Here is a 72,089-nt window from a genome sequence, read left to right as displayed (position 1 = left end):
TCCACGCCCGGCACTCCGCCTGCCGTGCCTCTGTCGCTCCGACACATCACCTACCGGGAGCAAAGAAAACAGACTGCCCAGGGGACAGATCGGGACAGACCTGCTGGCCGCGTACCCCATTTTCTCTCCACTCTTTCTCCCCTCGTTCCACGACAGCGATGTCTCCCGGAGGCTGTCTCAGCGAGCGGGATTCCGCGCCAGACCTTCCGCGGGACCCCCGCGCATCACTCACCGCCGGGGCGCGGAGCCGTGGGGCAGCACCCGCCGTGCTGTGCCATGGGCGCCCGAGGGTACCGCAGCCGTGGGAAGCGCTCCCGGTGGTAGAAGCAGCGGCGGCGGACCGAGCGCCCGCTGCCGCCCGCCTCACCCGCCTGGAAGCGGCGCCCGGCGCCCGCCGCCAGCGCGTTTGTACGGCCCCCGCCCCGCCCCGCCGTCGCGTCATCGCTCCGCCGCCCGTTCCCGGCCCGCCCGGCCGCGCTCCCCCGCCCCGTCCCGAGGGCGGGCACACAGGGCCGTCCGGGCTGGGCGCCGCCGCTCCCCCTTGGGCCGGGCCGGCGCCGGGCGTCCTAAGGGCGGGGGCAGCGGGCGGCTGCGAGCGGAGTGCGCGGTGTGTGCTTGCGAGTCTGTGCGCGCCGCCGCGCGCCTATATGTAGATAAAAGACATTATATATATATATATATATATATATGTATATATATATAATGAATGCGACTAATAATGCAGGCCTGTAGGAATAATTTGCTAACTACAGAAAGCACACCCCCCCCTTATCCTTCTTTTCGCTCGTGATTGCTTCCTTCCTGTACCTATAAAAATAACACCGGTACGAGGTTTCCTGAGTGAGACCTGCCTCCTCCACTGATGGCACTTTTTGTGTTTTCTGGACTTTACAAAGTGGCTTTGATTTGTTCTTTCCCTGCGGAAGTGTTCTTTGTTCTGCTAGGAGAACTCAGAGTGGAATGGTTGTACAGAATGAAAGAAGTGGAAACCGCAGTGGGAAAAAGGCTTTCCAAGAATTTATTTAGAGCACAGGGTTAATCTATTAAAATGGATTATATTTGCCAAAATCTGATCTATATTATTTTTTTTCAAAAGACAATGCATTAGAAATATCAATAACGTACTGCATCTCTACATATTCAGCCTCCAGAGTCTCTTGAAAGAGAGACGTGAGCTCATTTCTAGGCTGACTTTGGTCAGTTCAGCCCCCCTCCCATCCAAAGGATGTCATGCAGCCCTTGGCACAGCAGTCCTTTGTGCAGTCCCATCTCCTGTGAACAGGTGTGGGCTGCTCCTAAGGAACGTGGACTAGCACCGCTTACGCACAGCTCCCAGCACAGTTTGCCCAGGGAGATAATTTGCATAATAGTAGATCAGCACTCTCCTAGATGTGGTTGTCTGGCAGCCCACAATCTCTCTGCAACTGAGGGTCAGTATAAAATTTTCTCATTTATAACTTTTTTTTTTTTTTTTCCTGCTACAAACTCTTCTGTTCTGTAGTTTTACTCCGTAGTTTTGCTTGTAAAGAACAGCTGCTTGTGCATCAGCATGGCTGGAAACCTCTCCAATGGCAGGCAGTGTTATTGATTTAGGGTTTGGTTAAAGTTCTGTCCATGCTGGCAGAGCTGTTTGCACAAGCACTGCAGGGCTGGGTTACCACTGTGTACCAGGCAGCGTTTTTTATCCTCCCACCAGAAGTGCTTCCCGTGGCGGCTGTGTGGGAACTGCAGGCTGAGAAAGCAGTATAGAGTGGTCTCTTTAAATATGGCATGAATGAGAGAGGCTTCCATCACCCTTGGTGCGGGATGCTGTCACACTGACTGGGACACACTCACTGTTTGCTCACTCCTCGAGTTCCAGCAGTGGGAAGGTCAGCTCACGCGTGCCTTCTGCACCAAAAACCAGCTCAGTGCACTGCTGCTATGTCAGACTTCTCATGCTGTGTGTTTTGTTAAATCCTTTTCCTTCAGTACTAGCGTGCAGTGGCATTGTAACAGAACCAATCAATTATGGAACTCTGCTCACTGACTTCTGTTGAGGGATGCAGAATGAGGATGCGATGTTTATTTAAGTGTCACCAGCAATTTCAAGTGGATTAAAAGATGTAGGTGTGGGGGAGTTATGTTGTTTACAACTGATTGTCTGCCTCAAGCCCTGAGAAGGCAAACTTTGGTGTGGCCAAATTAATTAGTAAAATAAATATGTAAGTGAAAATCTGAGGAATAAACATCACTCCATTTGGTTTAGCAAGTGGTATCTCTAAATAGAATTCTGTCAAAGGTTTTCAAGAGGCACGTTCAAGTTTTTTAAGAAAAGCAGGATAGTACAACTGAATTTCTTTAATTTGAAGTTTTTGCATATTTAGCCAATGCTTTCTGTATTTAAGCTTACTAAATCAATTCAGTGATTTTTTAAAGTAACAGACATCTGCAAATACCGTACTTTTAATCTGTAAAATGTTTTGTTATTAAAAAACAAACAAACAAACAAAACAGTAACACTGTCCTTTTACTTGTATTTAATAACTTTGACTGATGGGCTGTTTGCTGTATGAGGAACTGGTTGTGAGATCGTACCCAGAGAGTAGTGGCCAATGGCTCTGTGTCCATATGGAGATCAGCGACAACTGGTGTCCCGCAGGTGTCAGTATTGGGGCCAGTGCTCTTTACTGTTGCAATGGAGATTAGCCTTGCTGATTAACTGTACTACTTATGGCACAATAGTTCGTTCTGGCTTTCTTGCAGACAGGTAAAAATCCAAATGCTTAAATATTGATCAACTGCTAAAAGTTCAGTCATATGGGATCAATATTTCTTCCAGGTGATCTTTATATCAGATGCGATAATACCATTCCATGCTTATTTCAAATCTTGATGTAAAAGAATCAAAGGATGAACAAATCATCCAACAAATTTATTTAAATAGTTTGTTCCAATTGTGAACCATCAAAATAACAAGAGAAAGTATCTGCACCTCTTAATCTGAAGGTATCCACCTGTAGCTCCAAGCCATTGCTTTAATATCATCAATCACTTTTCCTGGTAGATTAAAGATACGTTACTCCAAAATATACTTTCTTATTCCAAAAAACTTTCAAAGTGAAACTCTCAATCTTTCACATTGGAAACATTTTCACAAGGCTTTTATAAGGAGCCCCAGTTGACAATGAGGTTTAAAGACCTATCAGTTTCTCCGTTCTTAAACTAATTCTGGTGCCATTGACATGTACTCCTTACTTTCTTAATTCTAATTTTCTGATTACTTATGAAAGTCTAGATCTGTTCTGCGTATTTCTCGTTATAAAGCAGATTTGTAATTTCCTCAAAGCAGATTTGATATGATGGTGGCAGCTTCCCTTCAACTGTGGGAAGACACGTAGAAGTCATACAGTAAGTACTCATGTTCTGTGTTTTTATTCAATTGATTGAGAACTGACTAATCTAGAAAAAAAGGAAATGAGAATTCCTAAAGTCAAAGGAATGAGAAAGGAAATTAAAAATAATCCGTGCAGTGTTGCCAATATTCATTAACACTTCCCTCGTTCCCTGAAAAGGAGGATGTGAAAATGGGATGTTGGATGCTATCAGAATTCCAGCATATCCTGGATGACTGACATGTCCCATGCATTCTAAAGAAAGAGATGTTCTACCCATACAATAGATGAAATGGGAGCTGCTTGGAGGAATCAATTCTGCGTGTGTTGATGACAAGTCATTAGGACCAGGGTCAGAAAACCTGGGGACAGAGCTGGAGACAAGGCCAGTGCTGGCGACAGGAAGGCACTGGGCTTCCCTTAGCAGATGTGGGTGGCTCTGCGGCAGCAAAGGAGGAGGCAGTGACTCACGGGAAGCAGTGCAGCTTCCAGTGGGGGCCTCAGCACGGAGGGGCTGAGGTGTGCTGTGTAGCTGGCTCTGCAGCTCTGGTACTGGCTGAGGCTGTTTCACACAAAGTCTGGAGAACCATGGATTCATGCATCAAGGGCTGAACTCCTTCTCAACCTCATTTGCAAATTTTCTTTCAAGCCCCGTGGCACCACTCCACTGTTACTCACCGTGTTTTGAAAATGCAGAGGTGGAAAAAGCTGAAAAATCAAAGACATGAAGATTACTTAATTGTGACAACACTTAAAGCTTTCTCTGTATGGTCTACATTAGCTGCCTGTTACATAACAAAGTGTACATTTGTCAGGTTGAAGGAATGCAGTTATGACTTAAGCAATTTAAGACAATTCCAGCTCACAGATTTCTAGATTTGTCACTGGGAAATGAGCAGAGGAAAGCAGGGAGGAAGTAGTGCTGTAATCCTGGCAGCTCAGGGAATTCAGAGGATGAGTTATAAAAGACATTTAAATAGACATATTCTAAAGCTATTTTAAACTTAGAAAAAAATAGGTATGTTAATTTAGGTCTGAAATGTGAAGAAGACAGGTTGAATTCAGGACAAGATATGAAATATGTGCTGATTAGGTGTGAAAAACGAAGGACATGAAAAGGAAAGTATGGAATTATGTGTATTGCAGTATCATCGAATCACAGATTCATTAAGGCTGGAAAAGACCTCTAAAATCATCCAGTCCAACCACCAGCTCATCCCCATCATACCCACCTCCCATGTCCCTCAGTGCCACATCTCTATGTTTCCTGAACACCTCCAGGGATAGTGACTCCATCATCTCTCTGGGCAGCCCATTCCAGTGCCTCACTCACCACTCTTTCTCAGAAGAAATTCTTTCTGATATCCAACCTGAACTTCCCCTAATGCAAGTTAAGGCCATTACCTCTCATCCTATCACCGTTACCTGGGAGAAGAAACCAGCTCCCACCTCACTTACAGCCTCTTTTCAGGTGGTTGGGCATGTGAGGTTGCTCAGCTGACATACATTGAGAATGTTCCTGCTTCCTACACATCTTGGATTTCTTTTCTCCCCAGAGGCAAGTACTAACGAGGTGCTGAGGTTGGGTGTGACAGCTTGACTTGCCACATGGGTGCGCTCACAAAAGCTGGGTGGAAGGTGAGGCATGCAAAAGGAACTCAAAATGGAAAGGGAAAGAGAATTGTAATTCAGTGATAACACTGAACCTTCCCAGTGAAATAAATAGAGGATTAGTATGAAGATTTCACGTAGCCCCACCTCATAGCACAGTTGAGAATTTGATTTAGAATGGTCTGTGTTAAACATGCAGCAGTACCATGGCCTGCTAATACATTTCCTCTAGACAAAACATTTCAAGTTTGTATTTTAAGCTCCAGGAGTTGAGTACTGAGGAGCACGGAGTTTTATACTGCTGCTAAGTAAGGGGATTGCCAAAATCCTGTCATTCAGTATGAACATTTAAAACCCACCTTTTCCTTTCCATATCTGAAATGCTGTTTGTAATAAGAAAATAGGGATTATTACTTAGTTATGCAAGACTGGGGATGATGGCTTTTGCCTGATCTGAAGAATGTTTGGTTTAACAAAGTAAAGGGAGAATAAAAGATTAGTAGTAAATTGACAATGGATGAGATCCAGGTTCTAGAAGATGTGTCAGACTTATTACAGTTTTGCAAGTAATTAAAGTTTTACCTCTGAGAATGAAGTATCCCTTTGAGGTACGGGTTTGCTATATAAAGGGGAGAGGAATAGTGATTCAGTGATAAATGGTGTGGTGTGTGCTGGCAGTGAGAGCTCTGAGCAAGAGAGGCAAAGGTAAGTGTGGAGTTGTTGCTGTGTTGCAGATTTTTTCCATCTTTCTGTTCAGTTTGACATCCTAAAGACAGCAGGACTTATAGTGGTGAAGAGGCCAATCTGTCCTTTTCCATCTCTGCCTCCATGCTGCCAGACCCCCTGGCTGGGCAGCATTTGCCAAAGGAGCAGAAAACCACCAGTATTACAAGCAGAATTGTTTCCTGCTGGTTTCATTCCTCACTGAGGTTTTGCCCCAGCTAGATCCTGCAAAGCCAGCATGTGGCCAAGAGCTGGTGCACAAAGGCCAGGAGCTCTGTTTCATTGGTTCTGAGCTGTCTGGGTATTTCACACTTGAAACTGGAGGAAGGAAAGTTAAATGCTACTCTGTCCCTTGGGAGTTACTTGCAGCACTGTGACCATTTTAGTGATGTGAGGTGACAGCAGTCCAAACACCTGAGCCCAGCTGTGTAGTTTTACATCCAAAAAAAAAAAAAAAGGAATATAGTGAGAGGAGGCAGGGTAAATGACTTACTGCAGTAGCCTTCCCATTCAAGCATCATTATCCTTCCAGACTTGTAATTTCAGAGCCTCGTGCATTATTACGTATTCAGCCAGAGAGAGAGAAGTTTTTCTAGTCACAGCCATGTAGAAATGTAAGGAAATAACCAGACAGACTCCATAAAGCAACTTAATTCTTTGCTCAGTCTTCTGGCTATTCTCAGTTAGGAATGCCTGGCTTCAAATTAACTTCTCTTCAGAATAGCAGCATTTCCCTGTTTTTCATCTCAGGTTTTAGAAGGTGTAACTGTGATTAAGGGTACTATTTTGCATTTGTCCTGTCTGCTTTTCTTTTCCTGTATCTGCCTCCTGTATGGAGGCCTATCTGTTACAGGATTTTCTTTTGTATCACTGTGTGCTACAGAAGCAAATCCCTGTCATACCAATATTGTATAATCAGTGAAAACTTGATATATAAATAATAGATACAAACTGATCCACATACTCTAATTAATACATACTCTTCTGGTTTTCTTGACTAGGTGAAGGGAAGACTTTCAGATGAATTTATTCTCTTTAACTCAAATACACACTTGCATGAGCTAGGAAATACCTTCCCATATCTTCTAGCTCTTCTGTAGGTTGTTAAGGGATTTACTTTACCTAAATTTCAGCATGTGACATGGGCAGGGCACAGGAAAATGGGGAATTGTGCCATGCACAGCTGTCTAGGAGCCTGAGAGCATCACAGTGATGAGGCACTTTACTCCCAGTTGAATTATCTGGGATGGCTGCCAGCTTTGAAGGGGTTGTGAGTGAGTAAGGCCATGGCCCACTTTCCTTTCACATAGTTGCCATGAAGTGAAGCGTACTGTGTGTTTTCATGAGCACTGGGAAGGCATGGGACACTTTCTAGCCATCCTTTCCCTATACAATATGTAACCCAAGACTGGCACCCAGTTATCTGTTTCCTAAAAGTTAACACTATGGGAAAACTTTTTTTTTTTATTGTGTGGTCTTTACTTGTTTCAAATAGAATACAACGTCACTAAATGGACTGGAAGCCTAAAACAAGCAGTGATTGCATTTAAGAAGAAAAAAGCATTTAAGGTTTTGCAATAGCTACAGTAGAGGTATGGTTATCTCAGATGAAAAGAACACGGCCAGGCGCCTGTATACTTTGTGGTCTTTGTTAGACACCATGTTCATAGTTGAATGCTTTAGCCTGACAGATTATATCAAGCGTAACTGTGCTCCTTTAATGACAATGTTGCTTGTAAAATACTTTTTTTCTTTTTTTTCTGCAATGGTCTCTAACCCTTAAGTCTCAGCTTAGCCACTCTGATTCAAAGCATTATCTAAGTTTGCAAGTGAGTCCATAGAAATCAACTGACCTTTCAGAAAAGGTATGTTCAATAGAGAAATAGGAAGCTTGACTCAGGCTCTTATTAAATACCAATTGTGTATAACATAGGCCAGACTATGTCTGTCTTTGTTACACTTAAGTAACTGCCACTGCAATCATTAGGATTTCCAGGCACAGACCAACTGGGTTATGAGTTCCAGATACAGAGTGAAGTCCAAGGAAATGAGATGACCCATGTTGCAGACATAAGTCAAGTTCAGTGTAAAATACATATTGCTCTAAATTATCGTTGTAAGAGTAATAAAATGAAGCCATATTTGTAAGTTTCACTGTGATATATTTTTATGAGCTTAGAGCCGCTGTTTGTATAAATTCAATAGAGAAGCTGTTTGGAGTTGTTTCAAATTTCTTTAGCTACGGGGGAAGAACATTTATTCCCTATTTCACTTGTTAAAAAGAATGAAAAGCAAATCTTTTATCTGTTTACTAGAAAATACAGCTTTAATGAAACTCATTACCTTTCTCAGTCTGGCTGTTTTGAGTTGTATAGAGATAGAATCAGGTTGCCTAGACATTGAAGGACAGGACTGACACCAGCTCTCTGTGGGCTTTTTTGGAAGGTACAAACTAAAATTGGTTAGACAGATTCAGCTGAAATATTTACCCAAATCATATTGTCAAGTCAGAATACTTCAGCTGAGAATAGCTTTTGTTGGAAACTGACGGAAACCAACTTCTTTAAGAAATTCTGCCTAAAGCTTTCGAAGTTTCTGGGCTTGATTTTTACCTTAGTTACTTAGCATCCTGGGAGCTGGCTTCATTTGGCAGGTCTGTAGGTCATCTTGACTCCCTGCTTGTAAGCATCTACTAGCAGTCCTCAGACTTGTTAAATGCTGGAGTGTAAGAAACTCTGTTTTTAAAAGTCATCAGGAAAATGGGGTGATTCTTATCTGCCTAACCATAGTGCAATGTGTCTCTTATAGGGCCATCCTGACTAAAAGGCAGGTGCACTGGAGTTGGCGAAATAAATTTTATTATACCATTAGGACCAGCATCACTGTAGAGTTCTTTAATGGAGAAGGGGAGGAAGCCCAAACCACTTCTCTTTCATACTCACTGTTAAGATCGTTTTGACCTCATTCAGGTCTTAATCTGATTCCCACTTGAATCTATTTCAATGCAGTTTGAGTTGGAACAGTGGCAGTGCCTTTGGGGTGTGCACTGGCTGTATAAGGAGGCAGTGTTCCAGGAGTTCCCACTGGAGATGTTCCGAAGTCCCTGGAAAAACCATATCTTGTGAGTTGGTAATTTTTTTTTTTTTTTCCCAGTAACAGGAAAGAAGGTGACTTATTGACTAAAAACAAAAAATGTGAAAAAATGTCTTTTACTATAACAATAGCTTTTCTTGAAGACTCACTTCCTCCCCTACAGTTTTTGTCCTTGCTTCAATGGTAGGTATATGTCTCATTGTGATGATCAGTACGGAAATGAGGGAAAGAAATGCATTTTCATCCAAGGATTTGAGTGTTTTTTGGCAAAAGTTTTTTTTTTTTTTTTTTTCCTTATTTTTTCCTCCAAAAGACAAATTGCTTTGTCTGTTCCCCTGTCTTTTTCTTTTTCCCACTTCTCTCTCTCAATTAGAGAGGGGTATGATACATTGAATTTACTATAGGGTAGACTATTGAAATAACTGTATATATATGAATACTACCTTGTTTACTCCAAGACAGTTTTTCATGAAAATGGACAGGTTTAAAATTCTGCCGCTTCTTAAATTTCAGCCCCTTTTAGGCCCATGTGTCTCTCTGTAATACCTTTTCTACCTCACCTTCCACCCTGTTTCTCCACAGCAGATAAAATACCAGCATCTCAGTTCATTTAGTTTAGTACAACAAGAAGTGAGCAGAATTACAAGCTGCAAGTGCTACACCAGGGAGGGAATAGCTAACTAACTTTAATTGTGGGCACTTCTACTATTTGGCATAGAGTCATCATAAGCCTGTCTTAGCAGCTACCAGCAATTAAATGTATCTGTGGCTAACTAATAAAAGCTTTTATCTCTCTCTTAACAGTTTCAGACTCACTGTTAGAAAAAAATGTGTTGGAATAATCATTTAATCTGCCTTTCTTCTATAGTTTTTGCAATCTAAATTAAGAAACATTTTGTCCTTACATTGCAACAAAGCCATAGTAAGGGTGAGGCAAAAAATGAGGGAAATGTATCTAAATGTGAATTGCTGCTTCTGCTACTACTAACTCTGAGGAAGAGGGATTGAATTTTTTGCTGTGCTACTTTCTGCTTATTCCACTGCTGAAAGGAGACAGAGCAAGGAGGGGGTAGGTGTCAGGGATGCTGAGTGACCAATTGTTTCGGCAGAGATCTCATCTGAGATATTCATATCTGACTACTACTGTATGAGCTTGAGCTTCTACCTCAATAATTAATATTGATAATTAATCTTCCTAATCACAGAATATTTATACAGAAACTGTAGAAGGTGGTTTGAGTCTCTGGGTGAAAGGGACTATAAGATGAGGAGAAGTATTTAATTTGTGAAGTTTTTTCTTTTTTTTTTTTCTCTACAATTACTTTGTTTTAGAGCATCACCATCAGTATTAATTACTACCTATATCACAGGAAAGATCAGGTTGGAAAGTCAGATGCATAGTCAGCTGTCATGTTCTTCCACTAATTCTTGTATGCTTACTTGTCTGCCTACAATGTCCAGCTATACATGTATCTTGGGAAGGCTGTGCTGTGTCTACCTTAACTTACTTGACATTCTATTACTTTTATTCTATCATGTTCCCCATTTATTTTATTTTTAGTTATAGTCTCTTCTGGGTCTAGCTTAATATATTTATATCCTTTAATATAGAATCTTCCTTTCCTATCCTCTCTTATTATAGGAAACATTTCTGTCACATTAGTCTGTCATGTTTCTCTTTTAAAATCTGCCTAGACATTTTTCAGCAGGGAGGTCATTTATGCCCAAAAAATTCATTATTAGAGCTGGTAAATCTTTACCCACAGAGATAAAACTTAACTTCCATTTCCCAACAAGAAAGTCTGAGATTTTTTAAAACATAGGTTTAATTACTTATTTCTTCTTCCTTGCAAAGAATACATTTTAGTATTTAAATTTGCTAGGCTAGTATTTCTGTCTGCATATACTTGTATGTACTGGAATATATTTCATAACTAAAATGTGTCTGGCTAATATATCTGTATATAAGTCTTTGTATGTAACATATACATTTTATGTAAATATCCACATAGTAGATAATACAGATAGAAAGGCTTTTTTTTTTTTTTTTTTGAGTTACACAGATTATATCTATTCTTTTTAATTTTATCGTAAAAGGATCCTTCCAGTTTGTGAACATCAGCTCACAGTCTTTTTTCTAAATCAAATGAAGGAAAATGTAAGCAAAAATGGAGTTAAAGTGTATTCTTAAACAGTCTCACTATAAAAAGTTATTAAAATTAGACTCCATTAATGAGCTGCAGCTAGATTAGAAAATCATTTTAAACCCCTGGTCTGTTCTTAGTTCTCTGGAAGAGCAACAATAAGTACTGTTCAGTTTCTTTGTGTAGAACTCAGTAGTAAAAGTGTGCTAATGTACACTGGCTACTGTGGTGAACGATCTTGTATAATCCTGATTCAACTAGACAAATGACCTGTTTTTTAAAAGAGATGGAAATGTTTGCAGTAAACCTCTGGGCAGACAGATGTGCAGAGGGTATACAGCTACTACAGAAAAGATGTTTATTCAAATTCTTCAGACACAGAAGGTCAAAAGCGCTTAGTTAAAAGTCAAGCAAAGAAAATCAACGTTTAGGACTAAATCCTTTTCTGAGTACATAGGCTAAATACCCCAGCCACCCACTTGGGATGTCAATGGACTCTGGAACGCATTGCTCAATCACTCCTGGAAAGGAGCAGAAGTAAGCTGTGCTGACTACTCCTGATGTTTTTCTTGCGCTTCATGTACCTGGAAATGATTTCCAGGATTAGCTCCATCACCTTCTCAGGGACTGAGGTAAGACTAGGCGGCCAGGTCCTTCTTCTTGCCTTCTTATTGCTTGAAAATAGGAATGACATTTGTTTTCCTTCCATTTTTGGGCACTTTTCTCAGTCACCACGGCCAACCAACAGTTATTAAGAGTAGCCTGGCAATGATATCTGCCAGATTTTTCATCACTTGTGAGTGTATTTCGTCAGGTCCCGTGAACTCATGCCTGTACAGTTTGCTTAAACATGCCCTTGATTTGCTTCCACTAAGTATATGTCCAATTTTTCCTCTTGGTCTCTAGGTCATGTTATTCCTTAAGGCTGGTCTCGCTAGTAAAAATGGAGGCAAAGAAGGCATTCAGTGCCTCAGCCTTTTCTCTGTAACTAGTTTCTCTGTCTCATTCAAAAACAGGTCCATGTTTTCTTTAGTCTTCCTTTCATCACCCTAGTACTGATAGAAGTACTTGCTGCCTTTGAAGTCCTGCACCATGTTCAATTTCAATTGGGTTTGGTTTTCCTAACTGCATCTCTTCTTGCTTGGACAGTGTAGTCCTGCCATGTTCTCTGCATCCACCTTCTATATACTTCATTTTAATATCCTTATCCCATGAGATTCTCCCAATAATAGTATGATGAGGCCAGTTTGCTCTCCTGAAGTCAGCACTGTGATTTTTGGGTAGTCCCATGTGGAGGCAGGTGTTAAACTCAATGATCCTTGTGGGTCCCTTGCATTGTGTGATATTCTGTGATTTGTGCTTTTAATCCTTCTCCCTTCTCTCAGGACCCTAAGCTCCACTGACTAGAGTCACTGTAGACAAGGCTGCCTTCGATTTTCACATTGCTTTTTTTATGAGTACAGCAGATTACCTCTCCTCAATGACTGCTGTATCATCTGGATCAGCAAGTTATTAACAGTGTTCTCAAGGAAATTGCTGTATTGCTTATGTCCTGCTGCATTGCTCTTCCAGCAGATGTTGGAATGGTTGAATTCCTCCATGAGGACCAGAGCCTATGAATAGGAGACTATGTGTGGTGCTGGACAACAAAATAGGATTTTCAAGTATGGTAACAGCAAGAGGAGGTCAAAGGAAAATGTTGGACTGATACTTGATACAAACAGTCACCTAACAAGTAAGGATGAGGGAAAAGCAGAAGCTTTTAGTGTCTTTTTGCCTCAGTTTACAATAGTAATGACATCTTGGACTGGTCCTTAAAGCTGGAGGACACTGACAGGGTAAGCAGTGATTTTCCATCCATGGTGACCAGAATTGTGAGGAATCAATTTTATCTGGTCAAAGTTCATAAGTTCATGAGGTATGATTGGATTTACTCCTGAGCACCAAAGGAGTTAGCAGACATTATTGCTGGACACCTCTCATCAATTTACCAAAGGTCTTGGGAGTCTGGGACAAGACATTTAGCAGAGGTATCTAGATAATTTGGAGCAGTCATCAGTGGCATGAAGTTTAAATAATATTAATACTAGGTTCCGCACCTGGGACAGAGTAATGCTGGATGTAGGTACAGAATAGGAGATGAGTAGCTCAGCAGAAAGGGACCTGCGGATGCTTGAGACAGCAGGCTTAGCATAAATCAGCAGCGTGATCTGGCAGCCAACACAGTAAGTTGCATTTTGGGCTGCATTAAAAACAGAATAGCCAGCTGGTCAAGAGATGATCCTCCCAGTATACTTAGTGTTGGTGTGGCCTTCTCTTGACTACTGTGTTTAGCAGGAAGGCATATGTTATGAGGAGAAGCTGAGGTCACTTTGCTTTTCTATTTGGGAGAAAAGTAGGGCCAGAGGCCTCATTGCTCTCTGCAGCTTTCTGAGGAGGGCAAGCAGAGAGGGAGGTGCCCATCTTTTCTCTTAGTAACCAATGATAGAACACAAGGGAATGGCATAAAGCTGGGCCAGGAGAGGTTCAGACTGGATATTACAAAAAATGCCTAATATTTGACATTTAGGTAGTTCTCCAGCGTTATACACACTCATACACTTTTGACAGTTTATGACTACGTGAACTCAGATAATTTTGTATCCCTCTTTGATAAGCTACTTGGGATGCAGGAGGACAGCAGTCCAGAGTGTCAGAAAATCTGTTGGTTAAGGTCAAGGGGATTACTGATACTGAGAAAGATAGAAGCCCCCTGCTTGCATTTTTCCACTCTCCAGAATCATTCTAGAGCATCTGGGAAAGAATGACTTTACAGCTTGCCCAAGAGAAGGCTTGCCAAAATCTAAATATTTAGAAGTCACAGAATCACAGAATGGTCAGGGTTGGAAGGGACCTCAAGGATCATGAATCTCCAACCCTCTGCCACATGCAGGGCCACCAACCGCCTCATTTAATGCTATACCAGGCTGCCCAGGGCCCCATCCAATCTGGCCTTGAACACTTCCAGGGACGGGGCATCCACAACCTCTCTGGGCAGCCTGTTCCAGTACTTCACCACTCTCTCTGTAAAGAATTTCCCCCTGACATCCAACCTAAATCTTCCCTCCCTCGACTTAAAACCATTTCCCCTCATCCTGCACTGATCAACCCTTTCAAAGAGTTGATTCCCCTCCTGTTTGTAGGCTCCCTTTAGGTATTGAAATGCTGCAATGAGGTCACCCTGCAGCCTTCTTTTCTCCAGGCTGAACAAGCCCAGCTCCCTCAGCCTATCCTCACAGGGAGGTGCTCCAGTCCCCTGATCATCTTTGTAAGTCAGGTAACTAGTATAAGCCAATGACAGTCAGTCACTTCATCAGTGAAAAAAAGTCTGTCTTTTTTGGCTGATTGTATTTGAATGTTTTAGTGCTTACCATTCCTATTTCCCCAGTTTCCAATTCCTGCAGATTACCTTGAATACCAGTGATAAAACTTGCTGAGATTTTTGATAGCAGCTGTGTGAATGTTTGCTTCCGTTGTGTGAATGTGAATTTAACCCTAAGGCATGTGCCATTCTTTGTAGCTTTTTAAACCACAGGATAAAAATGTGACTATGTGAAGAGTTGCAGTAGAAAGTGCTATTTTCTCTGCTGAAAGGAGATGCTATGAAATGTTACAAAATCTTCCTAGCCTAGTTTAATCTTTGTCCTGTGTTCTTCCACACAGTGTTCAAAATCAGGTAAGTGACATGAAGAATATTACACATTTTTTATAACAGATGAAGGATATTGCTTTTCTGGATTTGAACAATCCAATAAAAGTCAGGTTCTGCTAAGATTCATCATGCTGTGTGGTGGTTTTTTTTTTTTTTTTTTTTTTTTTTTTTTTTTTTTTTTTTTAAATCTTGTCTAATCTCCCTAGTCAAGGCTGATCCTATTCTAAGGAGGAAACCAAGATAATCAGCAAAAATCTGCACGGGAAGTGCATTTCCTATCTTTCCTCTTTACTTCAGTTGGGAACTAAGGAGATTCTAGAGAAGAACACAAATTTTGCTCTGTGTCCAGTGCTGCCAACTGTGTATGAAGGAGGAGGCAGGCCACATCCATGCAGGTGTTGCAAAAATATGTTTAAGACCAGATTGAGAGTGCAGTGACTAAACAGATTCGATGTCACAAAAACACTTTTGCCACAGATGTATGCAACTTCGCAAATTACACAACTTCTCTGCTGAAGAGAGAAGGTAATCTAGAAAAGAAGCTGAGGTATTACTGTAGCAGTTCCAGCTACATGGTACGTAGTCAGGAGGTAGGGCAGTGAGGTTACTGGGTCTCTCTGGTGTTTTCTTTCCATGCTTGAGTGATTTTGGCATCTTTATAGCATCAGGTAGAGAATACCTGATTCTTGGCTGGGTTGCAGGAATTTCCTTAGTGCCCACCAATCAACTGGCACCACCCGTCTCAGAGACTTTCAAGCAGCCACTCTCAACAGGCTTGACTGGTTGTTTATACACAAGGTATTCCTCTATTGTTAGAACTAAGCTATATTTCCTTATCCTAGAGGGTTGACTAAAGTTCATATGGTAACACTGTTGTCAGCAAAGTCTACCCTGTGTCAACTGCCACAAAGAGCAACCTTCTAGGCTGAAGTAGGTGAAAGCCATTCCATTGTTTTCAGGGAGCCCTGCATTTGAACCAAAGTAACAGTGTCAAAATTTAGTCCTCAAACCCCAGCAGGGTACCTCAAATCCAAATAATATGTCTGCAAGTACATTTTCCAGCTTATTAATTTACTAATATATGTGCATACATATGCATCGCACTTTTTTTTTTTATCCCTGTAGAGAAATATAGTTGGACAACTTGATTCAATCTGTTCACTGATTTTATTTTCTTTGAGTTTTAATGGCATTTAGTGGTGTCTCTGCTGATCAGTACAGTCTTCACCTCCACAAAGGATTATATTTTAACTTGGCTTCAAATCTGTTCTCAAATTAGCATGGTGATACAGATGGATTCTTGTCTCAGAGCCATGTGATTGATTTCATCTCTGATATTCTGCTCCATCAACATGCAAGGAGTTATTCCCGACATCAACGGGCAATCTGTTTACATTGGGAGTGCAGAACATCAGAACTAAGCAATACAAAACAGATTAAAAAAGAGAATGACATTTTTATTGCTTTTTGAAGCAAAACAAAGTACAAAACTTATTAGTTAAGCCATACACTTGCTTCCCTAAAACAATTATCTTCAAGCTTAGAACATAAGAGCATGTGTAATGAGTCAAACCAAAAGCCTATTCAGACTGCTGCACCATCTACTGTGGTCAATTTAGGATAGGTCAAGCAGATGATATACTTCCTCTCTTGCACTTTTTCCAAAGTTTAAGAGAATTTCTAGAATGTGGACCAGCAATAACTCTAGTAAATTTAGGTGAGGCTATGATTTCTTGGTCATGAAAATGTAAACCAGATTTTAAAAGATATAAACATGACCATGTAACACAAAATATTAGTGTGAAGATGGTTGGACTAGATGATCTTATAGGTCATTTCCAACCCTGTGATTCTATGATTCTATGATTATGAAAGAATTGCATCTAAGATTGTAAATTAACACATAATTATGAGATAGATAGATATATATATATTCCAAATAATTGAAATTCTGACACAAAGTTTTCTTCCACTTTGGTTTGGAGCATGGTGAAACTGGATATGGTGTAATACTTATTTTGATTCTGAAGAATGTAATTTGTTATAGTGAAAATAAAGGATGCAAATAGGTAATCCAGATTTAATTATGAGCTTGACATTTGTAGTTAAACTTTTCTCTTTTTTTTTTCACTTTTGAATCATTACAGATTATTTGATGTTTGTTTATTTACTGTTACACTGCCAATTTTTATATTCCTCATGTGCGATTATTTTGGTTGCTATGAAATAATAATAAAAGCATTCCTTGAAAAAAATAAAAAGACTAAAATGGTGAATGTGAGCTGGCCTGACAGTAGGAAAGCACTCTGCAATATGTTGGGCAATGCATAATTTCTCTGGGTAATATATAACCCTCTCTCCCACCTATCACTTTGCATTGAAGATCTTTCTTTTGTGTTTGCATACCATACAAATAATGAAGTATCTGGTTTACTCAGCCCTTGGTAGTGGATTTGTTAAAGAAAATCAGTTTCTGAAATATTAACCACTATAAAGGGCAATAATATTTAGTAGAAACAGTTGAAGTAGATTAAGAAAACATTTTTATTTGTATGTACTGGTTCCAACTTCCTATAAGGTCTAAGTCTGTCTTAGAGGCTTTTGGGAGAGAGATTTGGAAACTGGTACTTAGATTTAAAAATAAAAATACAAAAATAAAAGAATAATAATAAAAAAGAAATTTAAATAGATATGATTTATAACCCTGTTGGCCATGCTTTTTTTAATGCATCCTAAGATACCACTGGCCTTCTTGGCCACAAGGGCACACTGCTGGCTCACGGTCAACCAGGTGTCCACCAGGACACCTAGGTCCTTCTCTGCAGAGCTTGTCTCCAGCAGGTTCATCCCCTAAACTATACTGATGCATACAGTTACTTCTTCCCAGGTGAAGGACTCTACTCACCCTTGTTGAACCTCATAAGGTTCCTCTCTACCCAACTCTCTGGCATGTCCAGGTCTCGCTGAATGGCAGCACAGACTTCTGGTGTGTCAGCCACTCCTCCCAGCTTTGTTTCATCAGCAAATTTGCTGAGGGTGGACTCTATCCCTTCATCCAGGCCATTGATAAAGGTGTTGAACAAGACTGGAATCAGCACCGGCCCCTGCAGAACCCCACTGACTAAAGGCACTCAACTAGACTCTGCAATGCTGATCACAACTCTGAGCTCAACTGGTCAGCTGTGTGCTCATTTATCCCACATTTCCTAAGCTTGCTTATGAGGTTGTGATGGGAAACAGTGTCAGAAGCCTTGCTGAAGTCAAGGTACACATCTCCCCCGCTGGTGAAGGCTACCAGGTTGGTCAAGCATGATTTCCCCTTGGTGAATCCATGTTGACTGCTGCTGCTAACCTTCATCAAGGTTACCAGATCCCCTTCTCAATTGGGCCAAAAGAGAGAAGGAGCAGAGGAAATGTGCTTTGCCCTCACTGAGACACGTCCAACCACAAGATCCAAGGTAGCTTGTACCCCCTCCTTGCTCACTCCAGTCCCCCAGATGCCTCTGTAGAAGAGGTATGAGCTTCTGGATGTGAAATGCCTATCTGTGGGTCATGCCAGGCCATTAACACGTGTGGAACTAATAAAATCAAAACCAGAGAACCCTTCCCTATCTCCGAGGCACTCGGCTCTGGTGCGAAGCTGTCCTGCAATGAAACAGGGAACCACTTCAGCAGGTGAGGGGAATTCCGACAGCGAGGAGCAGGTGGTGAGGAGCTGCAGGTGCTGCGAGCCCTCAGGAGGGCAGCTCACCACTCCTTAACAGCCATTTTTTGGGGAAGGCTTCTTCCAAAACGAAGCAGGGAAGCCTGTTTGTCTGTTTGTTGTTCCTTGTTCTCTTGTTGCTTGCTGTGGAACTGCTGATTTTAGTACTGTCCTTTGAAGCCCATTTCCAAGTGCTGAGGAGTCACAGTGAACTGTCCAGAATGCCACAGGAAGATATATAAAATGATGCTAAAATTATGCATGAATCTCATAATGAGATTTTTTTTTTTTTTTTTTTTTTTTTTCTTAAATGCCCAAGAAAAATCTCACTCTCCTAACATGTCTTCCTGGCCAGTAGGAGTTCTCCTGGCTTACTGGTGCCTTCCCACAGCATGGTTTCTGGGAGGTTCAGATTTTCCTGGAGAACCTTCCATCTGCTTTATATATGTAGAATCATTAAGGTTGGAGAAGATTGCTAAGATCATTGAGTCCAACTGCCAGCCCATGCTTACTAAACCATGTCTCTCAGTGCCACGCCTCCATGTTTCTGGAACACCTCCAGAGATGGTCCTTCCTTCTGTATGTAAGTATATCTCGGCTGTACCTTTTAAGTCCTTGCATTAAAACAAGGTTTGCTACTCAGAGTAGCTAGCAATGCAAATCTTAACATGATCAGGCAAACAAATGGTTTTAAAAGGCTTTTCTGCATAACATAACCTAGGGAAATGTATTAGGTATGTAAATATATTGTTGATTTACTTTTTTTCCATTAACAGTGAGTGATTTCTCTGTAAGTGACCTGCAGTGTTGCTTTCTGGGAACAAAGCAGTATTGATGAAGACAAGGGAATCTAAAGGAAAGGGTTTTTATTTAAATATAAAAACATATTTTATAAGAAATATAAATAAAAATAAAAATTGTTTATAAGAAAACTTATAAACAAAGCCAGTGTACTGAAGTTTCTTTGGTTTTATACCATTTGGAGTGACATGCCTTTGTTGCTTTGTCTTCCTTTACCTCCAGGTCAAAGGAATAATGATGATCATTATATTTGCAGCACTGTTTTCATTTCTCTCAACATCTATACTCAGACTATGCCTTTAAAAAAGATGTATTTATTTTGTGACTGCCTGCTCTGTGGCGTGTTATATAATTTGATGTATATTTACTTATATCCCTCCATTGCTAAGAATGACAGTTTTCACCAAAAGAAATCAAGACATTCATTCTCATTTGTTTGGGGATCCAAGATGTATTGTAGCAAACAGTTTGCCTCCATCTTTTGCTAAAAGAATGAAACAGGAAATAAAGATCTGGGATGGAGAATATAACAAAACGTGGTGCTGGAGATAATCTTTTATAATGAAGGCTGGCCTGTGATAGAATGTGCCTGAAGTTTTCACGCATTTATGCTTTTCTGTTGTGCTAGGAGGTAAGTATCCAACCACTGTAAATTGATATTCAGCAGATTTGTTAGTGTGCAGACCTTTGCAAGATAATCAAGAGAGCACTTACAAAGTATTGCAATAATAAATTTCTTAGAACAGATGTTCCTTAGTCATTTCAGTGATAAATCCTTCTGACTTCTTAACCTTTAACTACAGTTACACATTTACCTTTGGTTGTGAGAATTAAAAGGAACTGGTAAGGATTTTCTAAAATTGTTTTGATTTATCTGGAGTTCACTGAGTCTGTGACAATGAGGAAAAAAATAAAAAAGCTTCTAAAATTTTACATGAGGAAGATTATAGGTTAGAAAATGTACAAAACAGTAAAATGATTGGATCTTATGGATATTCTTCAAGTTGTTCATGCAAAGTATTAAGCCAAGTGTCTAAATCTAAGCTTCCTAGGACATATTTCCCCTTGTTCATTCTTTAAGTCAGATGTGGTTTTAGTCCCACAGATGGTTTAAATGTGAGTTTTGTCTCATGTATTTTTAATCTTCTAGAATTTCTGTATATACATCAAAATGCTCATCAAGACTGTCTTTCTAAATAATAGGAAAAAAAAGTATTCTAAATGAAAACTTAGCTTGCATACTTTAGATAGCTGTTTTAATATGGAATTAGTAATACCTAAAGTTACTTAGCTCTTGTGTTTATTGTGGCTCAGTAGTGGCAAAACTACAGGATCAGTTTTAGCATTAATTGTAGCTGTAGGCTTTGTCCACAGAAAGCAAATTTGTTCCATTTCCTTGGATTCAAACCTCAGGTGGGTTCAAAGCCCTTTATGCCCAGGGATATCTTTGGAGAATAAACTTAGACCTACCTAAACCTTTGAAGATGTGAGAATTGCATATCTGAATGCTATCGAGAAAGTAAACATTGTTATACATTACTCTTTTAAAGATATTTTTTGCAATATTTATTCCCTTCTTCCCACCTAAAACCAAAACTAAATAGAGAGATACATAGAAACTTTTACTGCATCTTTACAGGAAAATGTCTGGGAATATTTTAGCCCTGATGTCAGTGACATTATCTAGTCAGAAGTTTAGGATTAAGCTCTCCCTTGCAAACACAGTGTCAAAGCGCCTGTTAGAAAATGCTGTTGGCATCTGTTAATATCCATCCTTGTCTGAGAATTAATCCAGACACTGCTGGTTGGCCCCATCCAAAACCATGCTAGCAATGATTCAAACAGCATGAAGAATCACATGTACACGTCGAGAACATTCTCTGGCATTTTTTGTTTTACTAATATAGCTGTCTGTGGAGACAGAGGACATATAAGCACTTTAGTAAGAGTAGCTAGATTGTACTTGCCTTGGCAAGTAGAGCTCTGTGAACCTCTTATCTGCAAAATAACACTCAACTAAATGATACAGATATTGATGAAACTCTTTCTTTAGTCTTTACTGTGGCTCCCGGAGAATAGTTTGAGTGCTCTGCAATCTGTGGGCTTTTCCACTGTACAATGTGAAGAGAATCTATAAAGGACAAAAAATATGCTGAAAGATGTCCAGTGTAACTGCTTCAATTTCTCTGGGATGGCAATGCACTAATGGTGGAGAAAAGAGAAGACAGTAGAGAAACAAGTGGGAAACTGTAGTATTTTCTAGACTTCTGCTTCTCTTTAACTTATAAGATCTTCAGAATGGATAAGAGCTGGACAACAGCTGTTATAGAGTGGTTGCAGTGATGATGTTGGAGTGATAAACAGGCTGCCAAGCCACTACTGCAGTGATCTGGAGTCTGCATACCCAACTGAGCTGAGCTAATGTGAAATGTATATTTTATTCTCTGCTCTTTCCAAGTAAATATCAGCAAACATAGGACTGGGAGACAGGTTAATGAAATGATTTCCTTGGGGAAAAAAGTCATTTGAATCCCTGATGGCTATTTGTTAGAGACGCTAAAAGGAAAGGATGTGTGTGAAGGGAAGGGCGATGGAGGCAAGTTCACGTTAAACTTCTTCCTCAGGATTTATTTAAGAAACCCAGGTCTGATAAGAATATATGCATGTCTGAAGTTATTTTCTGGTTCTTGCTGGATTTCTCAGGGTTTCACTCTAAATGAACCTGAAATGCAGTCAGAACTTGTTTGCAATCAAAACCAACAAGTCCTGCCAACAGGCTGAGCTGCTTAAAACAAACAGCACCAGTTATAGGTTCATAAATATCAGAAGCAGCGGTTTGAAAACTGTATTGAGAAGTCACAACAGCCATGATGGCAGCTGAGCAAAGATTAAAAAAGTAATGGAGAAAAAGTCCATCTGACTGAATTCGTGGGGAAGAATCAGGCAGCAAAACTGAAATACAGTAGAAGCATGATCTGTGTATACCATGTTAAAGAATATGTACAATTTAACTCACACCTGAATTTCTTCTGTTTTGAGAGAATGATGTGGCTCTAAATAATAAAGCTCCTTAGAGCTCACAGAACAGAGGATGCAGCCTACACATTAGGGTGTCAGTAAGAATTTATCTCCCAAACACTGTGTGTTTTTCACAGGCACAGTGCTTATTTTGTGTCTTGTTAATAACACAGGTAATATACCTTTCACTGGATGTGTAGCAGAGCTGAAAAAAAAAGCAGGTTGTGCATCCAGGCACAGTTCAAGGTAGGAGTGCAAAAGAATGGTTGGGTTGTGCCTGTTGTGGAATATTGCTTTAATAGACTGTATTTCTATGATTGCTGCTGCTGGCACTGTGTTGGGGCCTTTTTTTAAAAAAATATTTTTATTTTATATTTATTTTTAATTTTATTTTTATTGTGATTTATTTATTATTAATTTTATAAATTTATTTTATTTTATGGCTTGATACTGGAGAGAGAAGATTTGGATACCAGAAGAACAGGAGTAGCCTTCTTCCTCTGTCCTGGTCCTGCTGAATTACTATCTGGCTACTCTATACTTAACAGATTTCATATCACAATTTCTGTAGGTAGAAATTTTACAAACTCTGGAGAGATTTTGTTTTGATTGTTGAGAAGTAGCTGCAATTTCATGCAATAATTTTCACTTGTTTTATTTTCTGTGATTCACTGTAGCTTACATTCTCAGTATAAATGCATCTCTCTTCAATGAAACACTTTGCTGGTCCATTTAAAATGGAAGAAAGGAAGGCAAAGAGATTTGTCATAGACTGAGAATGCAAAGTCTTTGAGCTGTAGTTTTGCCTGGACTCAGGTTAATTTAAAAATAAAGTGTGTTTTGGCTTCTGATACAATGTTGAGCAAAGATCAGAGTGAAAGGGTCTTGTTGGATTCAGATGCACTTCTTTAAGTAGTTCTCAGTGCAGTTTGTATGTATACATATACTATTTGCACAGTATTAAGGCATGCCTGAACTTAATAGCCATTCTGGAACTAAGGAGTAGACTTTGGACCTTGACTTCAGTTGAATTCCTATTAATCCTCATTTCTGAATAACCTCAAATCTATGGTCTTTACTTGCAAACAGTTGCTTCTTTTATAGGTACATGTTTTCTTAAAGTTACATTTAGAAGGAAAAAAGTGTACAGTTGTTGATATCTATGGTACTCTTCTATTGGAGTCATTCATTTTATTTGAAATTAACACAGTATCTGGACACAATGAGAACTCTCATGAAGTGGGTTAACTTTAGAGACAGGGATTCTAAGGACAGTTGAGGAAGAAGATGTGTACTCTCTGAATTACTTCCTCTGTTAGTTCTCCAGTCTAGTGAAATTCGTGTCATAAAATGAAGTACACTACACTGAGTGCCTTCCCTGTAGTCTGTGGGGCTGTTCAGTATAAATAAAGGCAAGTGTGTAACTCATGAGCAATTACAGCAGTGAAGGTGAGAGTGGGACTGTAAATAATTGAAGTAAATGAGAAGGGAGAATGCTCTTGAGCTTTTCTCACCTAACAACACAAGTGAAGGGCAAGGGTAAAGCAGTTTACACTACTTGAGGAAACATTAACTTATTCATTGAGAAGCAAAAGCAAGTGAAAGGGCACCTTTCACATCAGTATTTGAAACAGTTTGTAATAGCATTTTTAATGAGGATGAGGCTTCAGCAGAAAGAAGGATTCATCTTGAGAAATCATCACACAGGATTGCCTGGCTTATCACACAGCACAATGACAGTCCGTCAGGCAGGAGGTACGCTTGCATGACTCCTTGCAGAAATGCAGGCACTGGAGCCAGGAACAGCTCTTTGTCACTGCACTGCATGTCACTTCCTCCCTTTAACAAGTTGATCTTAGCAGGAGATAGTGTTTGGCCATCTAAAATAGGACTGCTATTTTGGGCAACACTTAGATTCTCACCTGGGTCAGGTAGCTGTATTCTAACTCATCCTGCCACCTCTAATGGGATCCTGCCAATGTCTTTCAGTGAGATTCAGGAGAGCTTTGTCACTGTATCTGAGCTCTGAGCTGTCTATAAAATGTGGCCTATATAATTTACCCATTGTAGAGTCAATCATTCCTGGTATTTAAGTATTATCTAAATAGTGTTAATGGTTGAATATGAAAAATATATATATTTTAACATGAATGAAAATAATCTGATGAGTACCATTTCCTGTTCTGGTAGGGGCTTCAAATTTCACTATTGTGAATCTGTGTTTGAAAGTGATTGTTTGCATTCCTGTGAGTCAGATTTGAGCAAGGCTGAAGGCTTGGCTCAGGAGTTTATTGCCACATGCGTAAAAAAGAAAGGATGTTAGGAGAAAGGGATTTTGTGAGTGGGGAAGATGACTATCTATACATCACGTCAAACGATGTTTCAGAATTTCCTAAGCTGTAGCATCTTGGTCACTAGTGGACTTTGAGGCAGTTACAGATATCTCAGAAATGATAATTAAAAAGTAATAAAAATTAGAACCATCAAAAACCTATGCTATTGCTCTTAGAGTATTGTCAAGGAAAAATTGATCACAATGATCTGTGAGACATTTGCTGTGAACTGTGAAGAACTCTGAAATTTCCCATTTCAGAGCTGGCCCCTTATTTAAAATTTCTGGTCCTCCGTAGCCACTGCTTCAAATAGTAGACTGGAATGTAAAATAATTACTGGAATGAGCGTTATGGAAGTAAAGTGCTGAAGAAAATTCTTCTGAACAAGAAACAGTTAAAGTTTTCCCTGAAGTGCAGAGATTTTCATCTCTATGTCCCTTTTTTTGCATCTGATTTAATTGTGGATGATTTAGTTATGTATTCAAATGCCCAAATCTTAAATATTTTGTTAAGACAAGATAGCTGGCTTCAGTCATACTGTGTGAAGAAAAGCTCAGCTGTTTAATTAAATGCACTATTAAAAAGTGTCCAGGGAAATCTTTTAGATTGGCAAAATGTTTGTCCCAAAACAAACAAAGAATACGACAAAGTAATGAGCTTACGTGATATGATAATTTGGATTTTGTAGTTTAATTTGCTTGTAGACTGATAGAAAATATTTCCAATGAAAAGGCATACTGATATATAGGTGTATTTATTTTATATTTATGTTTTTTAAAACAGTGTGAGGATTGCATGCTCCAGTCCCTATCTCAACTTGGGAGATGTGTGGGATAATAATAATGCAATCCAGAGTTGGTACAGAGATGGCCTAGGATGATAATCTTATGAGAAAGAGCTGGCCTGCCTTGACAGAAAATTAAGAGTGAAAGAGGGTATGACCATACATATTTCAGGATTAGAGGAGGAGGTAAATGCAGAAAGGGAAAGGGAAATGAGTTACTTATGGGTAAATTTTGATATAAAAACAAATGGGTCTGAGTGGCTGAGAATGATTATTTAGCCCAGGGAGAAAAAAAAAAAAAAAAAAAAAGAGAAGAAAAAAATATTTGTAACTATCAGAAAATCTTTGAACTGGATCTTAGTAGAAATAAGGGACAAGAATATATAATTATTTTTGAAAATGGGAAGTTATGGGATGGATTACAAGATGTGGATACTTAGGAACTGAGGGAATGGACTTGAAATATGAGACCATGACTGGTCCTGTTGTGCTGCTTCAGCTTCATTAAATGGTTGATCTGGAAACTGAGAAATGGGAGGAACTTCTGTGGCTGCTCAACAGAGCATCTGTGTTTAAGGCATTTAAGCAGCCATTTAAAATAGTGTATCTTTGTGGTACTATCCTATTTCACAATGGATAAGAATCTGGCTATAGGTGTCACATTTGATTATTGAAAATAAATAAAATATTCAGTTGAGAAACTTCAACTTGCTAAGCCCTCGGTGCAAGTAGTTCCCTGGCAACGAAGGACATCCTTATGTAGTGCTGCTAACACTGAGTGAGGATGCTATAACTAAGCCAAAATCAATTACAATCAGAGAAACTAACACTTGATGCGTAGACTTTGTTATAAGAAAAATAACACTTCTTTCTTTCTGCTGCAGAAGAAAACTCTTAGGAAATCAGTAGATATTTACCAGCCTTCTGAATGACTTTTGTTGATATTCCTTCTTAAAGTTGAAGATTTTTCTTTCAGAAACTAGTTTTTGTACTTGCATTTACTGCAAAAAATGAGAGAAGTGGATTTTCAGCTCAGTGGCCTGATGAATAAATACATTGCACAGAAATTCTGTTTTTCCACTTCCTTTGAGTTCTCTCCTTTTCAACTGAAAAACAAGCAAACAAATTTGTTGGCTGTGATCATATGGATATGACTTTGTTAGTAGGTATTAGGAGTTTTTCATGAGTGCTGAAAACCATCATGCAGGCATGTGATTTCACAGAATACAGACTCATAAATGTGTTTGAATTGTAGTACAGAACTCATGTGAATCAAAAACTCGGTATATTCCTTGCCTAATTTTGAAGTTACTAGATCTTTTCTTTTAAAACTTTTGCACAGGACTTCTAACACAACTAAAAAAATAAAAGCATACGTATATTTAAAAAGTGTAACTTCTTGTCAGGTTCTCTGTGATTAAAAACCCGATCTTACTGAAATACTGTTGCACAGTTTATTCTGATTCAGTTTCTGTGTTCTTTTTATTTTATTTTCTTAGCTAAAGTTTTGAAACAACCAAGTACCAATAAGGTATTTGCTTTAGAGAACGTGAATTAAATTCTCTGTATCTTACATTCACATCTGTCACTACTTCAAGCTTTTCATTTATGGCTCACGTGACACAGGAAAAGGTTTGTTCAACTTGCATTTTGTGTGCTCTTAAAGTTTACAGATCCAGTGCAGGTCAGGAATCATAAGCATTTATCATTTCCTGCACAACTTCAGGAAAGAGTGCAGTATTGCTACGGAGTGTTGATCATGCAGTGAACTTTCCAGCTTGCATCAAATCAGATTAGTCCATAGTGTTTCATTAAATTTCAATTTTTTGCATAATGAAAAAGAAATAAAATTGCTCAATGAAATAATCTGGTAGTGTGTCTGAATAAAAAGGACCATGACCAAATTAATATCTAACTTAATTCCACTGACATCTTTAGACTCACACTTGGATGAATGAATTAATTCTACTTGTTCACTGTAGCTTGTCACTATTTTGCCTATTAATATTAATGGAATTGCCACAATATCTTGCTTTGTCTTCTTGCATTATAACTCTGCACTCAAAGAATAAAATACAGTATTAGTGGATAAACAACTGAGACAAGCACATGTATGTAGCCGGTGTACACAGAAAATGTTGTAATTTCACTATGATTGCTTTGGGAAAATTTTATAATATGTAAATGAAGTCAGGATTTCCTTATTTAATTGAGTTCCTGGCTTACTATGTGAAAACATTTTTTTTTAAAGTTGTAATGTTTACTACAGAATCAACTTAGATCTGCAGATTTGAGGCAATTTAGAATACAAAAAATGAATGTTGTTATAAGATTTATATTTTGACTTTTTTTTTTTGCTGAAATGAGTTCTAGTGACATTTTTTGTCTCTCATGAGTTTTTTTTTTTTTTTTTTTTTTTTCCCTTTTACTTTAAAATAGAGTCTTTTACTTTCTCAATGTTAAATGAAAAGTTTTGGTTAAAAAAAAAAAAAAGAAAATCTGTGCTGCTCACACTGTGAGCTCTGCCAAGTAATGTCATTCATAGTTCGATTGTGTGGAGGAGAGGAAAGAATAGCATCTTCTCATCGTGACTGTAGGGCTAGGGGTGAGCTTTATGCTCTGTCCTGTCTTTCTGGAATCATTACCCATGCTGATAGCATTTTATACTCTTTGCACAGGAGTAAATGGAAGGCAATGAATAATCTGGCCAGTTTCCTATAGGCTTAAATCAATACTGGAGTCAGATGGACTATGAAACCCTCCCTAATGGGTATTGTTCTTTCATGCTTGTAGGACAGCAGCAGCTAGCATGCTGTCGCCATTTCCATTCACAAGTTGGATAATGGCCTGTGCCATTAATCCTCTCTATCTCCTCCTAAACCATTTTTTGAACTTTCTTTCTTCAGGTTAATTCCAGGCCCATATGAAGCAATTTAGTTGCAGCAGCTTACCGGGTAGCTGACAGCCACCTGGTCCAAAGTCTCTGTAAATGCTGCCTTCTACCAATACAAATTACACTGTGTCAGTGAAATACACTTCTTAGTTTGAAAATTCCTTCTTAGTAGAAATTTTATCATTTTTTTCTTCTATCAAATTAATTAAAAGGCTGGCAAAAAACCAAGGTAATTTATGAGCATAAAGAAGAAATGCCATTTTTTTAATTGAGCAACAAAGATACTTTTATAAAGCCATATGCATTATGCCATCCTGCTTGTGAAAAGGGTGTGATAATATAGAATGATTTATCATGGAGAAACCAGTGTATTGTCATCCTTTTCCCAAGAGGATTCTTGTATGATTTGTGCAATACTGCATTCAGAACCAAACTACTAATATTTATTTCCCTGTATCTCATCTGATGATTGAATGAATAACCATCACATGAACAAAGGGCAATCTGTTTGCTTTATAGGCAACTCAGTTTCAGGCAGTTATGAAACAATGAAAAGTAACACCTAACAAGAATGCTAAACTAATACGTCAAGCTAAAGGTTTTGAGCAATGTGTGAGACAGAAAAAGTAAACTCTAGATTGCACATCATTTCCTATTGTGAAGTTGAGTATTATTTGCTTAGTAGTGATGAATCATGAGGCTCTGGAGTTGTATGCACCTGAGACATAATGCTTACAGAAACTTTCTGAACTCCAATTAAATGTGGCACAAGTATTTTCTCCTTCGCTCTTCTCTATGTGCCTGCTCTGGTCCCTGTTTGCTTGCAAACACAGCTCACACTTTGTCATCCTGTGGGCTCAAGTTTCATGAAATAATACAGAGTCCATTTCAAATTACTGTTTTTTCTCTCTCTTAGGAAAATAATACTTAATAGCTACCCATACTGTATATTTTTACTTCTTTTTTAAGGGGGTGAGTTTATTACTGACATCTTGTTGGTCTTGCAGTCTCCTTTTAGTGTTCTTCTATCCTCTATTCTTCATGCGAAGTATTACAGTGCTCTTTTCCATTCCTTCCACCATTTCAAATTCTAAAAATAATCAGCCATAAAAGTAGCTATTGAGCTTTATTGTTACCAGCACAGTGAGATTAATAGTGGTAAATATACTGTACCTCACTAAAAGGGTGCCTTAAATTGTTTGACACATCTCTCAGTGCAATCAGGGAGTTCTGAGAAACCCCAGTGTTTCCTGTTACTCCTTCCAGAGTAGTATGGGTCTGCATTGATTTTTCCAGTAGCCTCTGCCAGACAGGAACAATTTAGCTCATGAGGAGGTAATAAAATAATCTTTACAAGCAATGAATATACTGAAGTGGGACAGAAACTGGATTTGTTTTGGTAAGGAAGGGAAGATCTGCTAATTATTGTTTTCCAGGGAAGTTTTAAATTAAAAAAAAAAAAAAAGGAGCAAAAGAAAGAAAAAACAGTTTTATTTGGGACAACCGATGGATTTCATTTTCACATATCACCTGCTTTCCTTTCAAGAAGGTAAAACTTATCATTTTAATAGGATTAAAACATTTCAATTCAACATTTTTGTTTGCATAAGAATGATTTTTCTATGGAATACAATACAGTCTAGGTTAAATTAATAATGAAATCAGAATGAAATGTTTTTAACATTATCAGAATGAATTAATGTCCGAATTCTAGATTGGTTTGAGAAAGTTGATTTTTTTTTTTATTTTTATTTTTCAATTTCATCCTGCTAAACTTGCCCTTAAAACAAATTTTCAGAATACTAGCTTTTATAGTGTAATTAATTTTCCTTTAAATGGCTGTGATCAATGCTGGAGATTAGCCAAGAAATCTAGGTTTTGAGATAAAGCTTCTAGTTTCCAGGTCACTCCACTTTTTTCCCCTTTGGTACAATATTAGTCTTAAATTAGGTGCACATGCCATCATAATCTATTTTGCTCCCAACCTTTGCTTCTGGAAAAGTACATAGAAAAATAGCACGCGTGACCTAGGCTTATATCTTCAATGCTCCAGTGGTGCTGGGAGAATATCTGCTCTGTTTCATTTTATTGCCTTACTGTCAAGAGGGCAATGCATCAAAATTGCCACCAAGTGAAGAATCTGTGTTTTGTTTCAAAGATTCTTTTTCTTTTTCCTGTTTGTGAAGGGTCATTGTGTCTAAAAATAATTGCAGGGTGTTTTAAAATGGTGACTGATAAGTGAAAAACATTCAGGTGAACAATTAATTTCATATGAAAATATGAACACAGGAACATCTTTAGACATTAACAAAGAAGAGCAATAAATCCTTCTGTTTTCACAAGATATGGTTAAGGCTAGTTTTACTGACAGTGATAGCTTATTATTACAGTATACTTGTGACTTATCTCTTCACGTGCTTCCTGAACTGTATGCATTCCTCTGCATATTTAGATAACAAAAAATTGCACTGCTCGTGTAATTGTCGTGGCATTGAAAAGGAGCTAGTGAGTTGGTCAAAAACTTGAGAATTCTCACTGTGAAGCTGGGACAGATCCCTAATAAATTTTGAGATTTTTTTTTTTTTTTTTTTTTTTGCTAATAGAAAGTCTTGTCAATGCCATGCCTAGAAAATCATGTATCAAGTTCCCAGTAATGAAGAAAAGTGTGTGTAATATAAGTATCTTCTCCAGGTCTTATACTTCATTAAAGCTTGCAAGTGTCCAGTGCATGTGAGAGAATCAATGCAGCCTTCTTCTGAGATGCTTCAGAGGCTTGCAAGGGAGGGAGGGGGAATAGCATAGGTGAAAGTACGTACTTACTACAGATTCTTGATCTCTGGTCTTGGGTCCTTGGGTCATGCCTACTATATGTAGCTAATCCTGCTCCTTAGGAATCATTTTCATGGTTCCTTTAATGATCTCTAATATAGTGGTACTTTGATGCGGTTTCTTGTTGCTGTTGTTGTTTTGTTGGTGTGTTTTCCTTTGTTTGTAAAAGGAATGTGTTTTATGAGTCCTATATTAAAAGGATGAATGGGGTTTGTAATTTAGTTAAGTAGCTTGAGACCCAATTACAGTTACACTTTATTGTTCTTTCAGTCACATCTTTCTGTTATTGTGATTTATTATTAGTCACATGTTGTTAGAGTACACTAAGGAGCTCAATTTGTCAGTTAAATTGAAAAAAAGAAATGGTAATGCCTTTCAGGAATGGCGAATATTGTAAGACAAGGTATGTATGGAAGGTAGCTCTCCTACAAACACACGTCTGTTATTACTGGTAGTTTTTTTTTCCATTTCAACAGAAACTCCTTCCATACCACAAAGCCTTTACAATGAATTTAGATGTGAAGTGGCTAAGCAAAAACATGTTATCAGTGTTTAGTCTGTATTAATCAACTCATTCCTTAAAGTAGCTTACAGTTCATAGTTTAGATGCCAAATGTTCAGATAAAGATCCAAGCTTCAGCTGGTGTGTGTAGACATGACTGTACTTCATATACTGAATATGCATCATTTTACTTCAACAGGGGCCTGGTTCAAATACCTGCAAGCAGAATGGATCATGCAGAAGAGATGGAAGAAAAAGCAATGACAATTTTCTATGAGGCATTTTCCAGTAGTGTTGCAGTCTGAGACCTGTGAAGCCATCTACTGGTAAGATTTTTTCTGCAGTAACCTTGTCTGTGCTATTCTTGCTCTTTCATAGTCTTACCGAAATGCTAGGGAAAAAATAAAATAAAGTCTTTCACAGTAGTATTGTTGACTTAAACAACTTGCAAGGTCAAGAAGGACCTAGGCCATCAAGTATTCCTGTAGAACTGATGTCCCTTCCAAGCAAAAGGGTGAACTTCATCAGAATACTTCAGAGCAACAAGGAATTACTTAATCAATTACTATTAATCAAGTTAATTTTTTTTTCATGCTCATGCCCTGCTGAGTTAAGTGGAAGTGATTCATAGGTAGCTGGTGGTGCATGACAGTGAAGTCTATTACACTGCTCAGTGCAAATAATAGAAATGATAACGAAAGAATTGATGTCTCTTTTAATTATTGGAATACCTCTAAAACTTTGCAGATGTTTTGTCAAGACTTAGAATGAATTGAGCAAGTTGCAATAAAAGTTAGGGGATACTGGAGTTTAGAAACATGCCTCACGATAAACTTCAGGTTACTGTGAACTTCTGGGCATCTCTTTCAAAGTCCCCATACAGAGCTGTGGCTGCTTATGAGAACTTCCCTTATCTTCAGAACTGAAGTGTGAAAAGACTGATTGCCAAAAGGAGTCTTTCCTTAGCTTTATTTCTCAAATGTTGTATGTAATATCAGTCCTTTAGTGCTTTTTAAAGCTATTCGAACATCTTAATGCCTTTTTCATGTTTTTTAATGAATAAGCATTTATGTGTGCAAGTGTGCATGTGCACTGTGAGGTCATGCGTAGGCTTTTTGGTTTCGTTCTAAGGTAATTCATTAATCAACTGAAAATAAATTATTAGCCTGGAAAACAGGCATTTCTTGCAAGACTCCAAAGTGAATTTTTCTGATCAATGAAGAACTCACAGAAGCCTTTGAGAAATAATAATATAAATTTTAAAACAGTAACAGAAAAATGATAGAAAATATTTTTTAATCTTGCAAATAAAGAATGAAATCAGTACTTACTACCTTCATCAGGCGGCTACTTCTGAAAGTTCAGGTATTGTACTGTTTAAACGTAGACTTGAATGGCCATGTAAAGCAAATTTAACTGATAGAAAAGGAAGTAGTTTCACTGAAATGCAACCACTGATGTCGGGTGGCTATCTCATGGTTCAGAAGTTATACATTAGAAAGAATTCTCTTTTCCTGCCATAGAAGATGTTAAAGAATCTCTGGTCAAAAATCACTTTCAGCTGACCTTTTTTTAGCCCACTGTTTTGTCTTGTCTTCAGCCTGTGATTCTGGGAGTTAAAGGGATCATTACATGGTAACGTAAAGGAAAAAGTTATTTTTATTTATTTTAAATGTTATTACAAAATATTTCTTAGTTGCTGAGAAAATTTACTTCTGTAATCTGACTAGTTCCTGATGTGCTTGGGAAGTGCCTGTTGATGTTGAGCTGACGTTGCTGAAGCAAAGAGCCAAGGCGTGGTGGAAAGGCCCATGCTGGGCTGCTGCCAGAAACAATACAGCTGTATTACCATGGCATTCTGTACAGTTTAATTAGCTCTGTTGAGAAGAAGGTATCATACTGTGCTAGCACAGAACCTTTGTTCTACAATTCACTCATTTAGTCCTGGCTTAGGTACCTTTAGATAAGCATGGTATCTTAGAGTACATTGAGGCAAAATGACTCATTCGACAATGCTAATCATTTCTGGCAAGTTCTGGTCAATGTTAATCAGCAACATGTAGTAGATGCTCTGTGATGGTATCTTTGTGCTCTTACTTGTATCCACCTGCTCAGGGGAAAACAGCTGACCTGGAAAGTCTGCTCCCAGCTCTGTGAGTGCACATATGGAGCAATGCTCTGAGCTGCCTGTTTCTCAGCTGGAAGGTGTCCATAAGCAATGTAACTCTGTCTCATGAGATGTTAGAAAAGAACAGGCTAAGTGTAAAACCACTAATTCAAATGGCATCTCAGTGGGCTGAGATTGCTCTCTTGCTCTGGAAGACTGGCAGACTGCAGGTTTGGTTACATATATATATACTATATACACTATATGGGAAGTACAGACTCATTTGTGTCCTTTCTGGAATTTTTTTGTGTTGGTCTTTCTACTATCAGTAGGACCATTGCAGCCATTTAAATATTTGGCTTGATTTGGGCCACAAATACTATAGACACCAAGGGGAAAGATTGTACACTTGTCTCTAGTATTTGCCTGGTGAAGCTCGTTAAACATTTAACTGCAAGTCTGTACATATAATCTTGATCTGAGGACCAAATCTGCAATGTCAGAAGAGGTCAGTAATATTTATGTAGGGGAGAAAGCAACACTTGGCCAGGCACAATTAGGCAGTGAATTCTGATTATAAAATGTTAACTGCTAATTGGGTGTAATGAGACAAATGCCTAAGAGAAGATACCCTCACCAAACAAGTAAGTCAAGAGGCCAATCTTTCTTGGCAGGGAAGTTCTGAGTATGTTAATACTCATGTAAAACAGCCGTAGGGAAATGAATCATACACTGAAGGTTGTTTGAAAATGTCTGTCACTGGGTGTGCTACTCTGAGGCAGCTTTGTGTGCAGCACAGTGAGTTAAATTAATTTCAAGTTACTGAAATGAGAGGAAATTTTTGAATAATCATCACTATACACTGACCTAGATGACAATGGGAAGTTTAAATATAAGAAAGGCTTTTTTGCATTTGATGGAAAAAAGTGTATATTGCATATTGTTTTCCCAGACTAATGATATTGGGTAGACTTTCAGAGAAGGGAATGGGCAGGAAGAATATACGGACTTTTGAGGAGTCAGGATTTTTTCTCATAGTTTCACAATCTCTACAGTCAGGGGCAACAGAGATCAACGGTGGAAGAGGCTCAATGCACATTATAGTTGTTCAGATTGACCCGGCAGTGCAGACATACTCCTGAATCTGCAAGCTGAGGGGATGAGAATGAAAGGTGTGAATTTTCTGCTTTGCATTTATGATACTAGTAAAATCTAATTGCAGTATTTTTCATATAAAAATATTTGCATCTGGTATGGCTATCTGAAGGAGAAACTTGGATATGTCGCTTCTTGTCATTCTGTTCATGTGAACTGATATCTCACTGAGGCTGTGTCCTAAGTATGCAGATAAAAATTCTTTAAACACTGGAATAATGGAGAAGTGAGAGTGATTTCACAAGCTGAGACACAAGGGAACAGCTGCGACTCCATCTTTTGTGAACTCTCTATTTGAACTGATGTCACACAATTTGGTAAATTTAAGAAAACACTTATCTAAAACAGCAACTAGAAATACTGTTTTTGAAGATTTTGGTGCTTCTTAGTATCAGCATTGCTGTAGGGTTGGGAGGTAACCAGTATATTGAAAAAAGGCATCTGGTCAATTCAAATAACAGCAGAACTTGACAGTAATGAAAAGCAGAGAATCAAAATGCTCCAAAAGGATTTACATCACTGAATCTAAAGAATCTAACCAAAAGCTTTTAAAGTGCTTCCCTAATTAGTAAAAACATTGTTAGAAGTCTTTGAGCTGTCAATACATACCTGTCCTCCTGAGCCATGCCCTCAGCTTTCCCAGTGACATAAATAATTCCACTTGCTGGGTTTTTGCTGTGTTCCATTTTCTGCTTTCTCAGGAGTGGCTGCTCCTTCCCCTTCCAGCCTTTGTTATTTATGGAGATTGATCATGTTTATTCCTTACATTTAGCTTAATGACACTGGCACACTTAACCTGTGAACTGAGGCTATTTTGGCTGGGTGATAATTTTGTGGAAGCTGTCATTACAGAGTCACAGTAGATAGAACAGCTAATTGGTACTACACTGCCATAGCTGTTGAAGACTAACGGGGGTCCTTACTGTTCCCTTGGCCTCTCCGGGAGGAAAGATGCCACTTACATACTCATACAAAGTTTTTCCATGGTTTCTCGTTTTCTCATACTTTAATTTTATCTTGGGAAATGTTGATGTTACCCAGTTGCAATCCCTTAAATTTTAGTTTAAGTTGTTGAGTCATGCCTTTGTCCAAACATGTCTAAAGCTTTTGTCCAGATGCACACTGGGTAATTCCATCAAATCACTTATTTCCTACAAGCCCATCGAGTGCAGCTGCTCCTTAATCGTCCACATTTAATATGTCTGAAGTGTCACTCAGGGAAACTGTGTCCTTCAAGAGATGAATTTAAAATTTTCAGTTACCTCAGGAAAACTTCAAGCTCAGCAAGGTTCACATCTGACACCTTCAAGAGCCTGTCACATCCCTGCCTGACTGGGAGCCTGTGATGTAATTTATTTGACTAAAATAACTGAAGAAGCTATTGAGAGAGAAGATTTCTCTCAGTTGTGAACAGGCTAAATAGAACCTAAAAGATTTGACAGTCCAATAGCTGTGTGGATAATTATAACATTAGCCTTGCTAACATCTACACACTGCTAGTCACTGACTTTGAAGGGGTCAGCTTTCACCTAGTATCTGCAAAGACCTTTTAAACTAACGCTGTGTTTAGTCTGCTTATTCAATACAGATCCTGGGAGAAGCATACTGTAATAATGTGTCTGTAGTTGATTTCATCCAGAAAACAAACGGTTTTCCCTGAATCCACATGGTCGTTAGCAAAATGCTTTGTTGGCTGAATTACTGTATACAGTGACTGTGATAACACATGCTACAAGTTGTCATTTGTAATCATCACTGTTTCAACTGATTGTCTGCTCCTGGCTCATGTGTTGAAAGAGAGTGAGGAAAAAGAAATCGTGTGCTGTCTTGCTTTAACCTTAGGAGGACAGAATGCTGCCATCATGCAGTTACAAGGGCTTAACTTCTTTCCTACTGCAAGAAATTTTTGCAAGTTCAAAGCCTACTAATGTATGAGTAAAAAAAAATCCGTACAGAATTATAAAATAGCAAAATAATTAACCAATATCTCTTCAAGGAATATGAAGAATTTACATTTGTCTACAGATATGTACTTCTCAAAATCAGTACAACATATTTAATTCTTAATATATATTAAGAAAACTATCCTTAATGTGGATTAATGGAAGAAAAGTAATATATCAGGAAAAGAATGGTTATCCACTGCTAGCATCTGCTCTTTTTTTTTTTTTTTTAACATATCCCCTCCTTTTCTTTGAGCAGCTCTTCTCTTACACAGCTTCAGTGTAAATCATCAATAGACATTCTTTTTAAAAAGAGCTAGAAACTCTTAATATGTTTGAGGGGATGTAGCCAGCACTACTCACTACTCTGAGGAGAAATACTACAGTTATGTCTCTTTCCTTCTTTAGTCACAAATGTGTACAGGTGAGTGTTACCTGCAGGGCATGAGATGGGGACCCTTACATGCAGAAGATAGTCCCTAAATTATACAGGTGTATCTATTCAAGTAATAGATATAAATTTATTGAAGGAAAATACCATATTTTATAAGAAGTTTGATATTTTATAATAAATACAAAAAATAAAAATAAAAAATCAGTGCTGTTTACCAGTCTGTAGATAATCCCAAATTCAATTCATATCTTAGGTTGTTTATATCCTGCAGTGTAAACATATTAATCAAAATAAATGCATTTATGCTGCAAGGCTATGTTTTTAGCAGTGTATAACTCTGCTAAATTTAAAGTGTTTGGGCAAACATTTGTCATGCTGAATGTTTGACTCAGGAAATTAGTTTTTTTTAATGGTTTAGCCAATTCTAAGAATGAAGTTAAAGGAAAAACTGTTTCATCTCTACTTCAGACTCTAAAAATATTCAGAATTTGTTTGTTAAAAATTTGAGGGCTGTCAATCAATTTAATTATTCAGTTTATCTGTCATAGTAGTTGACAGATGTGTTTACAATTTGTGAAAATATATCTTGTTTTTGCCAACTTAGAAGAATCTAAAAATAATCTGGTTTCTTACACATTGAGTAGAGTCCAAAACAGTTACACTGTTGACTTGAAGACTTGCCTTGTTCTAAGCATACCTTAAGCTCATACAACTCCTGCATGGTGACTGGATAGGCTTTGTGACCTCCCTGGACCAGAAAATAATTTTCTGGAGGACTAAAACATTATTTCTCTTACAGTGATTTCTCTTTGTTCACCTGGATTACTGTACTGGTAGGCATAAGGTCTCTAAAATTTGATTTTTACCTCAAATTTTCCATCAATTATTACTCAGTAGACTGTAGACAACATTGCTGTTTCATCTTGTATTTATTATTGTTAGCATTCCTGGAAGGGTGGGCTTTCTGAAGACAGTCAATGCCCAATAATTTTGAGAGGGAATTACACCAGGACCTGTGAGCCCATCTGTTGCTTATGCACTCACTGCACTAACTTCAAAAACAGATCTGAAATGTTAGTGACCAGCACAAACAAGCTATGGAGGAAAACAAAAATACCACATTTGATCCAATTACTAGGGCAATGCTCACCTACCTAGTGAAGTAACAAGCAAAGAAGGTCAGTGTTTTCCCATTGCTGTGCAAACACCAGCATTCCTTGTGCTTCTTGTGTGAACCAGATCTTTTAGAAGTGATCGTATCATGAAATGCTGTATTGTAAAATATGTGAATAAGTTAGTGCAAAGCCCCCAGATTGCATTGTGTCGCAGTATTTGGCTGTATAAACTTTGCCTTTATTGCTTTATGTCAGTCATTTCTTGGGGCCTTTGTTTCTCTGTGAGTTTAATGCAAATAGTAAAATGCTCCATTTTTTTAGATGCATTGAAATATTACATGCCACAGTCTTTAATTTGCATTAGCCATCATTTCTTGGGAAAATCAAAGAATGTTTTTATGATAACACTTATTTGTGTATTTGCTTTATATTTAGGTCTTTATCAGTTTTCCAGAATTGAGTTTTCTCTGTTACTCTGAAAGCATTTACAGTACACAATAAATCCTTTTGTTGCATAAGAAGTAGAGAATTTTTCAGAGATAAAGATGAATGAGTCTTCAGGTTGTTCATGCTGATAATCACATTGTTGGCCCCAGTGTAAGTAGATGTACTCTTTGTAAGCCTTCTGATTTAACAGACACAGTTCAGCAATTTCTCTGAGGGTGCCTAAAGGTTCTTTGAAGAACTTTCTCTTAGACTTCTGTTTTGATCCCAAAGTGCCAAATAGTTTGTTTCCACAGGTGGTGCATTCTAAACTTTTCACTCTCTTTAATGGATTTGCTCTATGACCAAACCCATGTGCTTTGAGGTCTCATTCTCTGCCACTGAAGTCAATGAAAGATATTGACTGCAGGCTGGGTGGCATGCTTAAGGCAAGTTGGACCCTTGTCTTTGCATGGAACCGTGCAAAAAAATAAAAGCCCAGATCATTGAGGCTAAGCATGACTGTGGCAGAACTGAGTGAAAATCTTTGAAAGGCTTCTTTTGTGTTTTCTTTATTTATTTTTAGAGATGAGTAGAAAATGTAGTTCCTTCTCACCTCAGTGTTTAAAGCCTTAGGTTTTTCAGTCTCACTGTCTCATGATATAAATTTTAGGTATAGAAACACTATAGGTTTGCATACCTCACAATTTTAAAGCTTGTTTCCAGTAGCATGAGAAAGAAGAAAAGCTAAACCTGCCTCCAGTACGAGCCAAAATCTGGCACAAGATTTAACAAATGTAGTTTTTTTTGTTCTGTCTTGCTAGTTTATGTAATACAGATCTGTATGCAGATAAGTAATATACCATATGTCATAGAATTGATCTATGCTAACTGCTGTAGCAAAGTAGGCATATTTTAAGGTGTAGAATTAGTACGGCATGCAGGCTCAACCTTCATAAATATATAGTACAACTGCAATAATGCCACAGCAATGCCTTAGCAACTCATTGGCATGGATGGACAGAGATGTAAATTGCTAGTAGTTAATTTATAGAGCATGGCACATAGCAAGATTAAATACCAGCCATGCTTTTGAAATTAGTAGCTGATAAAATTAATGAAATGGTATATTTGAGAGCAGTTACAGATGCATTCTGGGGAGGGGAAAAAATCCCCACAGCCTATTCTTGCCAAGGATGGTGGTTGTTCAATTTCAGATTTTTGTTTTATCAATGAAAGATGAAAGTTTAGATGGTATGAACAGACAAACACAACTGGTCTGTATCTTTGTCTTCTCTCTGCTTCTGACTGTAGTGATCAGTGCAATAAATGAGTGTTGTTATCTCTTTAGGAAGGATTGTGGGGAGTCTGTGAGTCTCTGCATCAGTTATCTGAGTGACTAATTTGAGAGTTCAACTGTGCCATGTTGTAATTCACTGAAATCAGCCAGAATTAATGATCCACCAGCATTCTTTGACTATAGTCTGTTCCACCCAAGAATAAAAATGAAAGCAGGAAAGCTATAATTTAACAAGTACATTTTCAGCATTTTTAATAACATTGCAAAGAATGTGCTCTTTCATTGTTGTTGCTCTTATGATGCATTTTGCTGCTGGGTTCAGATTTGCACATCAGCAAAACTTTGGACAGAATAAATTAACTTTCTTATGTTGACTTCAGTGGATCCAGAGAGTTGCACACAGTTGAAATGTTTCCCTGATTCTGAGCAGGAAGTGGGTTTATACCAAAGCCATTGTTCTCTGTGAATAGAGCCAGGTAAATAAGTAATTTGAGTGGCTTTAATCATGCAGAAAGTATTCAGACTAACAGGGAAGTTATGCCTTAAGAAAAAGTAAAGAAATTTCCCAAGTACTCTACTAGCAAGAGATTTGAACAAACAGAGAAATAAATGCCGCTAACCAAGTTTGGAAAGTACTGAGAACTACTGCTTAGGGTCTATTTCTGCTGCTGCCTTTACAGCAGATTCCTGGATTTGTGGCAACAGGAAGTCACATAGCAATAAGATGTTGACACCTGACCTAGAATACAAGGCTTGCTGGGAAGGAATTTAAGGGAAGAAGGCAAATTCCCCTTTCTGCTATATGGAGGGTTGTGTATATGTGAATATAGCACAGTTTCTTTTAAAGTGATCCAATAAATCAAGAGCAAGAGAAAAATGCTTTTTCTGCATTGCATTCCACTAACTTCCTGCCATTCTTACTAAAAAAAGGGATCCAGTCTTCTAGGTGCTTTGCAAAGGCAGATCAGGGTAGACATCAGCTCTCAGTAAAACCAAACTTCACTGACTACACAGGTAAAGTGTCTAGAGCTGGTCACAGGATGAGAGTGCTCTCTTCTCTCTCCCAGATATTAAATACATAGTTTGTGGTAATTACGAAGAGAGTTGCTAGACAAAGGACAAATTCTGACTTAAGTTTCATTAGTACAAACTAGGGCAAATTTTGGCACTACCTGGAATTATAGTATCCCTAGAGTTGAAACGGGTCTTTAAAGGCCATCTAGTCCAACTCCCCTGCAATGAATAGAGACATCCATAAGTTGCCCAGAGCTATATCCAGCTTTGCCGTGAAAGTTCCCAGGGACAGGACATCAACCACATCTCTGGGTGACCTGTTCCACTGCCTAGCCACCCTCACTGTAAAGGACTTTTTCATTATATCCAACCTAAATCTACCCTCCTTAAGCTTGAAGCCATTTCTCCTTGATCAGTTACCACAGACCCCGCTAAAGACTCTGTCCCCTTCTTTTCTGTAGTTCACCCTTAGATATTGAAAGGATGCTATCAGGTCACCTTGCAGCCTTTTCTTCTCTAGACTGAAGAACCCCAGCACTGAGCCTGTCCTCCTAACAGAGATGTTCCATCCCTTGGTGCATGTTTGTGGCCCTTCTCTGGATGTGCTCTGACAGGTCTATTTCTATATTGTACTGAGGACTCCACATCTGGATGCAGTACTCCAGGTGAGCCCTCATCAGCACAGAGTAGAGGGGCAGGACCACTTCCCTTGCCATGCTGGCCATGCTTCTTTTAATCTGGCCTGGGATGTGGTTGGCTTTCTTGGCTGTGAGGGCTCATTGCTGGCTCATGTCCAGCTTCCCATTCACCAGTATCTCCAGGTCTTTTTCAGCAGGGCTGATCTCAGTCCTTTCATCCCTCAGCTTGATTTGATAGGAAGTGTTGCCTTGAGCTGCAGAATCTTGCATTTGGATTTGTTGAACCTCATGATATTCAGCCTGTCTAGATCCCTCTAGTTTGCATCTTGTCCCTCCGGTGTGTTGACTGCACCCCACATCTTGGTGTCATTAGCAAACTTGCTAAGGGTACGTTCAACCCCACTGTCAGTGTAATTGATGAAGATATTAAAGAGCATCAGTCACAGCACTGACCCCCTCTGGGACACCACTTGTCACCGATCTCCCTGCAGACACTGAGCCATTGATCACCATCCTCTGGATTTGGTCCTGCAGCCCATTCTTCATCTGTTTGACAGTCCACCCATCAAATCCATATCTTTCTAGTTTGAAGAGAAGGATGTTGTGGGGTACCATGTCAAAGGCGTTCCTGAAATATAGATAGTTGACATCAGTTGTTCTTCCCTTGCCCATTGATGCAGTGACACCATCACTGAAGGCCATTGAAGGCTTGTTGGTCAAGCAAGTTCACCCTTGCTAAAGATACGCTGAGTCTCCTGTATCACCTCCCTATCTTCCATGTACCTTAGTATAGCTTCCAGAAGGATCTGTTCTGTGGTCTTTCCATCAATTCCATGATCTTTCCCAGAACAGAGGTGAGACTGGGAGGACAGTAGTTCCTGGGGTCATCCATTTTATCCTTCTTAAAATTGGGTGTGATGTTGCCTTTTTGCAATTACCGGGTACTTCACCTAGTTGCCACTTTTCAAATGTCATTGAGAGTGGCTTGGTGACTATGTCAGTTAATTCCCCCAGGCCTCTGAGGTGTATCTTGCTGGGACCCAGTTCATTTGCATTGGTGGGTAATAGGTCCAGTATTGCATCCCCCCTGATGGGGCCTTCTGTTACCTGACTCAGGAGGTTATCCTCAATGCATTCCAGGAGCTGCTAAGATTGTCTAAAGCTTTCCACACTATATTTCCAGCAGATGTCTGGGTGGTTGAAGTCTCCCACTGATATGAGCATGTGATGTCTCCTGTAGCTGGAGGCAGAAGGCTCCATTAGTAGGCTCCACTTGATTGGGTGGCCTGTAGTAGACTCTGGTCACAAGGTTCCCTTTGCTGCCTTATTCCCTAACTTTCATCCCTAGGTTTTTGATTTCCTCATTATACCTAAAGTGTTTGGCCTGGATATGTGCCTGAAGGGCTGGTTAGGTCGCACATATGCATCCTCACTTTATTCCAGACACAAGCAGAGGTGCTGTATTGAATCTGTTAATAGAAAGGAAATATGTTTTGCATATGTCAGAAGGTGTGCTCTCAATTGGTCCCTAATGTGGCCAGCTGGGGATGTGGATCCCACAGGACTTTGCAACAGGTACCAATGCTCAGAAGCAACAAGGACATTTTTTTTGGGGGGGTCAGCTCTTCCTATCAGGATAATGTGAACTTCTCAGTTTGCTGAGATCCTCCCTATTATGAGAATGTTAATAGCAAGATTGATTTGATTGTAAAGAGTTTCCTGCTGTGAAATCTCCTCTAAGACCATCTTAATATTCTTTACTATAACCACTTTTTCATTTGATTCAGCCTGAACTTGCATTTCTTATTGCACATTTACTGACAGTGACATGCTGTGCTGCTGTACTTCCTGCACTGATAAATTAGATTGTGGATCACCTTATTCTTTTGCTTTTAAATGATATCTGCTAATCCTTTCTGGTCATTGTCACCTTTGAGACCCACTTTTGCTGTATCTTCTTGCTTTGGGCTTAGTTTGCAGCTCCTTCACTGCACACTCTTGCTTTTCAAGTAAGGCAAGCGTGACACCCACAACAGATTACAACATTGTCTTGATGTGGGTTTTCTGCCTAATTTGGTTATGAGTTGGCGTTGCACCAACATACATGGATCACATCACCCACTATCAGTGGGAGCTGTGCACTGCTGGATTCTTTAGCTCTGAGCTTGGCAATTGATCAAGGAGTGATAAATAAGGTTTTCTCAGTGGTTCTTAGTTTGTAATTGTTTATGTCTACAACCCTAATGTCTTAATTAAACTTTCAGCACATTATTCCATCTTTTGTGGGCTTGTTGTTTCATTAGCTCAGCTGCTAATTAGCCAGTATTTTACCCATCTTCTACTTAATGCTTTATTACATGTGCTTTTCTCAGGTTAATTTCCTTCTGGAAAACTACAGCATCACTAAGCCTTTGAATTTATTGTTTACCTGAACTTACTGGCTGGCTTTGAGGACTTTTTTCTTATTCTTTGCTGAATACAATGGTATTAAATCTCAGTGAATTCCTTGTGATGACCTCATCAGCTCATACTCATAACTATTACATTAAACATGCACACTTCTAGATTTTATAGTATTTCACAGTCTGTTGCACTATTTCTAAATATTTTTGCATATCTATGAAGCATAGTTTTATGATTTTAAGGACTCTTACTACTACTAAAGATATTTTTTTGTGTAATTACTACAGTAAAACTTTAAGCAATAAAGCAGGATTATTACTAGCTCACCTAATCTGGATGCAAAAAAAAAAAAAAAGTCTATAATAATGTCTCTCCTCTTATTTTATTTTTTCCCTCAATTTTCCAAAACAATTTCAGTCAAAACTTCAACAAACCTCAATAATTTTTTTTAGTGGGAATATTCAACTTCTGTCATTTGGATTTCTGCTGCATTCATAAAAAACTTTGTCTAACTGATTGACTTTTTTTCAGTTATCACCTTCCTAAAAATGTACATCTTGATACATGTAATCAATTAACAAGAATAGTGTTCCTATAATTCAACTGGATATTTCTAGGCTGCCTGTTGAACTCAATATTTGTAATACTTATATTTTACCTACAATACTTTCATTGTACATATAATTATCCTTAAATCAGATCTTTTTTCCCTTTCAAAAATGAACATAAAAATAATTCAGTGTGTTCAGGTGAAAGCCATGTATGCAGTCATTGAAACTTTTTGTAAAGTACATCCTAACTTACTATGATGAATAATTAAATAATAGTCTTAGATTTCTTTTTCCTGTTGTCATATTTTAACTGAAAAGAATGGTCTTGATGTTTTGTGCAATTTCCAAGGCAGAAAAATTTGGTGAGTTTAATCTTTTCAATCAGACAAATTAATTTACTTAGCTCAGATCTGAAATGGTCTTTTATATTCTAGCAAATAGCTCTACCTGTGTTTCTACTGTGGCAAAAGGGGATCTTGTTCATTACTTCGTTTTGAGATACTTTGGTGAACACAACCAGCTTTTTTTTTTCTTGAAAGAAAATATGTAGGTGCTCCACTCAAGTGGGGTGAAATGCTTCTGAATAAAAAGTCAAAGGACAGAGATGCTTAGATACTGATGCTTAGTCGGCTAGTTCTAGGTTTTAGCATTCTGCTTCTACTATTGTTAGCTAGCTCTAGGAGATAGAGACTCTTCTGGATCTCATTCTGAAAGGCCCAACTCATGCAATGGACTCTACTGATGGTTATGAATCTGCCACTTGTGGTTTGGATTTCAATGCTGGGAACAACTGTCTTTGTAATACAGAAATGTGTCTTTGGATCTGGCCTCTAATATTTCATTTGAAATGGAGATTGCTTAGATTGGTATCACGGTATCACTCATCATGAAGATCAGTGCCTTATTGGTTTATTATATTTCTGGAAAAATTGTAGGAGGCAGCAATTTTCAAGCATGCGCTGAAAAAGTCAGAAATAAGCAGAATTACTTAGGTACTAGAATTAATAAAAAAGAAGACAGGCAGTGTGGAACAGGAGAAGAGAGTTTGCATTCAAAAACTTTCAAACATTAAGGTTAAAGCCTGTCATTCACTGAAAGTGTTGTATAATATTAGATGCAGATTAAAAAAGAACTTTTTGTTTGCCTCAGGTCAAAACAAAAAAAGAACACCCTAGAATATAAAAAAAAATCTTCTTTACGTAACATGAAGTGGTCTAGAAGTATGAAATCCACTAATTCTTTGCTTTGATTTCTACCTTACACAGAATATCCAACACTATCAGTCACAGAAATGGAGAGGAAGATTAAGGTTTGCTGAGTTACTAAAGAAAGAATGATTACTTAACTCTATGCACAGATTTTATATAAGCTTTCAGAAGTTTCATGAATCTTCTTCCTGCAATTAAAACTCAGTAACATTTCTCTAAGAAGGTAACTTGGAGGACTGAGAGGACTGTAATTAAATGATCAGAATGGCTTTGTTTATCATTTTTGAGAAAACAGGAGTTGTTAGCTAATGCAAAGCAACAGAAAATTCTCAGGGTAAAATAAAATTTGAGGCATTTAGAAATAAATAAAAAACAACAACAAACACAGGTCATTTGATTAGAGAAATTATAGATTTAATGGGTGTCTAATGATTGTATCGTAATGTAATTAGAGTTCCTAGATAATAGTTGTGTTATTATGATTAGCCTGACTTCAAAAAATAGAACACTTATGCCATTGTATGGAAAATACTGTGATTGTTCAGGCTTCTTGCTATTTACAACTTTTGAAAGAGCAGATTTTCCCAGGGATTCTGTGTTTCAGATTTTAATAGACTTTTCCAACCATTAATAAACTTAGAAAATGGATACTTCTGAATCCCTGAGGTTCAGATGTATCTTCACTCCAAATCAAGACGAGACACAGATATACACAAATTCTGCCTTGAAAATTTTTGTTCGTGGCTTCTGTAAAATAAAAGCTGCGTCTGTGTCATGGTTTTATGATTTTTAATTATCAGTATTTCACATCATAACATCACGTAGTGCACTGAGAGTTAAAGAGTTAATGTTCCAGGTCTGGGTACCTGTCCTGGAAGAGGAGAACTGCTACATTCCCCAGAAGACTGTTCGCTGTTCTGTTATCATTTCTGCTCAGGGGGAACACATGTAAGGCCTTGGTAGATCACCTGATATGCTCTTTTCCTGTTTGTCGGCTCTCCTCCCTGCTGCTTGTCCCTGTCACACGCATTGCCTCAGCATCAGTGTAAGGCTTTTCGGGTTTTGGATGCTATTTCTCTCATTATATTTGATTTATTAGCTTCAATTCTAATTGTATTGTTTTATAGTGTGTTATCTTGCATGCCAATACTATATTTAGTAAATCAGTTTTTTTCTCTTCAGATCGTTGCTGCTGTTTTTAATTATCTGGGATACCTGTTTCCTCTTTCTGGAGGTGTGGATTTAGTGAAACCCTCAGCCCTGCTAGTTATGAAATTGGGCCAAACCAGCCCATAAACCGTTGACAGTCTGAGAGGTCATGTATGTGATCTGGTGTCTGACCGGAATAATTGGGTGAAAAAGATTTTGGGATACATCAGTCTCCATACGGACACTCTTTCTGTCCTATGCTTCAGCCCACTGAGCAATTCCACTCTGCACCTACTTCTCTGAGCTGCCAGCCAATGCACAGCTAAGAAAGTGTGTAAGACTTTACCTTGCATATGTTCTAGCTTGTAGGTTTAATATTTTCTTCTTTCTAATTTAGCCCTAGGTACCAATATGGATATATATTTTTAATATGTCTAGATGGAAAAATAAATATATAAGAAAACTCCAGCCAGTAAGCCTAAAGCAACAATTAGGTGTAAATCTGAAATCTCTGCAAGATAGTTTGATGTGTTAGCATGAAATATAGTTGCCTGGTTTATTTGGGTTGCACTTTGTCCCATTACTGACAGTTTTCTCAGCAATTATTTGTACTTCCTCTCCTAGAAAAGTATGCCTTAATAATTTGGAAAAGCTACATATAAATTTGTGTTTGCAGATAGCAATTACTTTTTTTTTTTTTTTTTTTTTGCCCATACACTATCTGCATTTTTATGATGAATTATTTTCTTAGCCAGAAATAATGATGTTAACATCCTGAAGATTAAATTGCTTTTCCCAGTAGCTCCGGAAATGAAGGGGAAAGAGAAGCTTTGTTGACTGCATGTTATCATAGGCTGGAAAGATCATATCATAATGTGCTAAGGCAAAAAATCTGGAATACATTTGGCATAATTTTAGAGAATTAGAATCGGGAAGCTCAATGTAGTTGAATAGAAGTGAAAGGAAGTGAAGAAAACTACCTGTATTTGAGAGAGAATGTGGGTTTTCTGCTTTTGCCAGATCAACCTGTAGATTGTAATGGGTTACCTGTTATACATAGTGCTTGATTCAGATGTAGAATGAGATGTGAATAAGATTCGATGGAACAATAAATTTGAATTTCACAACTGTGTCTACTTTCCAGGGTTGGACAAAATTTGACAAATGTGCATACATACACACACCTCCCTCCCCATGTGTGTAAAGCTTCTTTTTCCTCTTAGCGTCTTTCCCTATTTCCAAATGATATTTCTTTTCTTATTCTCCCAAATACCAAATGCCTCAGAAGGGAAATACCAAGGCTAGGAAATCCTGGAAATTTCATGTGAATCTATGATGCCTGAAATACATGTTGGAGAAGTGCATACTTCTTTTTCCTGTCATTTGGCATTCAAGATGTGCTATTTTCCAGTTTTAATTTAAATGAGCACATCAGTAATTTTATCACCGAAAGTGCAAGACTGTTTTGAGCTTTTTTACTTGAAACTGTTGACTATTGAGTGTTGCTGCTCGCTCAAAGGCAAACAATATGGCACTGTCTTGTTCACCTACCATCCTGCTGGATCTGAGAGCATTTTGACCTTCACTCAGAAGTTTGTAACCTTGTAGTGGAGATCAAATAGGTTTGGATTGCCTCTGTGCACAGAGTTTTGAATTTAGGATCTGAACTTCCTGTTGCTTTTCTAGCACTATAAAACTGTGCATAAAATGTGGCTTATTTCTGTCTGCTTCAGCCTTGTGCTGACTCTGTCTGGCAGTTAAGCTCTGTTGGGGCATATTAGCCATTCCAGAACTGGATGTCTGTAACAATCTAGGTGTGAAGAGACTGTGTGAGTTGCAAACAGCTTTACCCGCCTACATATTCATCTCTGTCTTGGTGGTGACAACTTCAGCTGGAATCAGTAGTAAAACTCTAGACCTGTAAAAAGATTTCAGCTCAGTTGAAAAATTGTTTTGTGAGACAACGTGTGTCTTCTGTATTCAAATCCTTAATTCTATCCAAGGTGAAAAGTAACAGAGGTTACTTTTGGGAGACCTTGCTTTCCACCTACTTCATGGCTGGTAACTCCACTGCTGTTACAGTCATGTTGTCAGGTGTGGGCTTTCAGTCAGTCATGTAGCAAGGTGAATGTAATAGCTATAGTCACTATTGGCTCTGAGATGCTCTGTGAAAACTGTATATATAGGGCACTCTTGCACCTAGGAAGGGAGGAAGACAATGAAGAGCTCATCTTCCATTTACCCAGCTCCAGAATCAGATTAGATAAAGGATAAAGCTATGCTTTAGCAGGATTTTGCCTTCAGTGATTAAGGTGTGCTCTCCACAGCCATTTTGCCATTTCAGCTTTTCTTTGTGCTTGACCTCATCCACCTGCCAGAGGGGCTGTAGGTAGTTCTTACACAACCTGCTGTGAACAGATTCAGAAGTCTGGTTGGCCAGCTGGTTCATAGTACAGCCACACAGTTTGGCAGATTTGAGGGGTCCCATGCTGCCATGAGAGGTGTGAGGAGGAGATCTCAGCAGCAAAGCAGCAGTGCCAGAATTCCTCAAGCAGATATTACTGTGAACACCACTACGTAGTGTCTGAGGGATACTTAAGAAAAACTTTTCAGAGCAATACTTTGTGGTGTTTGAAGCAGATCACCTCCCATAGAAACTGCATGGCACATCTCGACAACCCCTCTCCATCGGATGTTATCCACACCAGTGTTTCAGCATCTAGACTGAGCCACTGTGGTTCTTCTGAACTTGAATTGGAGACCGCAACTTGCTTTAAGCACAGGGTTCAATATGCAGTGAAAAGGTAGCATATGTAATAAGGCATAAAGTACTGTTGGACCAAGTTACTTTTATCATTCTGTATCACAACTGAAGTTTGAATTGAATCACGTAGGATATCAAGACTTCTCTCCTGAGGTATGCTGTGTTGATTGTCACATACTTGAAATGTTATGTGTCTTGCTCCAGAAATAAGTATTTCTGCAGGAAAAAGGACTTCTTTCAATTGAATAGCTGAACAGCATCTCACTGATTCTTTTAAATTTTTAAGATTTAATAGACTGAGGAGTATACTCTCTCATTCCCATGCTATGAAGGTGTAAGGAGGTTGTGGTTATGAATAAGCACCTGCTGTCATTTACAGCAGCATTAACATTATCATAAGAGAACAGCACTTGTTATCAGGCCTTCACTCTCCAAGTGTATCCCATTCTCTTCAGTTTATCAATTCCCCATTCCTCAGATACTGCCATAATACAAGTTCTCAGCTTCTGAGTGCCCCTAAGCAGGAGGGATACTGGTCTCCACTGTATTGAACAGAAAGGAATGATTTTTATTTGCTTGTTTTTTTCCTTTCCTTTCCTTCTCAAGTCTTGTCAAGCCATTGACTGTTAGCTTGCAATCCACCTCTGATGCTATTTTTTGTTTCTCACTTGTTATATTTTCAAGCACGAACCTACATGTGACCCTGCCCCCTCCTTCAGAACTGATGAGACTGCCTCCTTATCATCTCTCAAATCACTCCTTCAGCATTTTGTGTTCTTCAGCAAGGGAAACTGATGCTTAAAAGCTTGTTCACAATTGGCTATGAGTGGACCGCTTATCGTACTGACCATCATTATCTCACTGTTTCCCAGTACCTGGTCATCTGACCCTTTCTTATCTGCTGTATTTGTCTATGACTGTCATGCCCTATAGAAAGAACACAGTGTTCTGTTCTTGCATAGGGTGCATAGAGCTGGTATGAGGTGAAATGTTACAGAATTGGTACTATGCTAGTGTATGATAATTTAAGCAGTATGTACAGTAATGACCTTGCAATATCTGGTGCATCTTAATACCACTCTCATTGAATGCTAGGACAAGAAATTGAGTGGTATTTAGGAACAGAGAATATAATAATGTGCTGGTGAAGTTGATCAATTAATAGTTTCAGTACTTAGAGTGAATTTCCAACCTGCACTCATATGCAGGCTAAACCAGTGGCTCCGATATTTCAAAATAATTTACAGCTTTCTAGCAGATCCACCATTATACACTCATATGTATACACTAAACTAATGTCCTAAACAGTCCAAAGTCTGTCCTCCAAAAGTGCAAGGTAGTGGTTTTGCTGACCCCCCTCATGAATTCATCAAGAATCAAGAACTCTATCATTTTGTGATCTCTCTATCCAAAACGACCAGATCTCCCACCAGTCCTTCTCTGTTTGTAAGCAGCAGGTTTAGAGGGGCACCTCTCAAGGTATGCATTCTTGGCAGCTATGTCAGGAACTTATCTTCTGCGCCCTCCGGGGACCTCCTGGACTGTGTTGTATTTCAAGCAAATATTCGCTAAGTTGAAGATTACAAGGGATACTTCTGACATCAAATACAGGTGTAATTGTTTATTCTCTGAAGCTCCTGACAGAAAGTTTGAATCATGGATGAGGCTGTGGTCTCAGCTGTGCTGGTGTGTTTGGGATGAGAAGAGTCCTAGGCAGACCCAACTGCAGCTCTGCTCTTTTCGAGGAGTAAGCAACTCCCACAGCACATCTGCTGAGTGGGATGGAAAACAGCTTCTGAATGGCTACAGTCTGCACTCAGAAAGTAGTAAACTGAGACACTTCAGCTGTTCCTGCACACCCTGTTCAGCTGCCCTCCTGCAGCAGCTACTAGAAGAGAGAAGTAGAGAGCATAAGCTGTGCACTACCATGCATAGCTTTACAGCCTAAGCATTGATCCAGTTGGGCTTCTTTTTTCCACTTCAATCTCTCTGCAATGACAAATGCAATTCTCTGTTTCATTTCAAAGTTTGGATTCAAATTTAGACAGAATCTTGGAGTGACATAAATTCAAAACAGATCAGTGGAATAGTCCTTGGGTTTTGGTTGTGATTTTTTTTTCTCCCCCCCGAGAGAAAAGTAAATTAGAACATTATAGAGTTTTTCCAGATGATTAAATCTTAGTAGATCCAGCTTCTGTGAAGTTCTGGCATACCATCTGAAATCTCAAGATTAGCCCAAGTTCATAAGCAGCCTGGGCTGAAATTGCATTTTTTTTTACAAGTTCTTAGAATTTATGCAACAAAATTGTTGAAAATATCAGTTATAATCCACTGAACAAATAGATCCTTGTCTCTTTATAAACAAGAGTTGTCAATAAAAATAATTTACAAGTGTAATGAGATGTAACTTCTTAACTAAGTGTTCAGCTGGATGATGGAATGAGAAGGATATCTGCCAGCTAAAGCAGAGGGTCATATACTACCCATAATTTCTTAAAATAAATACCAATGTGATTTTAATAGAGCCATTTAAACTTGGAATGGAACTTTAACATGAGAAATGTTGACCTTTTATTTCTTAAATGGACAGAGTGTGATCTAGAAGAAATAAGCTTTACAACTGAAGTTTTCAGTAGAACCTAAGAATGTAGTTGCCTAAATTCTACTGGAATGTTTTGGGATACAAACCTTTTTGTCACTCTATCTTTGAAAATGATAGCCTATGACAGCTTATTGTGGATTATAACATCATGTCTGTGACTTTTTTGGTTATTCCCACAGAGCGGTGTGTAGATAACAAAGGTGACTCAGGTAGTCATTCGTATGAAACAAAATAAGCGCACAGCAGATTTATCATTCCCATGACGTTAATTAAGGCTTAAAGACTTTGGCCTGCCACTAAATTCCTCCCCCTCATGAATTTACAAGATACAGCAACCCAGAACTCTGACCTTATTTTCTGTGATTTTCCTTCTACCCACTGATTTATTTTGTATTGATGTTATTAGCAGAATATACAATCTATTTAAAATTACTTATCAACAACTATTTGTTTGTATTGTGGTCTAAATCTGTAAATGTGGCATCAACAACTCTTCTTAACTGTGTTCAGTTTGTGTACAAACAGATACAGAAATTGCATAAGTAAATACATTTGCAAATGAATAATTTGCACCAGATTTGATGCACTAATGAAGAAGACGACTGAGGACTGGGGCTCAGTGGCTATACTTAAATCCAGCCAAATCAATCTAATCCAGCATTATTCATTAGGATATGCAAAAGAAAAAATAACTCAGGAAGCAATGGGATCAGATAAAGAACTGGGTTTTTGCTGCCATAAATTTCATGTCTGAACACAGGGACAATACTTGTATGTCAAATGCTACACCAGATTTCTCATTTTCCTATATGTAGAGGATAAAGTTTGAGACCGTTTACCTTCAGAGAATATCTTTACATTCAGGAGCAGATCTACAGAACAGCCCTTCTGGGATCACACATATTGTGAAAGCTGAAGTCATATTAGCATCTCTACGCTCAGTTGTTAATGGTCTGAATATAGGAATAAAATGTTGGCAGCAGCAGTTGCAAAGTTCAGAATATCACAGGCAGGTGTGAAGTAATGAGTGAGGATATATTATGGATATGTTTATGTACACAGAGGTGGTTTTTGTTGTTTTTATCTTTGATTTTCTTGAAAATCTTTCAAAAGATTTGCAAATTAATTACCAGCATCTGCTTCCACATAGTAAATTTATGCTTTCCTTTATGTTTTGGCTTTTCAAAGGTATTGACTGGTTGTTAGAACTCCACGTAGTAAACTTTCTGGTTTTATGTACCAATGTTTGTTGTCATCTCTATAAATATGCTTTTGCATGCTTGCTAGTCCAATAGATTCAGTGGTAAGTGATATATTTTAACATCTAAGGAAGCTTTGTTAGTAGTTGGGACACCTGGAGGTGTCAGAAAAATGCAATTATTGTGCTTTGCACATAACTTTCTGTATATTTAGTTTAACACAACTAGTGAGGACCATGTCTCTAATGAAAGCAAACCTCTTGTTCTGGGCTCATTCTCAATTTACGTTAAGCAAGTGAGAGAATATAATTCAAAATATAAATCTTACCAAGAAGAATTACAGAAAAAAAGAAACCAACACTTAAGTGCAGACACTTTAAAGTAGCAAATTTCCAAGTAATTCTCCAATGAGAATGTAATGTGAATGACTACAACATTTTTCTCCATTCTAATGCAAACACAGAATCAATGATTTATTGCCAGGAAGAGAATGAAGATAATCTTAGTAAGCACCACAAGCCAGATCCATTTACATTTTTGGTGAAAAATAAGAGAGATGTGGATGGTTTGTTGTTGTTGTTATCCCACAGTGTATAAATCCAAATGACATTGCTCAGGAAAATTAGGCCCTAAGATTTCAGTAGAACTACTACTGAAGTGGAAATAAATATTGAAGATTTTTCTGTTTAAAAAAAAATCTATGACTAGAAAATTTTACAAAATTTAATGCAATTTAGTCTGATTGCAACTTTTGTTACATTATAATTCACTTCATTTAGCGATATAATTTAAACTCCTATTACTATGGTGTTTTATCTCTTTCCTGCAAAGCTCTTTTACTGCTTTTCGGATAAAATCTTACCCTTCTTTGAAGAAAAAGCAGATATCCCCTTATAACTTTATAAAGAGATTATCTCTTATTACTCTATTCATATTTTCCACCAGGTCAGCATTTGCTGGGTTTCAGTGTGTGCTTGTGATGAGTATATGTTTTGATTATTTCTAAGGCTGATATTTTTACTTATTTCCTTTTGTTCCTGTCTTTCAGTCTTCTGCTCAGATCATTATCTATTGAAAGGTATCAGTTCACTCTGTTTTGAATTAATGAGAATTTGCACAGAGAGCTTTTAGTTCTTCATTGGTCTTAGCATACAAGTGAATTTGATTCAGTTTTTGCTTTTAGTTTTAGCATTCATGCATCTTTATCGGTCTTTTTATATTACTAGAAATCCTTAAAAGAAAATTTGTCATTTTTATTACAAACTTTACGTTTCACTTTTTGTATTCTCAGCAGAAGTATATTCTATTAACAAAGAGAAGCAGCATCATTTTTGTTTTAAGGATAATAAATGAGCATTAGCTTATTATATATCCTTTTGCAGTCACAGTTCTTGTAATTTTCTTGTTGGAAATCACCAGGAAAAATTATCATCCAAAAATCTGCATGAAATTTGGAAGAAAACATGATCTAATTCAGTAAATTTTTGGCACAAAAACTTAAAGAAGGAAAAAAAGCCAACAACAACCAAACCATTAATTTTCTATTATAAGATTTAAGTTATGTAAGTGCTTACATAATATGTGAAGTTTTCTCAAAGGGAAAATATATTTCAAATATTGCTATTTAATGTGAAAAGATAATGCCATATCCATATCGTTCCCCCAAAGTGAGCACTTTTCTTAGGAACTAAGACTCTATTTCAGTAGTTGGAACCACCTCCTTTCGCTTTACATGGATTTACATGGGAAAGGAAAAGAAATGGTCTCTTTTCTACATGTTATTTCTTTCTGCCTTTTCCTCTCTTAAAAAGAAGATAAAACAGCAATGAAAGTAATTACAAGTACTTGGGATATAGCTTGAGCTGAACTTCAAATTGAGCAAAAGGGCTTTCTTTCTCTTAAAGCTCCTTGCTCTACCCTTTACAAACTTTGCCCAATGCTCTTGCCTCCCATGCCAGTCATGTGTGTCATGAAATCTTTTACACAAAAGAAAAACTAGGTGGCTGCAGTTTCTTATTCAATAGTAGGGACAACTTTCTTTCTTTCTTTCTTACTTTTTTTTTTTTTTTTAACCTTAAAAAAAAACAGCTCTTTGAAATGCAACATAACTATGTTCTTACTGTAGTGCTTTTCAGAAAGCAGATATGTGAATCCTCTCTTGGGAACACTCCTTTGAGGCAAATCTGTGACACTTTTCTCCTGTCCTCTGTAAAGGGCAGCTGTTGTGTTCAGGTCAGACTGACACTGCATTCTTCATCTTTCAGCTTTGCTTTAGAGCTACAGGGAAGGTTTTGTTTAGTTATGGTTTGTTTGTTTGTTTATTTTTGTGGTTTTTTTCTTTTCTGGGCATTGCTTATCTATATGATAGCTCTCACCTTGTCCTCCATATCTAGCATTAACAAGAAGAAAAGTGAGGTGGAGGGGCAAGATTTCTTCCCAGTTTTCTCTGTAAGTGCAAGAGGCATCAGTGGAAGTGTTATTTAGAACTGAGCAGGAGGGGTAATTCCCTGTTAATAGTGTATCAGTTCTTAATAGCATCTTCAACTTTGTGGAAGCTTGTTGTTTCCAATCTAAAAGACACAAAGGCTTTTTTATAAATCACAGAAATAAGAGTGGAAGAAATGCTTAAAATTTGCTTGCTTTACCTTTATGTGAAATGTTCAAATGCAAGTTTATTTTGATCCCCAATCATTTTTAGCCTGATTATACTAACAGAGTGCTACGCTTAGTTTATTAATCTCATGCCTCTGCAGAATTTTAAATGTAAACTAGAATGCCTTAAAATTATCTTAAGTGAAAAAGCATGTTGTTAAATTATGTATGTTAAATTGTATTATTGGGAAATCTGGTTGTCTTGACTGTATTTTGTACATTGGAAGTCCAATAGAAAATACTTGCTGCAGCTGAAATGAATGTGTCATTACCCTCTGTGCAATGACTGTATCAATGGGAACAAGAAATTCCACATCTACTGCACATGGAAAGTCCTAAAAGTGTCGGTTCTACGATGGCCAAGGGCTTTTCAGCCCTTTGTTGGGAGTAATTTTGATGTTTGGAGATACTCAGTCACTTTCTATTCCCTTTCTTGAATTTCAATTAGCTTCCCCATGTCTGATTTTTTTTTCCTGAATTTCTGTGCAGAGTTCCTGAAGTTATTAGTTGTTCTTCTACCCCAGAAGCTTTGTTAATCTGTAATGCACTGACATGGGAGAATGTGGAGTGAAGTTAGTGGCTATCTCCAGAGAGTTGGGCATCTACCAGCCTTGCAGTGAGCCTATCTTCATTCTAGTCTTTGATCCCCATGGAGTTAGTTTAAGTTATTAGAGGCTAATCATGATATCGTGCTGCCTTGTTCTCATGCTCACACCCCTGAAATTGCTTTTACTCAAAATCACACTGGGTTGAGTCTTGAAATATATTCCCAATTTGTCTTTGATTGTGTTGAGCTGTTCAGCCAGAGCAAATGTGAAGCTTCAGTGAAAGAATGCAGATACTCAAAAAGTGCATCAGCAACTGATTTGTAAACATCCTGAAGTGGCTTTTTCTTTTTTTCTGAAGAGCTTTTTATAAGAGAAATTACAAAGCTAAAATCACATTCTGCAGAAAAAAACAGATACTATTAATATTATTTTACTCAAGCTCTTGACTTGAAGTAGAGACTTGATAGAACAGGCCTCAGGATGCTCAGGATGTACTCATCCAGAATAGCCATCACCTAGGGGTTGGCACTTGAGTAAAAGATTGTGCCATACAATTAAAATGCTGTCATTTCTACCTTTCCTCTACTACCGCACCCTCCTCCCCCCCTTTTTTTTTTCCTTTTTTTTCTTTTTTTTTAAACTCTAATCACACGTGGTGTAGGCTGGCAAGAGAAAGAAAATGATTACAGCCCTGATCTGATCATCTGAAACTTATCTTTAATACTCCATCCATTCTTGCACTTTGTCATTGTCTGAAATCACCATAGCAATTCTCTCTATTTACAGATATCATCTCTAGCATGTTGCTGTTAGTTTTGTTCATTTCTCATGTTGCTCTAACAGGTCTGGAGACATCGCCAGTTTCCTTTTCCTTTTTTCCCTGAGATAAGTATCTAAGCCCAGCAACTCCAGAAGATAATTAATCCTGACAATTTGTCACCATTGCTATGAAGTGTGGTTAGATATCTGGTTTTGACTAGACACCTAACTTTTTGGTATCTATGCCATTGAATACAATGGAAGGTTAAGGCCTCAAGCTACTTTATTTTGGCTTGGGAAAACACTTCACAAGCAGCTGTTTTATCTATGTCCTAAAGCAGCTTATCTGCCTTCAGTGTAGACACCTTTCTTTAAAATGATAGAGCCAAATCCTCATTGAACAGCAATCATGTAACATCAAACATTAATTAAATGCAAAGAAAAATCAGATTCTTATGTTCCATATTCTTAATTTAAATTACAAATGTATATTAAATGATTATAAACAAATCAGAATTTTTCTGCATTGGATCAGTCCAAATAGAAAATAAATTCAGGCAGGAAATAAGATTAAAATAAAAATTAGAAAAAAAAATATTTTAGCACACTTTTAATTCAGTAATTCTTTAAGAGTTGAGTAATTGCACAGATTTGTGTGTAAAGGATAATGAAAAAAATTGTTTCACATCAGGATGTGGAAGCATTTTATATCAATTTCACATCTGTGAATGCTGGTGAAATGAAAAGAGCAATGACAGTCCTTTCAGAAGCTGACTGCACATCAGATTGGCTGCTGGAAGACAAGTAAATGGGATACGTGGCAGTCAGGCCAGATTTGACTTTTTTGCTAAATAGCTTAATAAGGGGATTTAGAGAAGAATATACTCTTAATTATCCAGTCAAAATAGAAGTTAAATTTGTATATAGATTCAGAGAACAGCCGTGTTAAAAGTTCAAGGTGCAGCAGAGGCTCAGCGCTAGGCTGGGGGCTCCCTCTTGCACAGAGTACAGGGAGCTGATGGTCGTCCTAGGGGACATATTTGTGTGTGAATGTGATGCACAGCTCCCCTGGCCCCAAGAGATCAGGGCTGTTCCTGAGCTGGGAGAGGCTGAGCAGGAACAACTAGGAGAATTAGAGAGGTTCACAAATGAGGTCTGTGGGGACATCACTGCTTCCACCCAGAGCTTCGTGTTACTGAGGAAAATGCTAGTTGCAGGGTGAAAGGGATCTCTGAGCACATCTAGTTGTATAAAAGAGGGGTTTGGTTGTGTTAGGAGCTGGTGAATATTTGGGGAATGATGTATACTAGAAAAATCGCTTTGCCTTAACCAAAATAGAGTTGGCACTAAAGATTTAAAGGATTGTAGAGGATTATCTAAACTAGAAGCAGAAAGATGACAGATATTGAGGAACATTTAGTTCAGTCTGATGCAATCCAAACAGAAGATGTGGCTAATGTACAATACAATTCCAAAAACACCAGAAGGGAAATAAGAATTGCAGTAAACAGAGAAGGCAAGTCAGATTGTTTACAGTACCAACTGAGTAGCATGTGCAATACTGAACAGCACCAGACATTATAAATGCTTCTCCAACAATAGGAGAAGCCTAAAAATAAGACAGGAAAATTGGAATAGTTAACATCAGTGGCAAATCTGATAGAAGACATCCCAGAGACTGACTGAAAAGAGGTGAATAGTCAGTTACTAAGACTTTGTACTAACGGACATGGTTTAGTGGAGAAATACTGGTGGTAGATGGATAATTGGGCTGGATGATCTTGGAGGTCTTTTCCAACCTTGGTGATTCTATGATTCTGCTGAGCTGCTTAGACATCAGTTTTGTAGAAAGTAGAGACAGATTGTTAGGAGTGTGGGAGGAGCATAGTACAGGAACAATAATGAAAATGTCAAAAACAGTACAATATTGTTGGGAAATAAGAGTACTGAGGAGTAGATGCAAGTGAAATCTATTTCTTTAGTTTATATTAAGTTTATATTGCCAAGCCTCCTTTCTTCCAGACAGGTAAAAATAAGTGAAACTAAAGACACTACAAAGGTAGATAAATGACAGATAGTAGATTCTATCTGATATTGTGCAGCTCTTCATCATTATGAGATGTGGAAGAAAAACTTAATGTAATTAACAGCTCATTCCTACATGAGCTGTTAATTACATTAAGAAGTTTTGTCTCAGAGCCCAAGTAACAAACAAAAAAATCTAGACATTATCCTAAACTCAGTCTATAGTGGTGTAGAAGATCTTGCTCAGTTTTGCTGGTGTGTGAATCAACATAATTGAAGTTAAATGTTTGCATCATTAGGGAAAAAGACAAAGAAATCCAAGAGACAGATATTCAGTTTCAAGAAAGAGCACTACATAAGAAAGAGACAAATAGTAAGAAAAAAGAAATAATCAACTGGACAAAAAAAAAAAAAAAATCTTGTGAGGTATATAGATATAGTTCAACAAACGACAGCCTGGAGTATGTATTACAAGCCCAGTTAAACTGCATGCTGCAATTCCAAGGGAAAATGAAGCCATCAAGTGAAATTTCCTCAAAGCACAAGGGAAAAGTTATCACTGAAAATGATAGGAAATGGAAAAGGATACTAAGCTTAGGGAAGGGCAGTTAAAAAAAGTAAGGCCTACACAAAGGAGGAGAAAGCAAGGCCTGTAATACATGGCTAGTAGAAAAATAAACAAACAACAACAACAACAAAATAGGAGGAATAAAGAGTATTTGAAGGGTAACTGATGAAGTTGTGCAGATGTGGTTGTTCAGCAATCTCACCCTCAAAGAGGGTCTGGATTGGCATAGCCTCAAAACTACTATGTGGTGAATCCTCTCTGCTACCTCAAGACTATTGAATATGTGATAAATAAAAGGTCACTGAATCCACAAATAAGGAGTCTTTGTTAGGAAGGCTGTTGTAAGGTAAGCTCTCTTACTGGCCTAGTGGGATTCTCATCATTCTGGTTTAGTAGGTGCATCAGTGAATATTATTTGATTCAATTTATCCAAATCCTTGTACATTTGGGTTTTATAAAAACATCTGATGGAGTTTTCAACCAAACACTCTCAGAACAAATAGTTTGTTTACTAGTAAATAAAAATTTATTTTGTAGATTGAGAAGTGGTTATGAAAACAACTGTTCGGGCTTAACGGTCACTTTCTAAGAAGTCAAAAAGTAGAGGAGTCACTAATAGTCTCTAATGAATCAGTACTGGGGCCAGTGGTTGTTTTTTTTTTTTTTTTTAAACATTCATCAGTAACTCAGAAAGGGAATGAACTATGAAATCTCCAACTTCACAGCTGATATTATTTTGGGTAGTCAAATGCCATGCCGGCATGGAAGATCATCAAAAGGACCCTAGTAAATGAGCAGGAAGATACAATTGTAGTTAAAATCAGAGTGGATGACAGTAAGGGAGAAAAAAATAAACTAAGTCATGTTTACATAATGCTGAGCTGAGCTGAGAAATGGAAGGTAAAACTCACAAGAAAAAATTCAGCACTGACAGCTGCCTGTGATTATCTGTTCAGCAAGGAATGACATCATCAGGAGAAGGAATAAGAACAAAATAAAACTTCATTTTGCCGCTGTAAAAACATTGATGTGTTCACAGCCTAAGCACTGTGTGCAGTTTCTACATCTCCAAAAAGTCAGTGGAATTAAGGAAAAATAGAGAAGGGCAGCTAAAACAGAAAGAAGACAAAGCAGATGCCTTAGGGAGAGAAATGAAGGATTCTGGGACTATTCAGTTTAAGGGGAAGAAATGAGAGTAGGAGCAATATTTGCCAAATCTACAAGGTGATGAATGATGTATATGTGAAACTGTTATTCACCAAACCCCATGGTACTAAAATAAGTGAGCAGTCACTGAAACCAGCAGAAGGGAAGCTTAAACAATAGGAAGAACCTTTTTACACAGTAAGTAGAGCAGTTTTGGTATTTCTTGCAATAGAAGGCTATGGAAACAATTATCAGCAGGATCATAAATAAACTAAGGAAAATCATGGAAATCAAGTCTAGAGTAAGACTCTAAAAGCAATAGGCAGGGTCACTTTCTAACATCACCACAACAGGTTTTGGAAGCTGGAGGTCTCTAAAGGGGGGGGAGTGCAGCTAATCATCACTATAATAGCACCTATTTTTGCCTCTGTTAGAGATGGAGTACAGGTGCATGTAAGTTAATAGTCTGAGACTGTATTGCTTTTCTTCGGTTCTTACGTTTTGTAAATTTCCACCACTTTGAACTGAATATATTCTTTCAAAAAATATTCATCGTCTTTTAAGATTTCCTCCCCTTCTTTCTAATAACCACTTCAAATGTTCACTGACAGAACCTGAGCCAAGAACAGAGATTATTTCCCCATAATAAAATCAAAGAGTACTGGAATTTATCTGAAAAGCAGTAGAATGGAATGAGAGGGAAGGAAGAAACCTCCCTTCTTACCTATTTTGGATGCAGTAGTCATGCTTAACTGTTATTAGATCATCCTGCAAACATATGTGCTATTTAACACAATGTGCTCAATAAGCTTAGTAAAATGGACTACGTGGCAAGAGTACCTTTACTCATTAACTGTCCTCACCTCCTGCCAGCATGTCTCCTTCTAGTCTCTGTATGTAATGATGAGAGCCACTCCTTCCTGGTTTATCAGTGTAGATAGGTTTTATTAGTATTATCAGTTGCATCCACAGTAGGATTAATAACAATACAGTGATCTAGAAATGCAAGAGGGCCCATCACTAGGAGGCTCAAGTATATTTTGTGCAAAGTTAAAAAATATTTAAAAGCTAACAAGTCATTTTTAAGAAATCAGGAGATTTTATTGAAAGCAAATATGCTGGTTCTTAAGATGTACCACTGGGATTTTTTAATCCAGCCAGGTTAGGTCTTTATATTGCTTTTCTACAGTATTGTAGCATTAGACGCTTCATTTTTAAGGTAAATTAGGATTCTCATTGTTCTAGGAAGGAGGGCTATAAAGAGTATGAGAAATATTTTAGGACAAGGCAGAAAAGGGAGCTGTTATGTGACACCTTAAAAGAGCAAGAGATTTACCATGAGTACCTGCTCTCAGCCAGCCAGTGAGAAACTTTGTGTTTTTGAATATGATTAGCTCTGCTAATAACACATCTATAGATCTGTAGGACCGCAGGAGGAGCTGAGGATGCATAGCCCATATTTTTAGTTAGCCAATCTGAAAGGATAAATGTGCTAATGCTTTTTTCCTTGCTCTAATGCAAACCTGCACAGACTCACTCACAGCCTTTTGCCTTATGGAGAAAATTTGCATATTCAAACCTTTAAGATCCAGGCTGTATTTTTGGTTTCTTTACATGCACACATATGCACACCTATGTTTTATAGTGCCTCTATGAAGAGTTTTCCTGAAACTCTTGACTCATCTGGATTCGCGCTGGAAGAAAAAATAGCAGGAAATAAGTTTTGAAGTAGGCTGGATGGTATGACCTTCAGCTGCACAGGTATAAGTGCCACCTTTCACAAATGTATAAGCAAATGAAATATCACAATTTCCCTTTCATTTCACTGTTTTCATAGGGATGGCAATGAAATAACTCATGATTTACAGCCAAGGGAGACAATTGTGACTTTAACGTTTTCCTCTATTCACAGCAAAACACAGAATAAGATTTAAACACTGCCTTATTTCTTAAACCAACTTCCTCCTCCAGGCATGTTTATACTTGCATGAAATCTCCTACATGGTATGGCCCTGAGCAATTATTTACTAACTTCTCAGCCTTTAATTACGCACAGTGTACAGATAAAAGAGAAGAATGTTTTCCAGAAGGGTACTTTGTTATTCCATGGTGATAAAGTATCATTTGTGTGAAACCTGAAGTTCTTAGGACAAATAAAAACCTAACCCCAAAATAAGAAGTGCTTGTTCTTAACAATGGCTTCAGGAAAATAAAACAAAAATAGTTTGTGAAAATTGCTTTTGGTAGCAACTGGAAGATTTTAAGCAGCATAATTTCTAATTCAAATGATAAAAAGACATAAGATGTGATATACCTTTGTCTTCTGCTGCTTGGACATTAATGGGTTGTACCAATGTTGAGCAGCTAAAAGTGGGAGAAGAATTACTTTTTTTTTTTGTCTTCACATCTGCAAGACAGAAGTTGCAGTAACAAATGACTTCAATGTAAAAATGCTCTTTGGATGTTGATTACAAACATTGGTACTTATAAGGCACTTGTATAAACTGGACTAACAGATGTGCAACCTCAAAAGTTCTGTTGAAGGCAACAGCGCTTAGATTTGTTTAAAACTGTCCCCCATGCTTTGAATATTCTTTCAGTTCTGATAAGTACAAATAGTGCATCAATTCTTTTGTCTTTTATGACGTTACCTCGCTGTTACACTTTTCTCACTCACTTTTTCAAAATGAATTTCATTTGTCAGAAATGTTCTATTGTTTTGAGAGCAGAGATGCACAAAGGAGTGAAATAAGTATATTTAAATATATCAGTTATCTTGCAATTGGAATTAGAATAACGTACAGAAAATATAATACTTCTTAATACTTTTCAATTAGTATCACAAAAGATGGCTTTCAGTCTAGGCTGCCTTCCTGGAAATCTCCCAGCAGAAATGCTTGAACGGCAAATGCAAAAGAAATTGTGTTTAAAGAAATGCATGCCTTTATTAGGTCATAAACCTTGTGTATGCAAGCTGGTTATTGTTAACTAACAGTAGTATTTGTCAAGGGAGGAAACAAAAGAGACGTACTATCAGCACATGTGGCTTAACCCAGCAGGCACCATGCAGTAACTCCCCATCCTCAGTGGGACTGGGGAGAAAATTGAAAAATATGAAAGTACATGAACTTGCGGGCTGAGAAAAGGGCAGTCATTTCAGTACAAACTCTTCTGCAGATGCCAGTAATATATCATGTTATAGGGGCACAAGCTGTACTATGACCAAATTTAGTGGGTAGTGTAACAATTTACCAATAATGTGAGAAGAGAGGACAGACGGATTGGAAAAATATTGATATATTCTGAAATTATAGCCAAAGACCAGAAGTTTACCATAAATATTACTCTACCTGTACTGGCCACCTTCCTTATAATATAGGGAAGAATAAGTGTGCACACATTTGCAAGTAAAATCAGAAATTCCAAAGCATGAGCTAGAAAAGTATCTTATTTCGTGTGTATCCTTTATCTCATGTTTATCTATAATCATGTGTGGTAGTCACATATATAAACAAACAGAATACTGTTTTTAATATCGTGTGTCTGAGGAACGAGTTCTCAACTAAATGAAGTAGTAACCTGAACTAGGATCAGGCATTTGTAATTCAGTTCACTCTAGGACCATACTGGTCTTTGTGCTCCCTCAGGAGACTTTCTGAATATGAAATCGTCTTCATAGATTGGTGTATTCAGGAGAAACATCAGAAAGCCCACAAAGTTGTGTATATGAACATGAAGAAAGGAAGTGTAAGCCCATCAAACTCTTACAGATTGATAGATTCATGTGAAATAAAAATTCCCCATCCATGGGGATACAGTAGCATCTCAACACTTGTTTTTATAACAGATTAACATAATCATAGTTCTTTTTGACTGAAAACTTCTGAAAAATGTAACAATTAGAGTCCCGATATAAGCAGCTATATGTTGAAAGCTTGAGAATCTGTCCCTTGTTTAGATAAACTAGTGAAAACTAAGAAGTTGAAGAAATCTGGCCTACGTTGTCATTCTGAATACTAAAAATATGGTTTTATATGGTGCAATCCATGTCACTTCTGTATTTAACAGTACTCAGTGCAGCAATGCCACCATATGGTGTAGTCCTCTTAGATATATCAGTATTTAAATGACAACACCAGCAGGAGCTCAGGGAAATGCAGCAATCATGATTCAGTATGTGGGCAACAGTGCCAGCTACAGACATCCTCAGAGGGAGTGTGGGAAATGCCTGTGGGAATTCATTAGTTTCTAAATCCTTCCACATTGCTTTCAAGCCTTTACCTAATTCCTGTCTGTAGGATTCACCAATAAATTCACTTCTATCTTTTGAACATTTAATGATGAAATTTATTTTCCACTGTGTTCTAGTAAAACGGGCCAGTGGTAAGGAAAGAACCTTGTAATACTGACTCTAGTTTGCACTGAGGTTTTGATGTCAATCATTCTACCTGCAAGGGGAAAGTAATCCCAAGGAATTCTGTTTTGCTGTGATCTTTATCAGACCACATTTAAATTTTCTCCCAAATTCCAGTCTATACTGGAGATACATGAAGTACATGGCAAGTTTTCATCAAACTAAAAAGATAAACTGTATGTTCAAACTTCACACAGAATATTTTCCTTTTTTATTTATGCATCTTGTCATTTCTAGAGAGGTTTAAGACCTGGAGTTAAACTTTTTCCATTCTCTTCCTTTAAAACCTGCTCTGGTGCTATTTACACAAGTTCACAAAAGATGAAATACAAAGATTCCTTGAAGTTTTGGCATTAGAAGAGCAGATCAAAACTGCATTAACTCCACTGTCCTGGGTAGCTCCATTTTCACATTTTTCACTCTGCACTTTCAAGTAGGTGGTCCATTTTCTATGGTTTCTGTAAAGTGTCATTCACTTTTAGAACATCTCTGAAGGGTACCTACTCTTACAGTTTGTTTGCAATATGCTTGGAGATCCCTTGCACTGAAAGCTGATCTCTTAATGTACTATAACTGTTATGGACTTTTGCCAAAATACATTAATGTCAATGGAAGACTCACTATAACCTCAGTTATCCATATCAAACTCTGTTTCCTAATTACTTTATTTGTGGACACATATAAATACCCTTTTCATACAAGTATTTCCTGAACTCTGTGTTCTCATGGTTGCCATAGCACGTGTTTGTGCTGAAAGATAAGCAACAAATAGAATGTTAATAACATTTGTGAAATGAAACTGTACAACTTCTCACAGAGGAAAAAGGAAACTGCTTAAGTCATGAAATGTTACTGGGACACCAAAGATTCTGAAAGATGAGTAGTAGATGAGTAAAAGATCTAAACAAACAAATAAAAACACAAGAAAAAATCCTTTGGTTTCGTATTTACTTGATTTATGCGTTTGCTTTACTTTAAAGAGACAGATCCACTCTAACCATGTAATATTACATCTCTGAGATTCCAGTCTCACAATGCAGAAAATACAGAAATCTTTAAAAATAGGGAAACATCTATTTTTTGCTACTTTTTTTATAATTCTGCTCTCTCAGAAAGGTTTTTTTTTTTCCTGCCTGGGCAGAGATGGTCATGTTATGTTTCTCTTGAAAGCTATTTGAAATTCTCTGATAATGGCCAAATCTGTGAAACACTGGAACATCTGCCATTCCAGCTTCATCATATCATTTTTCTGTGGTCAAAATCACAGTACAGGACCAGAAGCTTCTGAGGAAGAAGAAATGATTTCTATTCAAGGTGATCTAGAAAGCTTAGTCATCCAGATCTCATTAATTTGTTACTACCACTTTCAAGAATTTGAAGACTTGAATTTTTATTTTTTTTCTTTGTCGTCCCAGCCCCATGTTACCAGCTGGAACCTTGAGAACTTGCATGTCCTTGATGTGATGGCTGCATGCAGGGTTAATTCTCTTTAGTTCTTGCTACACAGAGAGCCCTTTACTGAATGTAGGTAATCTTGAGCTGAAAACATATGCTTAAAATTGCCCAATAATTTTTTAAAAATCCAGATATTTTAGTATTGAATCAAAATATCTACTGCCAGTCAACATGTCAGTGATAAATGTAGCCTGTATGCTCAAATATTTTTAAAAGGCTGTGGAGTTAACGTCATGGAAGCTTGATCTATCAAAAACATGTCAAAGGAGTCAAGCTGATAAAAAGCCTGAATTACGTTCTATGAATAAGGCATGTAATTTTATGCCCAAATTTGTACCTCTGGGTAACAAAGTTGTGCACAGTTGTGGTGCTAATTATAATGGAATAATTTTCTAAGGTTTGAACAAACTTTATATATCCCTAGATTGATGGTGCTAAAATCTGGGTGAGGACTAGTTTTAAGCTGAATTCCAACTTGCTCAAAATTGAAGATAAACACAAGAATGCTTGATGTGTCCAAGCACAGAGAGATGCAAGGAGACCGATTACTTTGGGAAGGTGATTGTATGCCAATATATTGGCCATATCTCACTAAGAAAAACAATAGAAGTCTCTCACTAGTAATAGAAACACAAGAGGCATAGTAGAAAGATTTTTTCTAGGCTTCTGAAATTATGGAAAACTGATTATTTCTGTTCGCTTATCAATAATTTGATTAAGGTACATGTATGATGCTCTGAGACTATCCATTTTTGCAATAAGTAGTGATTGCAAGGAAGGTCTGATACAGACCAGAGAACTGTGAAATAAAACTAGGTGGATCTAGACAGTCTGTGAATGAGAGCATTAAAATTCAATACCCATTTTACAGGGAGCAACAGAAGGTTCAGATAAAGTTTATTTTCTGAATGTCTTACATTCTTCAAGATGGCTTAACTGCTAATGTTAAATGTGGCAACTAAAGACAGTTAGGCTCAGCTGGTGTCACACAGTTATGTAGAAAATGATTACTTAAAGCTGTGCTTTATTTCGCCTGATTGAACCCAATAATTTGTACAGCAGTGCCCTAGATGCTCCATGATCATCATGGATAAGCAGTTTTCAGAGAAGTCTGAATGTTCAAATCTTGCAGTGATACACCATTACCTCAAAGCACAATCACATCTTGGGATAATCACTGCCTCTTGAACTTCGTAATTATTGACTGTCCAAGAGAGAGCTACTTATTTGTGTCATTTCTGTATTTTCTATATTTAAGGACTTAATAACTTAAGTCAGAAGTCTAATTTGATTTTGAAGGATTTTTAAAAGTGTTTGCTTAATTTTATTGCATATTAATATCTTATTAGCTTTTGTAAAATTTCATCCCCAATTTTTTATTGTCTGAGAGTTTACCAACATCATAAACCCAATGTTTATTCAACTTCAGTCAGCATTGCCTTAGAGGATTTTAGAGCTGAATAAACCCAGCTATTTTGCCTTTCATAATTACCTCTTTGAACTCAATGAGCTCATTTCTGTCCTGAAAAAAAGGCAGACTCTCCTTAGAAAGATTAAACAGGATTTGGATAAGACATCTAGTTTGTCCATAGTCCTTAATTATTGATTTAAAATATTAAATTCAACCTCACAACCAATGAAACCCCAAACCATAAAAACTGTGGTTTCATGTCTTGAAAGTGTTCAGCAATCTTCAGTTATTTGAGAATAGCCTTTAGACCCTTCTGAGACAAATAAGCTTGATTAGCAAAACAAACAGGATAGAAAGATGTGACTGTAAGCATCAGAAACTATTATAAGGGAAACAACTCTTTTTGCAAGGCTCACTCTGATGGCAGGGAGGAGTGATAGGCCTGCAGCAAGTGCTTTCAAAGTGCACCATGGTTCTTGGTATTTCATGATAAGCTGTCCAAGTATTTGGCCATTGACCAAACAAAGCTCTTGGCAGTCTGATGGTCCTTTAACTCAAACACAGTTATGGCGTTTTCAGTGAATTGAGAGGCAAGTATGAAGGTTCAGAACAGAGAGCCTAAAATTTTTATGTAACCATCAGGAGGTCAGGTACTGACCATTTCTCCAGCTAGATTAACAATAAATTTTTGAAGTGATGAAACCAGTTTTGTTTTGCTAGACTTCTTTTATCAGAACTAGCTATTCCTTACAAATTTAAACAGATAGATTATGTTACTATTACATACATATCCATATATAAAAATAAAATGTGAATGATGTTACGATAGCATTGAAGCTGAATGTAAGTTTCATGCTTGTTAGTGAAAATCCTCTACTCCTAGGACAAAAGGCTTGCTTTCCACTGGCACGCTCATAACAGAGTCATCAAAATCTGAATATAATCTCCCTATCATTTTAGAAGAATAATGTATGATGTGAAGTGGTTAATACTTATTCTTCCTTCCAAGAATAAAATTCAAAGCCATGAATATACATCCTGTCACTTGGAAAAATATTTGAAAAATATTTGGACCAGATCACAAGAGCTTTCTTAGATTAATAATACAAGATGATCTTTGGCTGTACTTTGTGTCAAAAGAATACTTACGGATTTTCTTCAACACTAAACCACTTTAAGATTTTTGTGAATTATTTTTATATCCAGTTTCCCATGAGTTTGCATATATGTTTTGGCCATTTCTTTGTTGTTGTTGTTGGCAAAGCCAGATTTCTCCTTTTGCTGATTTAAGTGATCGAATGAATATTAAAGAATTTTAACTCACCACAGAATTAAGGAAAGCATTATTAAAATACACAAGATACCAGTGACAAGTTCCAAAATGTACCCTTATCATAATTTGTTAAGGGATTAGAAAACCTAGTTTTTTTTTTTTTTTTCAACACTGCTAATATTACATACTTTACAGTTTTGATAAGACTCTTCAGGTATTATATGTTCCAAAAACTGTTGAAAAAAAAAAAAAAAATCCTTTCTGAGTTGATAATACAAGAATGAGGGCAAAGAAAGTAAAGATTTTAACTGTACTTTCCATTTGGTTATTGCAATTATGCTGTATGTTCTTCTGGACCAGGACTAAATTATGAACATCTAGAATGTTTTAGTTTGCTTCTTGTATTTTTGTGGGTTTATTTATTTGTTGTCTGTTTGTTTATTTGATATCTATTTTTCTGTGTGCTTCTGAGCTTATGAGGTATTTAATGTAGGAATAATTTCAGTAGGTTTGTCTGTGAATTTTCTATTTTTTTTTCAGGAGAAATAGAATCAACTTGTGATGTGTATAAAGACAACCTCTTTATGTGCAGGAATGTAGAGAATGAGAATAATGGAGCAAATCACTTATAATACCAATTGCATGTGCTTGGGCTAAAAAGAGTGAGTTTCTTTACACATTTTGTATTTTTTTTTTTTTCCTACTAAAGAAAAATTTGACCTCTAGAGATTAATCTTCCAGTACTTTTCAAAATTCTGTAATTGTTTTCTGCATTTCATAATAAACATATCAATTATATCCATTGGAATAAGAGTGTGAAGGAAGATTTAGAGGAGAAGGTCTCATTTTGGAAACAAGCAGAAGGGAAGTTTCTTTGGTTCAGACATAAACAGTTTGCAGAAGAAAAAACAAGAAGAGTTATTGTAAGCCAGAAATAAGCCATCCTTTCTGCTCTCAAGGTACAGGAGCTAACAGAGTTGTGTTCCCTGATTTCAGTTCCTTGGTGATGAGGTAGTTTGGATAAAAATGTAAGTACATCCCTGAGGTGACATGAGGGTAACAGGAGAGCCTGAACAAATGAACATGGTACAAAACCAAAAGAGATGTCAGTGAAAGGGCTCCTAAATGGATCAGATGGCTGGAAATCCACAAAAGAAAATTTTACCTTGCTTAGCAGTAGAAACCTTCATTGCATCAGTCTGTCTGCAGCTGAAATGCCTGTCACTATCTCTGCACTCCAGCAAAGGGAAGGGAGTGGATCTGTGGGATGGCAGAAGCTTACAGATTGCAACCTCCAAACTTCCTACACAGAATATTTCTATTTCTGACAGGATGGATGATCTTTTAAAATACAGTATATGCTAGCTTCCAAATACACTATTTCCTTAATATCAGATGGGCTGCCTTGTGATATTTTCTGCAGAGTAAATATGAACTGTAACCATATGTATCTGGACTTCTTCCCCATGAATTTCCATGACTGTTTCTGTTATGACATCTTTCAACTACTTTTTTTTTCTTTTGTATGTACATGTGTATTAATATATAAGCTTTAAAGTTCCAGATGGGAAAATTGACTCTCTGTTTCATAATGGCTGATACAACTTATTCCTAATACATGAATGTCAATTTTCATGTCGTAGTAGATGATACTTGAATGCTTATATTCTGTGTAATAAGTTGTTATTTTTTGTTTTTTTCCTAGTCTGTAAAGGTGTTATCACCATCTCTGCATTGTATAAGTATGCTTGGTGATGTAAGAGCAATGATCATTTTATGGATAATAAGTGTACAAATTCATTTTTATAAATGTGACAAAAATAAGAGCACATATATTCTAAGAAGAGCAATAATACGAATTCCTAAACTGATCTTTGATTTAGAAGATGATCTGTGCTAAATGACAATTCCTAAAGCTTTTTCTTACCCATTCCCATAAATGTGGTCTATATTTGAAGGAAGTCTTGTCCAACAGATCCGAACATTTTGAAAAATATTTCCATAGTAAATAATAACAAGTTTCTAAGAAAAACTAGTGATTTTATCATAGCTTTTATTCAAATGAAGTCTCTAGGTAAGATCTCTGCAAGATTAGTATGAAGACCACTAAGCTTATGCTTTCACCGGAATCTGCATCTACCCATTCCCATCCTACACAGTAGAAGTGATTAACTATTGGCTTAAATATTTCATAGCTAACTACATACCATAACTGCCTGTTAATTTCTTTAGTAATCACTTTCCAGCAACTCTCCTTTAATCAAAAACAAAAACGGAACAAACCTATGTAGCTTAAAGAATGTCTCCTATGGTCTGGTAAAAAATAAAAATAAAAATAAAAATGATTGATTGCTGCTGTAGGTAACATATTATG

At 37.7% G+C, this 72,089-nt stretch overlaps 1 protein-coding gene and 1 long non-coding RNA gene across 4 annotated transcripts in view; one reads left to right on the top strand and one right to left on the bottom strand.

The window, feature by feature from the left end:
• Positions 1-409, bottom strand: part of HS3ST1 (heparan sulfate-glucosamine 3-sulfotransferase 1) — an 11,023-nt gene extending 10,614 nt beyond the window's left edge. Inside the window, exon 1 of one of the 2 annotated variants that reach the window (XM_031588384.2) lies at positions 101-409. The gene's annotated coding sequence lies outside the window, so the exon portion shown is untranslated. The remainder of the gene's footprint in view (positions 1-100) is intronic. The other variant, XM_031588383.2, reaches the window with a different exon arrangement.
• Positions 410-18,663: 18,254 nt separating this feature from the next.
• On the top strand, positions 18,664-47,351 carry LOC149918285 (uncharacterized). Of its 2 annotated transcripts, none has more exons than XR_016466518.1 (3): positions 18,664-18,922; positions 31,699-31,825; positions 46,933-47,351. It is a non-coding gene; the product is annotated as an uncharacterized LOC149918285 (long non-coding RNA). The 2 variants fall into 2 exon arrangements; XR_016466519.1 differs by lacking the exon at positions 46,933-47,351 and adding an exon at positions 33,230-33,822.
• The last annotated feature ends 24,738 nt before the right edge of the window (positions 47,352-72,089 follow it).

Source organism: Phasianus colchicus, chromosome 4 (genome assembly GCF_987193195.1).
Source record: "Phasianus colchicus chromosome 4, bPhaCol1.hap1.1, whole genome shotgun sequence".
Lineage (NCBI taxonomy): Eukaryota > Metazoa > Chordata > Aves > Galliformes > Phasianidae > Phasianus > Phasianus colchicus.
This window is presented reverse-complemented; position numbering and strand designations above follow the sequence as displayed.